Source organism: Dipteris shenzhenensis, chromosome 20 (genome assembly GCF_047967505.1).
Source record: "Dipteris shenzhenensis isolate YYH24624 ecotype China chromosome 20, Dip_SZ_1.0, whole genome shotgun sequence".
NCBI classification, from domain to species: Eukaryota; Viridiplantae; Streptophyta; class Polypodiopsida; order Gleicheniales; family Dipteridaceae; genus Dipteris; species Dipteris shenzhenensis.
In genome coordinates, this window is record NC_141615.1 from 26,852,135 (window position 1) to 26,924,223 (window position 72,089).

At 41.6% G+C, this 72,089-nt stretch overlaps 1 protein-coding gene across 3 annotated transcripts; it reads right to left on the reverse strand.

Annotated features, from left to right (window-relative positions):
- Positions 1-5,708: 5,708 nt before the first annotated feature.
- On the reverse strand, positions 5,709-28,224 carry POP1 (ribonuclease Ps). 3 transcript variants are annotated; one of them, XR_015542920.1, is made up of 11 exons: positions 27,640-28,224; positions 27,184-27,280; positions 14,037-14,144; positions 13,729-13,929; positions 13,492-13,613; positions 12,683-13,234; positions 12,346-12,454; positions 6,723-7,276; positions 6,495-6,614; positions 6,057-6,407; positions 5,710-5,908 (listed from the first exon to the last, which is right to left on the reverse strand). XR_015542920.1 is itself a non-coding variant. In XM_087391781.1 (10 exons), the coding sequence occupies exons 1-10, from the start codon at positions 28,206-28,208 to the stop codon at positions 6,224-6,226; spliced, it is 2,616 nt and encodes an 871-aa protein (XP_087247907.1). In that variant the 5' UTR covers positions 28,209-28,224; the 3' UTR covers positions 5,709-6,223. The 3 variants fall into 3 exon arrangements, 2 of the variants coding, with proteins under 2 accessions (XP_087247907.1, XP_087247908.1); XM_087391781.1 differs by having other exon boundaries at positions 5,709-6,407; XM_087391782.1 differs by lacking the exons at positions 5,710-5,908; positions 6,057-6,407 and having other exon boundaries at positions 6,496-6,614; positions 6,779-7,276.
- Positions 28,225-72,089: the final 43,865 nt, after the last annotated feature.

Genomic DNA, 72,089 nt, shown 5'->3' on the forward strand with positions numbered 1-72,089 from the left:
AAGTGGAGCACTCTGCCTCGCTATATAAGCGGAGAGTTGTGGCAAGGAAAGAGTCCATGGTGGAGTGAAGCGAAGCGATGACAATGGAGGATGGGGGGTAGATCCAAAAACTTGGGAGACGTCCATTAAAGCAGCCATCTGAGAATAGTTCTAGTCTCCAACAGATTTTGCTCCATTGTTTCATTTGGAGTCCCAACGTATCTACTTCAGTATGGGATGATCCTCCAGAAAAGTGATGACTCTTCTACAATGGAGGAGAGGTTAGAGATGTAGCCGGGGCTCATGGAACAGTTTGTGATGGCTTTTAAAGTCCCCAGAACGGTACCAACCATGTTTAATGCTCCAATATCTATGCCACCAAGGGCCATAATCATATAATGACTATTGTCATTCCCACCTCTCTAGTCTTTCTTCCTTAAGTTAGGAAAATAATGGATTCTCCTCCTTTGTTAAAATCTCCCACTAAGCTAGGATAAAGCGCCTCATCTCATTAAGGTGCCATCCCCCAATCCCATCTCAATTAAGGGATAAACCATTAGCATGTTGTCACTTAAACCCATCCGACATACATAAAATGCACTAGCAATGATGGAATTGTGGTATAATAGTGGTTTCAATACTACTACTAGTATCAAAAGGTACAAGAGTGTGTGATTCATACCGGTCTCTCTAAATTGTAGGACAAGTAGCAAAATCTATATGGGTATGGGTCATTAATATCTCGACTCTCTCTTATTTGGAGGAAACCCAATGACCATATTTTTCCTAGTGCATGTCATTAAATAAGCAAAATATTAATTAATTCTTCCTGACACATAGGACTTCTCCCAAGGTATTCTAGCAATTACTCAAGAAGAGTCAATTGCTCAAGGAAGAAGAGTCCCCTAGGGAGAGGCGTTTGTATGTGTGTGTGTGTTTATTTGTGCGTAAAGAAATAAGTGTCTGTGTGTGTAATACATTTACTAATCAAATTATGTGTGTGTGTGGGGAGAGGGGGGGGGAGGAGAGAGAGAGAGAGAGAGAGAGAGAGAGAGAGAGAGAGAGAGGAGATCTAAAAGGCAAGAAGTACGTGTAGGAATAGAGAGGGGCCCATGCACACAAATACACACTAGGGAAGAGGGTGTATTAAGAGAGGGGGAAGACACACATTCCAACTACAAGAGGGAATGAGAGTCCCGCGAAAAGGACAAGGAGGGAGGGGGGGGGAAACAAATTGACTAGAAGACACATGCACACACTACTTAATGTAAGAGAGGTTTATCTTTGGGTGGGGGATCTAGAAGGGAGGAAAGCACATGTATAGGTAGGAAGAGGAGTCCACACACACTAATATAGGAGAATGAAAAGATACACACATGCAATCCCACTGTGGGGAAGGAAATAGAGAACCTGCTAAAGAGGGGAAGAAGGGGAGAGGGCACACTCACACTATTGCAGGGAGGGTGGGTGACAAGGTACCTTAAGGATGCAAGGGCTCCATGACATACACTATTTTAATTGATGTTCTAATTTTGTGAACACACACACACACACACACATCTATGTTAAATTGAAAATTGACAACCTAAATATCACTCTAATGTGAGATTAGCAGTGAAGTTATCAAACAAGGGAAGCACATAATCCTGTATAAAACAAGGAAAGCCATGCATGAAATCTAAGAGGTCCAATGGACATACTATTTGTAAGAAACCAAAAAGAATTTAGAAAATCTAATCAACTCAAAGTCCCACCAAGAGGACTCTTATAACCCTAGGGATGTGATCCTCGAAATATGTAAGAACTATAAAAAACTTTATGGCAACACAATATACAAGATGATGAAGGCACTTACAATTGGGAATGTGTTGTTCTTGGGAATGTGTTAATGTGAAAGATGGGCATACAAGTCTCTTTACCCGTGACACACTGATGGATCTATTAAGTGAGCAAACTTTCACCCCTTAACCCTACGCATAACAAACCCCTCTCTCTCACTCTCTCTCTAACCCTACGCATAATAAACCCTTCTCTCTCTCTCTCTCTCTCTCTCTCTCTCTCTCTCTCGGACTTTCCCCATTGTGTGATTGGTTTTTACCTCACTGTGGCTTTTTTGAAAGTTGGTCATTTGATTTGAAATTTAATTTCTTGAATTAAAAACATTTTAGCCTCCCACCTTGAGACCCAACGGAGCGGGTCTCTAACCCGTCATAAACGGGTAAAGCTACTCGTTGGACTTGAATATAGACTTTAAAGTGGTTGACTCTCTCTCTCTCTCTCTCTCTCTCTCTCCCCCCTCAAGTCTTCTTACAGCCATCTCCACCTTTTCTCCCCCCCCGCCCCCTTCTCTCTCTCTCTCTCTCTCTCTCTCTCTCTCTCTCTCTCGTATTCGACAAGGCTGAGATCCAGAGGCAATGACATGATAGACTCAATAGTGGGTTGACGCATCAATCATTCTTGGGGACGACCTCTCCACGTTCACTAAATCAGGGACACGACCGACGAGAGTTACACTGTCTCTTGTCACACGTAGGGATACTAGGAGACCGCAGCAAGGTCATATGTGTTAGCACTTAGCCTTGGTATGGCCTTGTATGTCCTAGTCCTTAGTTGACCAGTTGACTTTGGGGCCATATATTGGCCACTCTTGTACTTTCTTCGTTATCCATTTGCAAGTACACTTGAGTTCCCTCAGCTTGTTTACTGCCCTGCATTCCATCTCCGTTCGATTGCTCCCACACCAATAGTGGTATCAGAGCAAGATTTCTTGCTCCTAGCCCCCTCCCGTGCTCTAGTTCAACCAAACTCACTCCTCTCAAGGAGGAAAACACCACAATTGAAAACGAGAGCTAATCCAATGCAAAATGAAGTGAGGGTGGGAGTGCCTTGTGTTTGTCTGCTTCAAGCATTAGTATGAGGTTTGGGAGTTTTTACAAAATAGCAAAATAGCATAGTCTCGACTTGAGATGCCATTCCAGATCTGAAGCTGCTATTAGAGCTCCCACCTATTGTTGCAACTTTCAACTGCTATTTCCTGCTCTTCCAACTCCTGCAAGCTCACCATTGCAACTGTTAACAGTATTCTATCATTTCATCACCATCATATGTGTCTTTGAGCTATTCCAGTTGTTGAAAATAACCCCAACTCAAATTGCTTGGGCTTTACTTGTAGTATCGCTAGAAGAAGCTTTCCATTGCACACATGGTGAGGGGACGTCTAACCTCCCTCACCTGAAACCATACCCCATAGGCCCTTGGCCACTAGCAGATGCCTCATCATGCCTCATCATAGTTGGTGCCATCCAACTTATCCTCTGCAGCAAGCATCCCAAATGTATTATTACCAGCCATTGTAGCAGCAAAGAACTACAACTGAGTGCAAAATGCACAACAAACCCCCCAAACTGGCAATGCCAACTGATTGCACCGAAATCTGAGTGCAAGTACCTGCAATTCATAACCCACAGGCACGGTGGCCTGCAACAAAATAGATCTCCAGGAAAGAATACTCCAAATCCAAGCAAAGAATCAACAAAGCAATACCAAGTAATGCTGAAATGATAAGAAAGTGCAACTTCAAGCATAAAGGACAGGTCTATGTGAAGAGATATCTCAGATCTGAGTAAAACGCAGCAATGTTTGACTCCAAGAAACCAATGTTTGGGAACATACAAGCTGCAGCAGGAGAAAGAAAGAAAGAGAGAGAGAGAGAGAGAGAGAGAGATCTAGCAAGTCGGGCAGCAATGACATGGAGGGGTAACCTCAGTTTTGAGGAGTCTGGGTAGAAAATACACTAAGAAAACAGGCGACTGCCTGTGTAATCTCAGAAAAGAGGGATGAGCAGATGGAATGCTAATTGTGAGCAAGGTGTGGCTGGAACAGATGGTGAAATGGCGCCCGAATAACAGCAACAACCAACATATAACAGGCCGGGCCTTTGTTGTGGTGGTAGGCGATCCCAGCGAGAGCTGAACAGAAGTTTTTTATGATGACCTGCAGCTGGAAGTAAAACACAACCTTCTGTGGCGGGTCGGCCTGCTAAACCAGCAAAAGGAAGAAGTTGTCAAACAACCACAAGGCATTCTAAAGCAGATTTTGAAGGGAAGACAAGATTCAAGCGAGAAGGTACAAGACTGTCTGGATTGAGTGAATGAGAATGAATGAGAATGAGTGCCAAGTACAAGATAAACACAAGAGGGTGTTCAACAGGGAAAAACCTCTTGGTCAGGGAAAAAGTGCCCGGGCTAATCCTAGAGCGTTCACACACCACTACCTCTGACATAAATGTCTACATATGGCAAGAGGAACATAAATACCTACAATTGACTTCCAATCCTTTATCATAATCCCTATTGCCCATCCTTTTCAACGACATAATCCAAGCAACCTAAGTACCTGAAAACCATGACCATGCATCTGGCAGTCCCCTTGTGTTGGGGGGGGGAAAAGGAAACATATCAAACAAGCAAATACTAAGAATTTCACCACTGCCTCTTTTTTTTTCAAAAAAGATACTTCATTAAGTATGAACAAAACCCACGAGAGCAAGCTCAAAGCGGAAATACATCATGCAATGCACGAGAAAAAACTCCTCATAAAGAGGTGGAAAACAACCAAGGTTGAGGCTGAATTTGCCATCTCAACCCTATCATAGACTCAGAGAAGAAGGATGAACCCCTCCATTCTCTAAAGAATGCAGCCCTCTTTGCAAAAGCTGCGTGAGGGCCCATGCATGCTCGCCCAAATGGCCATCAGTGTGTGTATAGTGTTGGTCCATATATTGCCAAAGTGTGAGAAGGGTGAACCAGCGACCCATCCAATGCCTCTGTACATATAGCTCTCCAGATATGCCATGCTACCACTACCTCATTTGGGTCATGCTCATATACAAAATCCGCATTTTACGATTGCAACAATTCTTGAGCTCCCTATACTTCTCATACTGGGTGGTCTCGGTCTCTCACAAGATGTCATATTTATTCTTGAGATACTTCACTCGCTCCCAATGTAGACCAAATCCTCATCAACAGTCTTGCCATGCCGCAATAGGTGCAAACTCTGGTATGCTCAACAGTAGTGATACCCATATGGACATCTTGTGTATGGATCTACAAGGAATCTAATAAACATTCATTCCCTGAGACTAGAGGCATCCATTGGAAAAGAAATTCTTCCACTACCGACTTGCACGCAGAATAAGTAGTGAAGAAGCCAGTTCCAATGACCCAAGGCTCAAAATCCAAGATGGAACATCTCGACCATCTTTGTATGTGGCGAGCCTTACCCATGAAACACAACATGGCTGTAGTTACAATCTTTAGGAAACTCCTTAGCTTCCTCAAGCCCTGATGCAGCTCCCTGTTCATATCACAGAGGATTTCCTAAAAAGAATCAACCCCACGTTCTTCTCCTAATATCTTTCCAGGGTTTCCTATGGCTTTAAAGGCTTGCTGACTGGTATTTGCAGTTCCCTCCATTACTTGAATGCCGAGCACTGAGTAGTATAATCAATTAATAACAGACTACAACAACGTTGCACTGGTTTAGAAAGCGTTAAGTGTGAGAGGGGGAAAGGATCTGCAGAGTTTGAAGCAATCACATTCTCCAGGATCATACACCCTAATGTCTGTGATCTTTTTGGTTTCAAGCACCGAGAACCAACATGTGAGGCTGTTGCTCAATTTCAGAAATTTAGCTTTTGATCAAGTCACACTACGATGAAGGCCAGGACCAAAAGCAAAGGTGATCGGGCCAATTCTTCTTTACCTAAATTGATTCAGGCAAATGCCTGCAAAAGTAGTCCTTTAACAAGCATGATTAAAAAATACTTTGGGACATGATCTGGTTCAACGATCGTGTTCTTAGCATAGACCAGGAGGCACAACTTGGCTGAAAAGCTTAGCAGAAACTCGCACGTCTGATAACAAGTCTGAAAGGCATACAGCTAAGAGAATTAGGTTTACTCCAAAACCTAGAATCCTCACACGCAAAACATGTGTTCACTTCAATAGACTTCATTTCACACATGAGCAAGTGTAGCAAATGTCAGATAAGCAGAAGGAACACATGAGCACTACCTAAAACCATTGCCATTTGTAACAAATCCTGCTTCACTTCTTGCCACTATGGTTCAAGCAGGATGTCATATGAAACAGTCAGACTTGTATCGGCTATCAACTTATTATAGATTCACGTGAAGAACAGTGAACAACTTCCAAACACTCCCGATTGCAAGGTAAGCGAATTAATATATGTCTGGCCCTTCTTCCAGACAAATTGAGGCAAATGCAGGTCGACAAATGTCTGAGCAATTGTTGTGTGCCATCAAGAAAATTTGATCGTTCTGCCACGTACTCTCTAGCCACTGCCTCGCTCGGATCTGCCCCAATATGACTGCATCACAAAAGGCGATGCTGGCAGAATTCTTACTGTAATTTCAAAAAAAAGAGGTCAAGGCCACAATCATTAATATGAAAAGTCATTTGACAAAGCAAAAATTATATGATACAACATACCTCCCACGAGGTGGTGTTGACGTCACAAACCCAATAGATTTCCTTACGCTAAAATCTTCCCTTGGAATAGCGCTTCCTTCTGATGCAGTGTTCTTAAGTTGCTTCTTACCATCATTCCTCCTAGAGAACAATCCAGAAAAGCGAATGCCTTCAGGACGTGCAGGATAATTCATGAGATGATTCACATACCATCCAGATCTAGCATCTAGAAATAAACAGTAGACTCACATCGAAGACCAGAAACTGTACTCCTCTGAAGTAGGAGCATAAACTGTGGCTCCTACCTCCATCACCCCCTTGCGAAAGAGACATAAGGAGACTCGCAAAAGACAACTATTCTCAGTCTGTGGTACACGTTCTCTCCCTTGTGTATCCAACTGAGCATGCCAGGCTATTGTTCCTTCTTGAAAACACTGATAAAAAGTTTTCAACTTTCCTGTGGTCTGAATCTTTGCCGGAAACAGAAGCAAGCCGGTTTCATAGGACTTCTCAAGAAATGTTGCTAGACATGCTGCACTCCGAGCTACAAATTTAGCACAACCATTGGCATGCAATTCACCTCTCTCTCCTGTAGAAGATTGGGAAACAATAGACTGCAACTCAGTGATTCCAGTGTCTTTATGGCCACTTTCAGAAACAACCGCCATTCCAGACAAAGGAATCCGCCCTCTTTTCTGAGGTCTTCTAGAAAGTGCTTTGGCATGTCCCTCAGAATCAGTGATCCATAAATCCGCATAAGCAAGGCTGTCAGGGAAATCATCTGGAAATGAAGGTAATCCAGCCTGCACCATATAACAGTTATTGCCAGCAAGTTCACAGGATACAAATGCTACCTTTAAAGTCACTATGGCTAAAAAGTAGCAAAGCAAACATTGTACAAACCTTGCATAAAGGAATTGACTAGCTTTAATAAAACTATTAAGTCCTCCAATGCATAGTCACAGAAAGAAGATATTTTGTCATGCCAATTCACAATATATCACAACTCATGGACCTCCAATCCATTCACATGCAAGAGAATTACCCCAAGGAAAATACTTCACATAAGATAAGTCCCAATTTACAGCACCATGAATAGCAAGACTCACGCTTAGGAAGTACTAGACCAAGAACTCAAGCAACCAAAAAAGAATATAAATTCTCAAATCTCCTTAACCATGAGCGTTAACTTTAATCTCAAATCCAAAGGTATACATCTCTATGTTCTTGATTGAAGACGTTACTTCATGTAAGATAACATTATGAAATACAATGCTCAAATAACAATAGAAGGTAAATTGCAAGAGAAACAACCATATTAGGGTCCGTTATGCCCCTAACTAAATGGGGTTAGCTTGACTAACCATAGACCTAATCCGAGTTAAGGGAGACCTAGATGGGTTAGGTATTAACTAGATATCAAGTTGGAGATGACCTAGGGTTAGCTTGGCTAATTATAGCGAGGAGCTAAGGCTACATAGGCGGTACACCAGAGGAGTGTGTCTTGGTGGTATGGCCCACCAAGGCCTTTGAAGCTACTCTACCCAGAGAGACCCTAGATCACCTCGTTGGGGGGGGGGATTGGCTCTACGGTTGGATAGTGGGTTTGACATTGGCACCATGTATGGTGTGATTTTTTGGTTGTCTTGAATCTTACAGTGAAAATCAATAGACCCTGGAGTGGGGGACTTAACATTGGAGAGCAGTTATGATTTACCACACTGTGAAAAAGGGAAGATTCTACCAAGTAAAGCTCTTTTGTGAAAAATCAGAAAGACTTCTTCACAAAGGGACTTGAATTGCATCGCCATGCCCTTAATAACCCCACGATTCTCCACAAAAGAGCTAGCATCGTGGGCTGAAAGATTCGGTGTTGAGATGGAGCAAGCACGAGCCTTGAGCTTCTGCAAGACAAGAAAAGACATATTGTTGTCTATTGGCTTCTTTGGCATAAGCTAACTATATTGGAGCTCAGCCAAACTCTCTTGGGCAAGGCGAGCCCTAGTGGCTAACCAAGTCCTCCTATCCACGGCATGGTACATAGCCTCCTACTAGTGCTTTCACAAGGGGGGCATAGGGCAGCTTAGGCACAAGGAAAGGTCCATCGTTGATGCAAGGGTGTGGCAACGCTTATCCAGAAAACTCATCTGCTTGCACGCAAGGGAAAAGCTTTTGGCTAGCCCTCGGTGTTGAGGAGTTTGAGCACCAATCCCTTCTTTAGCATCTGAAGGTCCGAGATCAGGAGGGTCACAAGTTGGGACAACGGACGCACATTGGTTGGGCACAGTGAGACACTAGCTTGACTAGCTCCTTTTGGCACATGGTGCCTGCTCCCCCGAGATAAGAAGGCATGTGCGAGAATCCTTGTAGTAGAAGTTGAGAGATTCGAGCAAGCTCCATATGGAAGGGAGACCATGGCAGTGCAATAAGTAGCCGCAGGAAGCTATACTCTATAAAATCAGCACCATGCAGCTGGTCGCTGATTGTAGGCATCTGTAGCATGCAGCAGAAGCTTCTGTACAACCTCCTTCTGTACACCCTAAAGGGATTGCATGTGGTTGGCAAAGATGCCAAAGGGAGCTGATGGGGGCCTACGAGTGATTGTTGGCTCATTTGTCCATGGGTGACTGTTTTGGGCAGCCCTTGCCTTGCTTTAGGAGACTCCTTCTTCTCTATTGCTAGTTGCAACCTTTGCAATCATGTTAGGCTCTAAAGGTGTTCCTCATCCTTCACGCAACAAGCAGCCCCCCCCTCACAGCAACGCTACAAAACTCTATTGGACTTGCTATATATATATAGGACAACTTGGTCCTTTAGATGCAAATGACACATATTCCCACGAATGAACCATTCATTCTAGAACCTTCATTTATGAAAAGAAAGAATGTGAGGAGGTGTATCTTGATACTTGTCTCAATATATACCTAGATGAATCCAAGAACATTCCCTTACTCATCCTCTAAAAACGCAACATAGTGCAGTTTCGATCTCACGATAGTCACTCATAAGATTGAAAACCATAAACTCCATCACACATAGCAAGGACTAGCTACTGTGACATCCCCACTGACATCATCAGCGCCCAACAGTGGGTGTAGACCATAGTATAAAAGTATGCTTTCACACATACAAATCCACACACCCACACATACTTGAGCATCCATTTATACAAAGTCTTCGTACTAAGTTTTTGTCGGCACTCCGAAGGTGAAGGGCAAACTCAGCCATGACGAAGGCTAGCACTGAAGGAAAAGGCTAATCAAAAAGTAGTCCAAATCTCTTCATTCAAGCTACAACTGCTTGTGAAGTCTAAATGATTTCATTTTAGTCTCTCCCAAATGAGCATCTAAATCTAAATCTAGCTGATAGGGCAACGTACCATTTAAGATAGAAATAATTATCGCAATACCAGCAGGCCGCAACTTGGACGAAAACTTCACAAGGTGAAATTTGCATGTCCGCTAATACGGCAGAAGCATATACCTAGATGAATCCAAGAACTTGTCTCAATTTTTGGATGCGGGGGGAGCAATGGAAGGGACTGCTTCTTTGGCATACCATGCCTAGGGTGCCTGCTTCAATCCATAGAGGCCCTTTTCCAGCCTAGAAAATTTGATTTTCAAAACCTTCAACCTCAACTCTTGGAGGTACATCATAAAGGAAAGTTGTCAATATGTCAAGCTGATGAGCCTCCCAATGCCTATGGCAACGACACACCGAATGGTGACGTGGGAGCAAAGGTGTCCTCAAAGTCAATGCCATGTTGTTGTAGCCTGTGCATAGCCTTTCGCAATAAGGCGGGATTTGTAGCGGTCTATGCGCATCAGCTTTTACCTTGTAAACCAATTTTATGCCTATGGCACGCTTGCCTGTTGGCAAGTCGGACAACTCTCATGTGCCATTTGCATGAATGGAATCAAGTTCAGCTCTCATGGCATCCATACATTCCCTGCTATCAAATGCATCCTTAAGGCATAAGGCTTCTTCATTACAAGCAGTGGCAACCAATGCAACGATGCATTTGTTTCTGACCACCTCTAGTGTGGGTAGCCAAGGGTTCAGTTTGCTCACTGTACCTAAGAGTATCCAAGAGCCACCTTGGCATATTTTCAGCTGTGTAATAACAGTGCTTTCCTCTGCAACTTCTTGTTCAATAGCAAGATCATCAAGTGGCTGCAAATCAGGCTAACACCGGCATCTTGAGGAGGTTGAGAACTGTTAGAAGCATCTGTGTGTGGACCACTGCACTTACCGCTATGAATCTATGTTTGTCTGAAAGAGGGCAAGCAAGGAAACAAACACATCAGAGGCATCTAGTTGATGGGATATCTCAAGGTGTATGCCCTAGGCACACCTTGGTTTCTATGTGTGTGTGCTAGAGGCACATTAGGTGCCCATAAGCACTGTTAGGTGGTGGTAGAAGCCACATAGGATGATTGAGAGAATCTAGGAGCAGATTGAGGAGATGATTGTGGAGCTCAGAGGTCATCAGTGATGTCAGTGATCATGTAAGAGGTGCCTACTTAAGGACCTCACCTTTCTTCATTCTATAAGCGAGAATTCTCAGTTTGTGTTCACTCCATGCTTTCCTTTCAGTTCACCAACATGGTATCAGAGCCGTATGATCCTCCTTAAGCCCTAGTTAGGTGCCACATCATCATCTTCTTCCTCACCTCCATCTTCCACCTTCCCTTCCAAGGTCGATTTTGGAAGTGAGAGTTCTCTTCAAACTTGCATTCTCAGCATCTCATCTTTCAGGAGAGTCTTCCCAAGGTCAGGGCGAATCTGCAGAACGAGCTATACAAGCTATCTCGCCATTTCGAGGCGGCATTGTCTCAGGAAGCTGCGTCGACCTTCTTCCTGGTTCTCACTGTGGAGAGCAACATTGTCTAATTCCTTCCAGAGGGAGCTGGGCGACATCACGACCTTGCTGCTCATCAAGTCTGAGCTCATTTGGAGCAACATTCGGGTAGATTTCGTCAAAAAACCAGTCCACGGTTCTTCTACAATGCTAGGCGTCGTGTTTATCTTCTGCGCGATTCCTTTCTGAGGGTGAAGCTCTACATGTTTACCTTCCTCTCCAGTGCAAAACCCCTCTGAATTTCGACCTCTACATGACGAATTGGAGCAGATTTCTGAGCTGCCTCTTTGGCCATGAAAGCTTGACTATGCAAGTCTAAGTTTGACTTTGGACAGTCAAAGATTGACTGGTAGTTTGACCAAGATTTATTTTCAATTTGCTATGCTCATTTTCTAGCATCTACTTGGTCATCTTTTGCTTAGACATCTTGCATAAATGTTGCTCTGACTAATTGCCTTATGCTTTGACATTTACTTAAGTCACATAGAGAAATCCAAGTCAAAGTATTCAAGTAGTTACTCTTTCAAGGATTATTTTTTATTGCTCATATTTCACTTGTAAGGCACTAGACACTGCCCTCGGGTAAGACCTTGCCATGGAAGCTAAGACCTTTTTTGAGAAGTTGGATGGAACTAATTTCCATACTTGGCAAACAAAAGCCAAGTTTATGCTTTTGAAAAAGAAGATATGAAATGGAAAGAAGTCTACAAAAGAAAAAGCTAATTGGTTGATCAAAGCCAAAAAGGAAGCAACTACAAAGTCAGAAACTGCCAATCTACTTTCAGTTGATGTGCCTCCACAAGATGAGGCATCCTATGAAGATTATGCTTTTTGAATAAATAATGAGTGTGTGCACTAGTAGAGAAAGAAACATGAAGATAGCTGCTTATATTAGGAGTGTACAGTCACATCAAAATATGCCTACAAAACTTGAATTTTGATAAGCAACTTAAAAAAAGGTTGAGAAATATGTGGTCTTTATTTGCAAAAAATCATTTACTCATCATTTACCTCAGTGAAAATCCAATGATGTTCCCGCAAACCAATTACATGACCTCCTCCAAACACAAGCGGCACCCAAAATGCTGAAACCCAGCTCAAAGGTAAGATAATAGACCACCTGCCCATTGAATCTTATTTGAGTACTTCTTTAACCAAGGGAGGAACAGAAGAAAACAGTATGAAGGCAAGAGAAAGTTGCAGCATCAGCCTTGCTTATGTTTGATTCACTAGATCAAATATCAATCATTCAAAAGAAGGGTCAAAGTTTTAGTTTTACTAATAGCTTTTTTTCAATACAAAGGTTTGCCTAACAACAAGAGAAAAAAATAAGCAAGCAAAAGCTCACCCACAAGCTGATGGATTTTGACTGTCATGTTTTAGAAGCATTACAGGACAAATATAATTTCCAGAAAGACCTTTTCTTTTTCCTGACATCTTGCCGTTGTTGACACCATCTTTCAGAAATCCATAAGAGGTCAATCGATTTCTATGCCGCATCTCGCTAAGACACTTGTCACTTATGGGTGGCCTGAGTTGACCACCTGAAGAATCAAGATGTTGTGCCCATAAAGGATTGATCCCTTGAAACTTAAAAGCAGATTCCTTTGATTCATCTACCATAATTACCCGTGCGTCTACTCCATGTCCAATTTGGATATCCCCATCTTCATTATCTGGTTCATGTGCTTTACTGCTTTTCATTTCCTGACTGTTGAGCAGCTTATGACCTCGGGTTTCAGAATCGAATTGATGACAAGAAGGTGATAGCAAGCATCGTTCATTCGGCTTCTGCCGAGGATCAAAAACCTCTATGTTTATGATAGATTTCCCTGGAAGTTCATTTGGCTGAACCAGTTGAGGGAGTTCCCATAGCTTATCGCACTTACCTTGTTGATTCCTGAGAAAGGGGGACAGGCATGGCACCCAAACTCAGAAAATATTCCATGAACAAACACTACACCCAAAAAGGGAGTGAAAAGAAGGAAAATAGACTTAAAAGACAGTTGCGTGATACAGGCACGGCACCCACACTCAAGAGGATATTCCACGAACATGATCTAAGAAAAACACCACACCCAAAAAGGGCATGGAAAGAAGGAAAATAAACTATAAAAAGACAATTGCATGATAGAAAGACATAAACCCTAGAACTACCTGCAGATCGGAAAAAGTACTTTTGTTAACACTTCAAAAGACTTTGTTCCTAGAACGTCTATACGCCCCAAATCTCCTCTTCTTGAGAAACAACGAACTGAGACATCACCAGACTCTTCACTCTGAAAAATTACTGACTTGTAAGAAGGAAAACTGAGATATAGACTGAGCTCTTTCACAACAAAACCACCACAAAATGTACATAAAAGATTATGTCCAATATCATAGTCTTCATACCAGTTTGCAACAAACTGCTTGTAAGGCTTGAAGTGCCTCATCAAAGGCTGCAGCATGAACCCACAACCAAAGGCTTTTTTCTATAGACCCTTCACTTGGTCCTGCTTCACAAGCTAACGTACCAGGATCTGGTAGAACGGGCCTCCATGCTAAAAGAACTGGGGCAATGACCTTGTAGGAAGCTTCCCCAATGTGATGCAACTGTTAAATCAGTAACTGAGTTTATGTGTGCGAAAATTTATGGTGAACAAAATACAGTATAGTGCATAGATGCAGGTGTACTGTGAATGAACAGGAGGAGAACCCACAACAGCTGTGCCAAAGCATGCTCCAGAAAGCACCAATTGTTCTGCTTCACAAAGAGGGTCGGTAGAAGGTGATTCGAGCATGAGTTGCATGACCATTGAGATCTCCTCCTGCAATAAAGATGATCTTTACTTATTATTCTTGTTTTAACCGAGTATCAACAACTGAAAATGCTATCAACACCAAAAAATCAGTCTATATATCTGTGAGGCCAGCAGACACTAGTACATTTCCATCGTGTTAAACTGTCACTCACATGGACACAGCACAGGAGGTTTCAAGAGGGGAAGAAGACAGTAAAAAGATCATATCCAGTCAGATATGGTATGCACCTCAAGTGCATCCCGCAAGCCAATAACTTGTAAAGGAATACCCGTCCCCATAAAAGCTCCCAACCAAGTAGACTCTATGATAGGCATGTCATCTGTATCTATCCACTCTGCTGGTATGGCTGCATCTATCTACTGCATCCTGACTGTACTCCCTCTGAGGTGGCCAACTGATAAGAGTCTTTGATCCTCTACAAGCTTCCTGAAAGCCTTCCAAGCACCTATTGTGGAAGCAGGTCCCCTCTCCCATCTAGACCACTGCATATAATGTGACACTCCTAGTGATCTGCCATGCTCATCCAACAAATAGTCATTCCACATGACTGGCTGCCGGTCTATTTCTTCGCGAGAGCAGGGTGGAGCTCTCCGAAGAGTGCCTCTAGAGCTGCCCCAAGCTTTTAGGAATGGCAGCCATGAGAGGGGAAGAGGGAGATCTAAGATGGGCTGAAGTAAAAATCCATCTCGAGCTGTCCATCCAATCTCCCCCGTGAGAAGGTGCACAAGACTAAATGTTGTGCAAGAAAAAATCTTCAGATGATCTTCTTTTGGAGATTGCCTTCCAACCTATTAGGATTGCAAGTTACATGGAGTGGGGCAAGGACTCTCAGTGGTATCTTAATCCTGACCCTGTTCTCCTGGCACTTGGGTCTTGAAGACTATGGTTATATGGTGGTTCCCCCATTAGGTTCTTGCAGTGGGACCTAGGGGAGTGGGAGTGGATTGATGAAGGGCACCGAGAGAAGAGCATCCCCTTCTTTTGTTACACAGTCAGAAATGACTGGAGATTTCAGCTTAGCAGTAGAGGTGGGAGGCCCTCCAGAGCTCCTCATTGGGATAGTTTTCAGATTTCTACAGAGACGCAGAAAAACTTTTGGAGGACGCTCTAGAAATCCCTCAGGAATAGAAAGATCACTCTCTTCTTTTGGATTTCTATGCATGGAGGGATTGCAGTGAACCTGTCAAGATCACGATTCACAGTTCAAGGCTGACCCTGCTTGTCCTCGATACCACGCAGCAGTTGAGTCAATTCAGCATTGCCTCTGGGACTGCAAATAGACGAGGATGATTTGGAAGGGTGTTGCTAGGATTTTTAGCATATTTCATAGAGCACCCTTCTTCATGACTTGGGGATCAGTGGCATGGTTATCTCTTATTGGGCCTCAGGTGTTTTTCGAGGGACATGACTCAGACTCAGCCTTCATTATACGACGACACTCTGTGGAATCTTGTTCTCTCCAGGATGTTCCCTTCATCCCTTTCAGAGCTGCTCATGCCTCGGTGGACACATCATGGAAGATTCTTGCTAGCATTGCAACTTGGCATATTTGGAGGGCCAAATGTATAGAGGCGATGGAGTGTTCCCACGTTCACCCCTCCCAATCTATGGCTAGTATATGGATTGATACTATACACACATTGGTGGCCATCTGGGAGAACATGCAAGGATCCTCTAGAGCAGCTACTGCCCGAAGAGGTGCTTTTTTCAGAGTTTGGAGAGAATCTCCTTTCTTCTCTGAGTCTCCTTCAAGGTTGAGGTGGCACTTTCAGCCTCCACCTTGGGATTTCGTTAGCTCGTTTTGAGCTGGTTTTTTTCTCTCATGCATGGCATGATGTACTCCCGCATTTGAGCTTGCTCTTGCAATTTTCATTCATACTTAATGAAGTAATCTTTTTGGGGTAGAAAAGGATATGGTATGCACATCTCACGCCTATAAGACTGAAAAAAAAAGGGAATATCTGATATAGAGCCAGTTAGGTCCCCAAAAAGAAAGTAGTATACCATGTGAGAGTTGTTTAAAAAAGGAGACTGAAAATTTGTCATTTATACAACCCATAACTTCAGTCGTGAAGATTCAGCCTGTGCATGGAACTGTGATGTGCATCATTTTTTTGTAGGATTATCTGTTTCCATTCTAGTACACATTTGATTCAATAGCATAGTAATTTTTAGGGCCCATTTTGTGGGCACTAATGGAAGGGAGGAAAGAATCCCGATAAAAGAAGCACTCTAGTATAGGCATTTGTGCCTTGGAGATTGGGTCTTGAAACAACCCCAGTGGGCATGTAGCCCAAAAGGGGAACTCAGCCCCCTCCAATAGGCTTTTTGAGGCAGTGGGGACTACTTCCGCTCCATTAAAGGAAGTGGTAGTACGATATTCCAGCTGGCAGAATGGAGACAGTACAATTGCTGCAGTACTACAATCATCAGCTGAGAGCATAAAAGGGGCGTGCAACAATTCTGCAGCTGCAGCCCGCTGAGATGTGGGTAGCAAGCATCGGGTGATGAAGCGCAACGCTTCAGCGTCCTTCACTTTGCATAGGGACTGACACTGCACTCCACAAGTGGCCTTCTTGTAGATTGCAGCTACGTTGTTACATTTTGTATAGGGATAGTCTCCAGTGATCAATTCCAGCATGCACATTCCAAAGGAGTACACATCCACCAGCTCGTCATAATTCTCTTGGAACATCTCGGATGCCATAAACTCGAGGGTGCATTGCATGGAGGTGATGGGTGTCGCCAAGAGGTGCAGCCAATCCGAAGTCGCCAATTTTGAGTGTAGGATCGACGTTGCATTTGACAAAGATGTTGTCGCACTTTAAATCTTTATGTACAATGGGAGGAGTCTAGGAATGCAGGTGAGCCAATGCCATCAAGATTTGGTGGCCCCAACTCTTGACTGCGTTTCTGCTTACATGCCCATGTATGGTGCTGCGATAGCTGAGCAGGCTCGTAGAGCAGAGCTGCATGATAAAACGGATTTGGCCAATCTTGGGGTCGACCAATCATGGTAGAAAAGAAAGAAAGAAAGAAAGTCTATTAACGTCCACTGGAGACCAAAAGGTCTATGGGATAGCAAGAAACCCTCTAGTACATCTGCTTTAGGGAGGGCACATGGCAGCTCCCAAGGAGTGCAAAAAGAAACCCACATTATTTTAGAGTACCTACATAATAGTTTGAAAGAGTAAACAGCCATACATTAGTTTAAGACTGAGAGTCTTTTGGTTTTGATTTAAACTCTCTGATTAGGGCTACACCTTCACGGTAAACTGCCCATTTTCCATCCTTTCTGGCAGCCTTAACTTTAGCTAATTCAGTTGCCTTATTCTCGAGTTGAGCCTGTGTAAGCTCCTTTGCTATCCATACTTTGGTACCCTTCAGCTTGTAAGATTGTCGAAGAAGCTTGATCCGCATATCTTTTGACTTCAGTGTAAGGATTGCATGCCCTTTATAGTGCATAATAGAAGTTGGCCCGGAGTCGTCATCATCCTACTCATCATCATCCACCCATTCAATGTTGGGCAAGCTTGCTTTGATCTTTGTCAATATTTCACTATATGTGTCCTCCTCTTTGTACCAATCTTCTGGGAGTCCCCCTATTCTAATCTTCAGCGCATTATCACTTCTAGCTTCGTGTTCTTTGATCTCTACTTGAATATCAGACTTACTTGCTTTGGTGTCCACTTCCACAATCACTTCCTTCTTAGTAGTTTGTACTTCAATGTGAACAAGATCTATGACTGTAGAGACTAGCTACAGGGTAGACGGGGAATCCTTACAAGATTTTACAGCCTCATCAATTACTGCCTGCTTACCAGACCCTTCTAGAACGTGAAGTCAAGCCTTTACTTCTGCCAATTCCAATCGTAGCTCTCTCACTGCCTGCAACAGATAAAAAATCTGATCCTGTTGCCCAAGGATGGGTCATTTTGCACCTTCGTGTTCATAATTCCATGCATAAGGAGAGGGTGTCATGGCTGCAACTGTGGAGTACCGAGTTCTGATGGAGGTTGAAGGAGTTGAGGGGGACTTGGAGAAGAGGGTAGGCCAGTCCATAATTGGTTGTTTGTTGAACCCCCTAGTTGAACCTAACCCCCGGGTTGGATTGGGGGTTTAGCCCAACTCGGGGTTAGGGTTAATGCGTTTGTTGCTGACGGGCTGCTAACGAGCAACGGGGTTGTACGAGCAGAGAAGTATGGATAGAGTGGTACGGACGGGGCTGTACGGGCGGGAGAGGTACGGACGCGAGAGAGAGAGAGAGAGAGAGAGGCTAAACGGGTGAGTGGGGGCTGAGGTGGAGAGACTAAGCGGAGCGGAGGCGGAGTGAGTGAGGGGTGGCGAGGCTGAGTGGAGGGGCTAGCCAGGGGACTGAGCGGAGAGGCTGAGCTTGAGAATTCCATCGTGATTAATAGTCTTAATTAGGAGCAGTTCCTACGTGACCTACTCATCACAAGCCGAATCGATGGGCATGACTTCATTCCAAGCCACCTCCTTGCAATCAAGGCGATCGTAGGCACGGTAGCAAAGGATGATCAGCCCCTATGCACTATAGACAAAGGCCAACAAGGTGGCACATATATGGCCATGGATGGGGATAAGTATGAACCTAGCAAATGGACCAAACAGAGACTGGAAGGAGCCTTATAAAAGCTGGATCCTGGTCAACCAAAAGACAGCAATCTGTGGAATCGGCAGCCCTCTAACTGATCAACTGTCTACAGACTTGGAAGTCTGTGAAACTGGTCTGTTACAAAACTGGTGGATCAGCATAAGGAGGGGGACAGACAAAGGTGCTCCCTCCCCTATATAAAGGGGACATTAGGTGTAGGAAAGGGGTAGGGGGCAGATTCGAGAAAGGGGGAAAGGAGAGCGAAAATGAGGGTAAGAAGGGGTAGGAGAGAGAGGAAGAGGTGGGAAGTAGAAAGAAAGAAAGAAAGTTTATTAAAGTCTTCGGAAGACCGATGGGTCTATGAGACTGTGAAAATCTTGGTACAAACGAGCTGTGAGAGTGGAGCTACTAAACGAGCATCCACACCAATGCAAAATGATAGTACTAAGTACAACATAGTCATGCCAGTGGTCAACTGCATATCAATCTCATCATCATCATCATCATCAAGACATCAAGGTGGATGAGGCAATGGAGGCATGAAATTGGCGATAGAGTGTTGTCGATTGCTCACGAGTGCGGCCTTGTGATGTTTCCCGGTCATAGCTCTGCGCCTAACAAGGGCTAAAGTAACCCTTGTCGGCTGGCTCGACTCTAAATAGAGAGGGGATATCCCCAAGTGTAATCTATGCGTCAACCCTATGTCTGAGCTGTCAAGTCACTTGCTTTGGGTCACGATCATGTCGAGGCCTCGTATCGTGCGGGTCCATGTGATCTGGCTGGAAAAACTCCGTGATAGAGCTCTGAGAGAAATCTGCCCAAGAAGAAGTCATGTTCTTGTCTCCGTGATCAAAGTAGCCTCTCGCGATGCCTGACTCCCTCATGAATGAAAGCCACTAAGCATCTCTGGTCTAGATGGGAGAGGAATTGGGACAAAACCCCAGAGCTATCTCTGAAGAGGCTGTAGAAACGCCCTCAGATCTCATAGTAAACACGACACCTAAAGATGAAGTGCTCCTCCGTCTCAACCTCCTGTATGTCACATAATGTGCATATGTGCCTCTCCCTGGGTAGGCCCTCTACTCTGCCACTTTCAGTACGAAGTCTATGTAAAGAGACCCCAAACTGCCCAATACAAATAATGGTCCAGGTACATGGGAACCCCAAACAAACAGCTTCATTAAAGAGCTTTGCTAAGATCAGGGCTAGGAGGTTAATCCCATATGCACAACCCCTGATGATCCTTCGCTCGGCCCTTATGAAGTCTCATTACGGCATCCTTCACTCCTCCCCTAGTGAAGAGTGTGCAAGATGTGGGGCGTGGCATATGTGAGAGGTCAGGAAGTGGCTGATTTGGGATATCATATAGCGTGTGTGCATAGTTATACCAGACCTGAGTGTCAGTGAGTGGTGAGGGGGACCGTCCCTCTGTTTGAAATGTCACTGCCCCACCTGTGAGCCCCAATTGGAGGGGACAAGGGGGCAGGAGACTGTAGGGGGAAAAGGGCTGAGGTTACCTAGCTGCATGGAGGACTGCGCCAGCAAGCCTACATGGAAGATTGCGCCAGCGTTGTACGGGGGCACAAGGAGCAGTACCAGGACCAGCCAGCAGCAGCAAAAGGCCCACAGAGGGGGCCTATTTATAGGCCAGACCAGCCAGGTCTGGTCGGCCCAGATTCAGCCCCAAAAGGGGCCCTCACCAGGTCGGTTCAGTTGGCTGCAACAGACTGGCCTGGTCGGCCAGTTTCAGGGCACCAGGCCTTATAAAAGGGGCTCCATTCTTCATCACCGGCACTAACCTGCCTTGCACCGGGCAAGCCTGCAGGGAGAGGAGAATACTCAGTTCATAGTGACAGCAGCCTTGCTGTCCTTTGTGCTCGTCCTTGAGCTTTTGTCTGCCACTATTGTGGAAGAATATATCTGAGTTTTTGTCCTATCTCTCTCTCCGTCTCTTTGAGTGTTGTTTGAGGTAGATCAGGAGTGTGAGGTGTAAGTGATTCTACCCTCTATTTCCAACATGGTATCAAAGCAAGGTTTACAGCTGTGGAACGGAGTACCTCAGCAAGTAGGTGACTCCAATCGACACTCAGGTTTGATGCGTGGTCAAGTTCTCTATTGCAAATTCAGTTTTCAGTTTGTTGTTCATTATTACAGCAAGGATGGAGGACAAGGATTCTACTATTGCCTCTTCAGCCCCTTCTCTTCCTTCCTCCTCCTCCAGATTTCTCTCATTCACCATCCCGAACTTCGAAGAGTCAGGGAAGCTAGACGGGTCGAACTACCCAATCTGGAAGGTGAAAATCTAGAGCCATTTAGTGGCTCAAAAGTTGTGGAAGTTGACAATAGGGGTCGAGGCAAAGCCGGAAGATATGCTGGACAGCAAGGGGAAGATTCTCATTCCAGTAGATGGAGAGGAGCTTGAGAATTGGGAAGAAAGAGATGCACAATCCCTAGCATTAATCATCGGGACCACGGCAGACTCTATTCTTCCGCACATCCAAATGGCCAAGATGTCTGTAGAGGCGTGGGCTATTCTAAAGGATCTGTATGAAACAGACAACACATCTCCCATTCTGCTTCTTCAACATCAACTGTACAATCTGCACATGAATGAGGCGGACAATGTTCATGACCATCTGACAAAAGTCAAGGTGGTAAGGGACCAGCTCGCGGCAGTTGGTTAGAAGGTAGACTCAAGTCATCTAGCATTGCTGACATTACACAAGCTACCTCGCAGTTTCAAGAGTGTCTCCAAAATCCTATCTGCAATAGAGCCTACTACCCATGTGCATATGTGTAACCACTGATATTTCTCTCTAATACCGACTCATAAATCTTGGCCAAAGTGTGGCCAATCCAGTGTCACCAAAAAACGCATTTCGCACATCCAAAACGTGTAGAAACATTTCTGCCCTTAGAAACGTGCCACCCTGCAGTGCCAATGTCATGTACAAGGAAAAGATCAATCACCAAAAGGAGATAAGTTCAGGGCACTGCGAAATGCCTCAAACTTTTCACGTGGAAGTGCTCTAGTGAAAATGTCTGCAACATTGTCATGTGTTGACACATAGATCATGCTGATCTCTCTTGCATGCAACTTCTCTCTGACGTAATGATAGTGAACCTCAATGTGCTTCGTGCGAGCATGAAACACAGGATTCTTTGCCACTGCAATAGCACTATGACTATCAGTGAGAATTGGAGAAGGACCCTCCAATGAAAGATGAAGATCATCAAATAAATGACGCAGCCAAACACATTCAACTGTCGCTGTGAAAGCTGCCCTGTACTCAGCTTCACATGAAGAGGTAGCCACTGTAGATTGTTTCTTGCTCAACCAAGAAATATAAGCTTTCCCCAGAAAGAAACAATTGCCACTTGTGAACTGCTTAGTGTCATAATCTCCAGCCCAATCTGAGTCACTGTAGGCATGCATCTGCAAGTCACCCCCCCTGGGAAACATCAAGCCAAAAGACTTGGTACCTTGCAAATAACGGAAGATGCGTTTTACAGCCTGCCAATGCATAGTCTTTGGGCTGTGCATATATCTGCTCACCTGAGAAACTGCAAACTAAATGTCAGGTCGTGTATTGCAGAGATAAATGAGGCATCCAACAGCCTGACTGTAGAGTGTGACATCAAATGATTCACCTGTTTCATGCATTGTAAGCTTCAGCCCCGGCTCCATGGGAGTAGCTATGGGCTTACAATCCTGCATGTTGAATCTGTCCAAGAGTTTTTGCACACACTTGGATTGAGACATAACGATGCCACTTTGCTCTTGAGTGAACTCAATCCCCAAATAAAAGTGTAGCAGCCCCAAATCTGACATGTCAAAAGTGGTCTGCAATTCAGCTTTAAAATCTGCAATATTATCTTCATTTGACCCTGTGAGCAGTAAGTCATCTACATAAAGAATGATGACTAAAATATCCCCCCCATCCTTCTTGATGTAGAGGGTGCTTTCAGTGGGACTGTTATGCAGCCCCTTGCTGGTCAGAAAGGCATGAATCTTTGCATACCATGCACGTGGGGCCTGTTTCAGCCCATACAAAGCTTTATTCAGCTTGCATACCTAAAGTGCATTTCTTGAGATTTCAAAGCCTGGAGGTTGTTTGACATTAACCTCTTCCAACAAGTCTCCATTAAGGAAGGCTGTTTTTATGTCCAACTGATGAACATTCCACTGAAAATTTGCAGCCATTGCTATGACTGACCGGATGGTTGTCATTCTGGATGTAGGAGCAAAAGTCTCCTCATAGTCTATGCCCTTTTTCTGAGCATATCCTTTTGCGACCAGCCTTGCCTTGTACCTGTCAATGGTGCCATCGGGCTTTCTTTTAACTTTGAAAACCCACCGTGTACCTATGGCATGTTTACCTGGTGGCAAATCGACAACTTCCCATGTCTGATTTTTCTCAATGGACTGCAACTCATCGTGCATGGCATTCATCCAATGCACATTATCCTGTGCCTCTTCAAATGTCTCAGGTTCCTCCTCATCAAGAAGAGTACCTGCATAAGCTGATTCAACTGAAAGAGCACCTCCCCCATGCCTTACTGCACTCCGAGTTCTGCCAGGTAATGGAGCATCAATTTTACTCTCCCTGAGAGTCTGTAAAAAACCTGCCAAAAGCGCCTCAAAGCACCACAGAAAGGCAGTGTGAACTGAAACCTGTCAAATTGCTCTCCCAACATAAAAGCCCCAATTTGTGGCTTGAAATTGCAACCAAAAAGGGGCAAATTTACTAAAAGCCCCAAATCTGCAATTTCTGAACAAAAGCCCCAAATTTGGAGTTGAAATTGAGCCAAATTCACCCAAATAGATAATCTCCTGCAAAAGCCCCAAATTTCTTCAACACTTGCAGATTTACTGCAATGTTTGCCCAAATCCAACTGTGCTCCCACAAAACTGAGCCAAACAATGGCTATATGCAAAGAATGCGCCTGCAAATGAACCTTGCAAGTAGAACCCCGCTCAAAAGTCCTGCAAAACTGTAAATTCCCAAGCCCACCTTCAAAATGTACGGACTAACAGTACGGAACTGTCCGTCCTGTGCAATTGTACGGAGCTGTGCAACTCAGCCTGTACGATCAGAATCCGTACACCTGTACGACTGTATGGGGAGCTAACATAGAAGCTGTACAGCGGTTTGTACGTACAGTACGGGATCTGTACAGTGCTGTCGACGAGCTGGTACGGGTATGGAACTGTACGGCGAAGATACCACCAAACGGCGCCTATGTACGGAACAGAGCTGCAGGCTGTACAACAACGAGCTGTACAGCCGTATGGTGAAGCAGGCGGTGCTGATCGGAATCAAGGAGCTGGTACAAGCGTCGCGTATAGTACGGAACAATACTGTGCAAATGTACGGGATAGTACGGCTGATGCAGGCTGATAGTACAGATCTGTACGGGGCTGTTCGTGCGAAATTCATACACATGTACGGACAACGAGCATAGGAGCTGTAACGGCGCACGTGTGAGCTGAGCGCAGCTGTACAGAATCAAAGCTTGCAGGTGATTGTACGATGTATGACCAGTACAGCACCTCGAAGCTTGAGCTGGAGCTGCGTGACGTCGAGAGCTTGGGAGCTGAAGATGGGAGCTAGTCCAGGGGCAGGAAGAGCTCGTCCAAGAGCTTAGTCTGCTCTGATACCAAATGTGAGAATGGGAGAGAGAGAGAGCAAATGAGAGAACAAGAGCAGGAGCGTAAGAGCTGAAAGCTTAGTTGCAAATAGATGAGTGTGATACAACTGAACAAAGTGATGGGTTTTGTCTAAGTGACAAAACCTTATCACTTCACTAACCATAGTTAGTGAACTAACTGTGGTTAAGGGGAAAAACCTCTAAGTGAGGGAAAAGTGCCCCTAACCTACTTATTACATTACATTGGTCACTGCTAAATTATAGCAATCATTCTAACATCCCTACATGGAGAACTCCGTGTCATCATCTATCGTCTCATATGAGCTGTGTCCCTCTGTAGTGACCTCATGCGTATAGGGTGATGTGTCTGGTGACAAATAGCACACCGCAATGAAGATCGGTCATGCATCTAGTAGCCGGACCCAAATCCACGTGTTGTGCATGCTTCTCTCTCCATAACAGATATATGAGTGGTCTCGGGTGTGATCTGAAAAGGACAGGTACCCCTCCAGAGCCTCATATCCCACTGTCTTTCCTCGTCTCCCTCCTATGGGCTGGCTCCCAAGTGTATCCTGAGCCCTCTCTGGGCTCTCATGTGTGTCTCTAAGAAACCTCCCAGTACCCAAGGACTGAGTGATTACCAAACACCAGTACCTAAAGAACAAACGAGTATCACATGCACTAAGGATTGCAGTTTGACAGTAGCAGGATTCGTCCCACCTGTTGAGGATTGAGACAGGGAGAGCTGTAGGCACACCTAGAGAGCAGCAAATCTGCAAGCTATGTACACTGGAGGTGGAGACAGAGGAGCACTTTCTAGGTACCGAGGCACCAAGACCATAGTCACCTACACCTTTTGCTTCTCTCAGGATTTTTGGGATTTCAGATTTTTGGATTTTGGGGTTCTATATGAGATAGTATTTTCGAGTGCACCTTCAGAAGACAAATCTCCCTCCCTCGCTGCCCCCCCCCCCTCTCTCTCTCTCTCTCTCTCTCTCTCTCTCTCTCTCTCATACCTTTTTGGTAAGGTTACGATTTTCTAAACAAGGTCAAAAGGGGGAAACTATCCAAACAACCATTCAGTCTAATCACATTTAACAACAAACTTTAGCTCCACGATGAAAGAATATGGCTGCCAAAAGCACATAAATTTGAGTAAATTCTTAAATCCATGCATTATTAAGTCCAAAGCTGGCCTGGCCACTAGCCAAAAACACTGCAATGGTATGAGATCGGCCGGTTAGGGACTACAATACCTCTGGCAATGTTTAGGTAAGCCATCTAACTACCCTAGGGCTGGCTATATGAGAAGATAAGTCTGTCTTAAAAGTAATGCATAATATTATGCCCATGCATTATTAAGTCCAAAGCTGGGATGGCCACTAGCCAAAAACACTGCAATGGTCATGAGAAATCGGCAACCCCTTCCAATTTTCCGCTTTGAGAAAGCCGGACTGGCCACTGGTTAAAAGGGATGCAATAGGTGGAGATCGCAAAGGCTGGTTAGGGACTACAATACCTCTGGCAAGTAGGCCATCTAACTACCCTAGGGCTGGCTATATGAGAAGATAAGTCTTAAGAGTAACGCTTACAAGCACCCTTGCACGTCACTCATGGGATTAAGGCTAGGTGGTGAATGAGACACCCCTCCTCCCTATGTAATATCATTGGCATGAACACAAGGTTTTGATTCAAGGAGAGAACCCATGGGGAACGTAACTTTATTAAACGCTCTGAAATCCTTTTACAGCACTGTTAGACAGTTTGGGTACTACTTTGTCAATGTTCCTCCTCCAAAGTGAATCAATTCTGCCCCTCAACTACTGAGCCACTATCTTCCACGAAACCCTCCCATCATACTCATGGTTTCCCTTTTAACAGCTTATTTTCCCTATCTAATTCCATTCATAGAGTTTGTTTATATATCCTTCAATTTCGTCCCATGCATGTGATCTCTTCCGAAGATCTTTTCAAAAGGTCATCAAATCCTTGTACAGTTGTTCCTAATTTCTACTTATCTCTCCTTTATTCCTCCTTGTCATCTGCTACATTTCGTCTCCTTCTAAAGCTTGAGCAAGTTTCCATCCTACATTGCCAGCTCTCCTTGATCCTTCAACATACCCCTGTATTATCGTTGTACGCTGTTTCATCTACAGTTTCTTTTGTCAAAACTGTTATGTGCATGCAATAAGAGATAATTTCAATCTTCTCTTTCCATATGAGAACTTAAAACGATTAATAAGGTAATCCCCTCATTAGTTCCTTGTCTGACTAAAAATGCAGTCTTACATCATTGCATATATTGTAATCCTGAAATTCACAAGATATAAGCGATGCCTTCAGATCACCATTACTTTCTTATTGTCATCGAAGAACATTGCCTTTCCCTTGTTCTGGCTTCAAATCTTTGTTCTTATCCATTTGTCAACCCATGTAAGATTTCTGCCTTCCATTATGATATGAACTTGCTTTGAACGTGTACGACGTGTGTTACAATCCCCAGTGCTTTCCTTGCAAATTCTTTGAATATATTTTCAAGACCATGAATGGTTCAACCATATCTCACATTATAGGGGAGAAAGCAAGAGCAGGGAGGGAAGAGAGACTGCAACTTTAACAAACTAGGGCTTAAGAAACCCAATGGAATCAAACAGCCACAAAACTTATGGTACATCGACCTCTTCTACATGTGTAGGTGGTTTTCGAACCCCTTTCTCCCAACACAAAAACACGCACAACGTTGCACTATTTGTCAACAATTGATTCGAATGGGTTACCTGGCAGCCCTGAAGCTGAATTGCATTATAAAAGCTTGCGTCTTGAAGTAAAGCTGCATCTTTTGACCACCTCAGCACGGCCCTAGAGCCATGACCTCTACGACATCCAGAGAAAAAATAATACCGTAAAGTTAAGTTAGTGACCTTAAAAACATTAGTTGAGCTACTATAGGGTTAACTTTAACAAGGCAATTCCATTTTATGTTATAGAGCAAGCGGTGTGAACTGAAAGTTTTGAAGCTCATTTCATGCCAAAGGTTTAACTTTTAAGTGCACGCAAAGGGATTTTGACTTGATTTTCACCTTAAGAATTTAGTGTCCATTTTTTAGATGTGTTCTTCTTAACAATCTTGAAAGTACGTGTTTGCCCAGCCCCAATGAATGCGCAGTTCCGTTAACAGGCCTTAACATGCCCAAACTGATGCTAACGTAATGTAAAACTGAATGAAATCAAACCTTCCAGGCCGACCAAGAGGAAGGTAATAGCCCCAACGTTTAGTCATGGAGAAACGTTTCGCATGCCAGACATGGGTCGCTAGCCTCCTTGTACCGTCGCTCGACATCAGGCAGCTCCCGGCCTTGAACTCTAGTTTCCTTCGGAGCCGACGACAGAGTCGCTTCTTAGGGGAACCCATGGGAGCATTGGAGCTTGTTGCCGCAGCAGAAGTGGCGACGTGAGGTGTCTGTGGGTCAAGCTTACGCTGCTTTGGAGGCAACGACACAGGGGAGGCGGTAGGCTTGCGCTTTTTGCCACGATTATAAAGCCCAGGGAGGCGACGGCGGCGAGAATAGCTGGAGGTGCGTCTGCGAAGGTGGCGAGGCAGAGCGGCAGTGATGGTGTGGTCGAGAGGTTGAGTTGGAGCTTGAGGTTGGGACTGAGATGGAGGCTGATTCTGAGGATGAGCTCGACGAAGTTTGAGGGCGCCATGGAGTGAGAGAAGCTCTGAGGAACGAGCCCTTGCGAATTGCTGCACGTCCAGAGTGCGTGGGGGTGCCTCCAACGCCATAGCCACCTTCTTCTTCATTCTTACTAGCTCTTGAATGGAGAGATTCCTACTCCTTGCAAAGCTTACTTAACTTTCCATATAACCTTGGTGAGAACTTACCTGAGTGAAGAGACCTGGGTGAAGAGCTCTCTAAGGAACTTGTGTGTGTCGCGCGGCTGGAGGAGAAAATAGAATTGAAGGATCGCCACCGAGTGTTGATGGTTCACACTACTTATGTCACCAACATGTGATTAGTTGTTGCAGGAGATGGAATGGGCCAATCATATAGCAGCTCGAGGAGCTGACCATGGAGTGTGGGCGACCTTCATGGACCGGACATGTCTATGTCCGAGTCCATCCCTCCTATTGGGACCGCAACCCTTCACACCACCATTCGGAGGATGGCCAAGGGGTGGTATGAACCCGATTGAACCAATAGGAGGCAAGGAGCACACTTCCTTTTGAAAGCACTTTGTATATCGCATTCGATAAATACTTTGAATTCCTAGTATACATGTACACACTTGAGGTACCACCTTTAGTGTCTAGAAGCACTAGATTTGACCAAGCAATTGGGAAAGCCTAGAGGCTTCAAAGCAACCTTGACATTCTCTTGATGCACAAGTCATCTCCAACAGGCTATTGCTAGCTCTCCCAATGTCAAGATTGCTCATCTTTTATCTTGTCCTCTTCTAGCCCTTTCTTCCTACCACAATTTTGTTTCCCTATCACTCGGATGGGAAAGAGGTTTCAATTCAATTTTTATTGCATAAATAAATAGAAGATGGTCAGCGATGTGTCGAGGTTATCAATGGGAGAATTCTATGTAAAATTAGCTATCAAACGAGAGCGCATTTTTCATTTTAACCCACTATGTTGCTAGCCTAACTAGGGACATGTATTAGAAGCTACTATATTACCTAATACAGTTATAATGATGAGACAATAATGAATACCCTTACAAGGTATTCAACCATTCTCCTCTAGCCTCACTCTATAAATTTTCTGCGTAAGAGCCACCTAATGAGCGCTTGCCTAAACCACAACACTAAATAGAAAGACAACATTATTCAAAGTAAGAACTTTAGATGCTACACAAGAAGAGCTTATATGTGTATGGTCTTTCAAGACTTACTTTTCATCGCTATAAGGGCCTTATGTCATGGAGAGGAACAAGAGGGGAAATAGCTATTGTTGTTATGCAATGCAAATGCTCTCGGGGAAATAAAGGGGAAATAGGAGGGAAATAAAGTGGGACCAGGGGAAATAGCACCCCATGCTCTAGACCTCATGGTGTTATCCCTACCCTTGAGAACCATTGATGTGACATTTGTCTCCTATTGATGAGACATTTCCTTATATCCCTCTCTCATTTTCCCTTGGATCATCTTGTCATGCATCATGGGAAAAACATCCAAATTAGGCTCTTCTAAGGGAAAACATCTAAAATAGCCATCATTATTTTGCTCATTTTCCCCCTCCATGACATAAGCCCCTAAATCATCCTCTAGAGTCACGTGACCAATCCAAAATAAAAAATTAGTATACATCAAAACCGTGTGGAGACGGCATCCTAGCTTTTTCTACTCTTCATTTTTGCTAAAAAATAGGAACACTTAATACGAAGCCAACGATGATCCAAGCCTTCCAAACGTTGTTAAGTCCATAGCCGCATACACTTTTTGACTGGCTGCAAGAGTGGAGACCAAAGGTTGATGAGATGGAGATGCTCGAGGAGGATAGGCTAAAGTTGGGGCTGGAGCTAAAGCCAAAGTTGGAGTTGGAGTTGGAGTTGGAGTTGGCACTAAGATGGGGGCTGGTGAAGCGTTGTATGGGGTAGGAGCATAAACAAGAGGTGAAGACATAGAGATAAAGATGGAGACAGAGATGGAGATAGAGATGGAGATGGGGTTTGCAAAGGGCTGAAAGGAGAAGGATCAGGAGGGTAGTTGAAAGGTGAAGGAGAAGGGGAAGCAAAGGGGAAGACACTTGGACATGGAAAAGGGAAGGGGACAATGAAGAAGATGTAGAAGGAGATGGAGTTGCAAGGAGGGAGAAAATATGAGCAAGAACAAAGTAATAGAAAAAACTTGAACTTCACGGCAACGGTAATGGCAAGGTGGGGTGGCTAGTTCTTGTGCATGAAATTATGTATATAACAGTTATTTTATCGAGTGCCACTTATTTAATCGAGTGACTTATAGAAAAAGAGCAACACATGATGCTGAACAAGAGCACAACTTCTCATTTTATCCCACTATGCTACTTACCTAAAAATGCCAAGGTTGCCTACATCGCTCGAAATCTTAGGAGCCAAAATTCAGCATTGGAATGTTGGAAGCATTGAAGATGAGTATTTTCTCTTATTGAGTGGGCATTTCAAGGTTGCATTGCCATCTGCCAATCCCAACTTCTTTCTTTTTCTAAATTTGCCAACTTCATGTGTAGGTTGTCAACCTTTCAAGCAGGCAAGATGGCCACATAACTGTGGGGAACCCTCCCCATGTTTGGCTACTTATTGTGGCATTTACACTAGATTGGGATCGAGTGGGAATGCCCTCTAACCTCCTGGCTTATAAGCTTGTGTGGAATCCATATAGGTTGGTGAGCTCACATAGAAAGCTCATGTTAATCACATACATCGCTTACAATCCTTAGTTACTCCATCAAGGGGACCAGTTAGTTCTAAAAATATACTAAAAAGCATAAAAGGTGCAATAAATTGTTTATGTATGTATTTTCATACACACACATACACATAGAGATATATATAGTTTACATAATATAATGTTTGTATACATGTATATATGTGGGGGAGAGGCAAAGTCTTTCCTTCTAAATTCTATGAAAGCCTTAAGTCACCCGTCTTTAGGTCCTTGTGAATGAAAAAGGGTTAAGCCCTTGTTTTTTAGGTCATTGTGAATTAAAAAGTTTAAGTGCTACATTACTTGGTGGACTTGTTATCATTGCACTCATAAGAATGATCATTATGAGAGTAGCAACACTTCTCATTACACGAGCCTTGTGGTCTACTTCACTTTTATTCTAAGAAGCTACTTGAGGCTATATAAGGATTGGTTGACTTTGCATACCAAATGTCCATACCCAAAATCTTGAGGCTACTTTGTTCTAAAAATATACTAAAAAGCATAAAGATGCAATAAATTGTTTATTTATGTATGTATATTGTATGCATGCATGCTTATCTCTACTACCAATGTATGCACTCTCTCTCTCTCTCTCTCTCTCTCTCTCTCTCTCACACACACACACACACACACACGCACGCATGCGTGCGCGCGCACACACACACACACATAGATATTACATAATATAGTGTTTGTATACATGTATATATATGGGGGAGAGGCAAAGTATTTCCTCCCAAAATTCTATGAAAGCCTTTGAACTAGTCTTTAGGTCTTTGTGAATGAAAAAAGAGTTAAGCCCTTGTTTTTTAGGTCATTGTGAATTAAAAAAAGTTTAAGCGCTACATTACTTGTAGGAATTGTTTTCATTGCACTCATCATGACGTTGTCATGTACATAAAGTACCATCATTATGAGAGTATCAACACTTCTCATTACATGAACCTTGTGGTCTACTTCATAAAAATCTACTTGAGACAATATAAGCTTAGATTGGTTGACTTTGCATACAAAATTCCCATACCCAAAATCTTGAGGCTACTGTGAGCACTTCTTCTTGTAAATTTCCATGTATGAATGAAAATTTGGCATCTACCTTATGCAAAAAAAATCCCGGCACAAGCAAAAGATAGTAACAACTAGATCATGTTCATGGGTGCCACTAGTGCAAAATCCTCATGAAGCTCCATGCCTTCTTACTAAGCATAGCCTTTTGCAACCGATCCTGCTTTGTGTTGTCAACTATGTCATCAACCTATAGATTGGCCTAGTTGACCCATCTACAACCCATTAATTTTTTTTCCCTTGGAGTCATTTAAAAAAATCCAATGCATTGGTTCTCTAACTTAAGTTATTCAACATTTGTATGTAGCTTGTTGCAATCTTGACAAAATATTCAACCTCATCTATCCTCATCTGTAAGGTTTTTGAGCCATTTTCATAATGCCATGGTCATGTAGTGCACTTGAGTTGGAACATTTACAAAATGACTTGGGGAACTCCTTTTGATGTGTGTTCTCCCACTTTGCCAAGTATGCTTCAACAATGATCTTGAATCCTTGAAATGTTTCAAGCAATTCAAACCAATTCTTTCGTAAGGTAGACAAATAACTTTTAAGTGGCATCATCTATTAAAGCAACAAAATATTTGTTTCCTGCTAACAATGGCACTTTGTCATGTAATTTTTTCCTCTTTACGGTAGGCAACCTAGCAGAATGTTTTGGATCTTTGAGCCCTCCTTCAACCACGTATCACAATTAGAGACATCAATTTTAAAAAGATCCAATGGTGTGAATTAGAGGTGTTAGTTTTCTTAGGCATAAGCATGCAGCTTTAAAACTACTGTAATCACATTACTTGAAACTCAAACAAAAAGCGATCTTTTGTGCACTCTTCATCTTAGACTACTTGGTTTTGGCATGTAGATCAACCCATCGACAATCACAAACTGTAGTTTCTTTGCAAGTCGGTGTCGCCTTACAACCCACTCCAGATGCAAACTCGCAACTTCTAATGTAATTTGCTTTCAAGGATGCAGAAATTGTTAAATAGATGATTAGGGAGGTATTGCTTTTGTATTTGTGAAGTTCATTGTTAGCGTGCCTATGAAACTTCAAGCTGCTACCACAAGGTGTTTTCCTAGAGCACCTAGTCATCCTGCCCCACTGGTTAGGCTTCTTGGCGAGTTCCTGCAAATCGGTGTAATATTGGCATTGGTTCAACATCTTCACTTGAATTACCGCTTCATTGCTATGGTTGTGGGTGGAAAGCAAAGTTGCATGTCCACTTGGCTACTTCAGGTTATAATCATCCTGTTGGCCATAGGGAATGGGGTTGTGGCTCTGAAAGGATGCGGAGGCAGCTGCACTAACATTCTAGGCAGCGTTGTTCTTGAGGCTCGTTCTTGTTCAAACCTACGTAGAAGTCATTGCTCTTTGTGGTCTACAAGTCGCACGAAGTCATTAGTGTAAAGCCAGTACGTGCACTACTGTAGTAGCTACTTGGCTTTTTTTCTCTTAGTCTTTTGAATCATCCCAGTAGGGGTTCTTTCATAATGATATTGCTCACAAAGCAGTGATGCAAATGAATAAAACTACATCAAATAAAATGTAGTGCGTTTTGAGAAATGGTTGGGAATCCAGGCAAATAGTTTGACAACAAGATTTTGCAAGATTAGCACAGGATTTATCAAGAATTGCAATGGTTTAAGAATGGCAAACATCAAATGTAGAGATTTGAGATAGCTTCTGTGGCCTCCTGGTACGGTTCTAGGCAAAGGTTCAATGCGAATCTGGGCTACGGCAATCTATAGCAGCATTTCGGTGCAAGTCTGCCCACAATATTGACACAAAAAATGGCAAACAACAACTTAAATGGGATGCACAAATTCATCACTCTGCTATGGCTGAGACAAAAAGCATGGTGTGAAATGTCTCGCCAAGTTTATGGCAAAAAAAGGTAAGGGTGCACTTCTTGTATGGGTGTGCAACATAGCCAAAAACGACAAGGCAAGGAGGAGACTGACTGACAAACGAAAATTAATTGAGCAAAGGGAAGAAGATATATGGAAGAGTGCCATGATGGTCGTGCAAGAATTCTTTGTCTAAGATCTATTACACATTTAGCAAAGGGAAGAAGATCTATGGAAGGGTGCCATGATGGTCGTGCATGATGAGTGACTTATTTATAGGAGTTCCTTGTCATGATCATCGAGGGAGCAAAGCAAGACCCTTTGTTGCCCCATCAAAACAACACAGCTTATGCTATAACCGTGGCACATTTGTCAGCAAATTTTGGTGATCAAGAGGGTGTTAATGTTGTCGAGGAGTATTTATAAGAGCAAGCGACACTAAGCAAACCATTCTCTACAATCACAAGTACATAGTTTCCTCATAATTCTAAGGTTTTACCCACATTGATTCTCATTCATGTATTTCCAATTGCAATGTTTTTGCTTGATTCCTTGGTGCCGTTGGGACGTGAAGACTAAGAGGTGTAGAAATTCCTCTAGAGACTACTTGTAATTAGAGGAGGTATGCTAAATACTAGGGGCGAAATGTATGTTAGTAGTTCGTAGCTCGGCACTCCTACACAAGAGAAAGTTCATGAGCTATGATTGAAAGATGCAACAACGGAGGAGAGATGTGGGGACAAGAGAGTGTTCGAAGAGACGGGGGATGGGTGTCTCAGTACTCGACAATATCTGGCTGAATCTCGTTGTGGTTATGAACCTCTTGTGATCTTAGATATATCCTCGATATATCAATTGTTGATACATTTTTTACATGACAGATTGTAACCGATTCACTCCTATCAAATTTCGGATCTCGAGAAGGTTGGCTAGTTCTAGAAAATAGTCCGAAGCTATCAGCCCAACTGCAGGCTTAAGAGGTGCCATGTTCGAATATGGCAGTCTGCGCAACTCGATAATTGCGGACAACTGTGTGAAGCATTGTGGCACACTGCTCAAGGACTTGTGGATTGGACCTACCAAGGATCTCATGTTGAAGCTCCTATTAGAAAAGACACATGCATAGCTAGATGATGTGGTGGGTCTTGGACAGTGTGTGGATGGATTTGACATCGAGTAGCTTAACTTTCTACAACCAGTAGTCAAAGAGATGCTCTGGCTACATACATGATTTCAGATGACATGTGACTGGTGCATGCAAGATATTGGTTTATTGAGCTGCAATACAAATACGAGTAATGACATTCAGGTAATATGCCAATATCTTATCCATTTGCGAGACTTATTCGTGGTGGTAATATTCTCGATGCTCAAAAACTCAATGCTTGAAAGGGTTCCTTCTAGCAAGGTCTTTTTAGCTAGCTTTTGCAAGTCCTCAGCCAAATTTGAAATTTATCACCCTCATGTACTTTGCTCGTTTTCTATTTGTCGGCACATGTTAACATGGCAGTCGTTAGAAAGATATGGAAGCCAATACACAGAAATACAATTATAGCTATACTGATATCCAGTATCTTCTCCATTCACAAGACTTATTCTCGGCACTTATATTCTTGGCGTTATCTCAGCACCTAGGGAAGGGCCCATTTTCTCGGATTATAACTCTTGGGGAAGGAAGCGCGCCACCTCCCCGCCCACACTATGTGTGGTTATAATAATTATATATTATATATTATTATACAAATATTTTTAATTGCTCATCCATTCAAAACTGCTTGTTTTCAATAAGATTCTAAATTCTTACAATATTTCTCTCTTTTAATGCATGTTCTCGATACGGGAGAGCAAGGAAATCCAAGTTGGATGCAAGATCGAAAGATATCAACACCTTTATTCATATGATTGTGTCCATGTGACGATATTGTATAGACTACAATGAGGATAAGTTATGAGCTCTTGTGAGCATCACCTTATTCATGTATGTGCTGGGCTTCAACTCTCAAAACCCACAAACAATATGGACATTGCCAAGTCAAAAATAAATCACCACCCCTAATATTTGCAGGGAGGATTGGGTCCTAACGGATCCAGTGTTGTGTCGCATGTCCACATTTTTACTCATTCGTTTATTTCCTTTAAAAATTTGCTAAGATGCTAGGATTCAAGTTCAATTTTGAGTTTGTAGTCATACGTGCTCAGGATGAAAAGACTGCCTGCCGCAACCTAGTTTTTAATATAATATTTTTTTGTTCATGAAAACAACAAGGTGAATGACATTTAATCATTCATAAGGCCTGCCCAAGATCAAAAAAGCCAAAAAAAAGGAATGGTGTGGAGAAAGATTATAGGAGAGGGAGAGAGAGAGAGAGAGAGAGAGAGAGAGAGAGAGAGAGTCGACCACTTTAAAGTCTACGTTCAAGTCCATCGAGTAGCTTGACCCATTCATGATGGGTTAGAGACTCGCTCCTCCGGGTCTCAAGGTGGGATGTTGAAATGTCTTTAATTCAAGAAATTAAATTTCAAATCAAATGACCAACTTTCAAAAAAGCCACAATGAGGCAAAAACCAATCACACAATGGGGAAAGTCTGAGAGAGAGAGAGAGAGAGAGAGAGAGAGAGAGAGAGAAGTGTTTGTTATGCCTAGGCTTAAGGGGTGAAATTTTTGCTCACTTAATAGATCCATCAGTGTGTCACGAGTAGAGAGGGTGCTATCGGAAAGACTTGTATGCCCATCTCCTACATGAATAACACATTCCCAATTGTAAGTGTATTCATCATCTTGTATACTGCGTTGCCATAATTTTTTTTATAGTTCCTACATATTTCGAGGATCACATCCCTAGGGTTGTAAGAGTCCTCTTGGTGGGACTTTGAGCTCATCAAATTTTCTAAATCCTTTTTGGTTTCTTACAAATAGTATGTCTGTTGGACCTCTTAGATTTCCCACATGGCTTTAATTGTTTTATACAGGATTATGTGCTTCCCTTGTTTGATAACTTCATTGCTAATCTCATAATAGAGTGATATTTACGTTGTCAATTTCCAATTTTAGATAGATGTGTGTGTGTGTGTGTTGTGTTTTCACAAAATTAGAACATCAATTATAAGAAGAAAAAATAGTGTATGTCATGGAGCCCCTGCATCCTTAAGGTACCTTGCCACCCACCCTCCCTGCAATAGTGTGAGTGTGCCCTCTCCCCCCCCCTCCCCTCTTCAGAGGGATCTCTATTCCCTTTCCCACAGTGGGAGTACATGTGTGTATCTTTTCAGTCTCCTATATTTGTGTGTGTGGACTCCTCTCTCTACCTATACATGTGCTTTCCTCCCTCCTAGATCCCCCACCCAAAGATAAACCTCTCTTCCCCTCAAGTAGTATGTGCATGTGTCCCCTAGTCAATGTGTGCCCCCCCCCTTCCCTTTTGGCGGGACTCTCATCCCCCTCTTGTAGTTGGAATGTGTGTGTCTTCCCTGTCTCTTAATACGCCCTCTTCCCTATTGTGTATTTGTGTGCATGGGCCCCTTTCTATTCCTACACGTGTTTCCTGCTTTCTAGATCTCTCCCCCCTCCCCCCCCCCTCTCTCTCTCTCTCTCTCTCTCTCTCTCTCTCTCTCTCTCTCTTTCTCTCTTTCTCTCTCTCTCTCTCTCCCCCCCCTCTCCTCCCCCTACACACACACACACACAAAAAATAATAATAATAAAAAACTTGCTTAGTAAATGTATCTCACACACGCATACACTTATTTCTTTACACACGAACACACACACACACACACACATGAATACTTCCCTAACTATGAAATCTTCCCTTTACACTTTCTTTTTAACCACCCCACATACCAAGCCCACTAATATGTTTTCCTTTTTTAACTTTTTATCCAATTGATGGAATTAATTGTATGGCTCAAATTTTTATGGGACTTTTTAATCTAAACACACACACACAAACACAAAATGTTAAAATATAGTAAACATCAATCTGAACTCTCTCTCTTCTCTCTCTCTCTCTCTCTCTCTCTCTCTCTCTCTCTCTCTCGTAAAAAAATGAAAAAATATATATACTATAATTAATAATATACCATATTATATAAAACATATAATATATTGTATATGTATAATAAATAACGTATTATGTTGTACCCTCCCTCCCCCCCCGTCTCTCTCTCTCTCTATATATATATATATATTATAGTATATAAAATGTATACTATAGTGTATATATAAAGATAAAGATAAATATATTATTAAATAAATATTATTAAAATATAATAAATATCTTATATATAATCTCTCTCTCTCTCTCTCTCTCTCGCTGCCAAAACTAATGGGGACCAAACCTCCGGATGCCTCCCAAGAGAAGGTGGTGATGTCTTGTCATGTTTGCTACTAAGAACATGTGCTCCTAGACCAAGAGAAAGTCAAATGGTCTACCTACCAGAGCTCGCTACAATTCCTGGTAGAGAATCAAGTATTGTCATTGGATGCATGCACGGTGCTTGTGCATGGGATCTTACTCTAGGAAATCAGACTTCAATGACTTTGCTGGGGGTTTAGAGGGAGAGTGATGTGTATTCGTGCATCGATGGACCAGTGTCACCACTGGCTCAATCCCTACCCTCCATGCCCAATACTGCATAAAAGAAACATCTATGCCAAAAAGGTCGACGCACTCCTATAACATCTAGTAGTGGAGCTATGTGAGAACCGTCTCTGATGGCAAGTGGATCACTACTACTGCCAAGCATGGCTTCACTAGGGAAAAACCAAGCTGAAAATACATGCAACCACCATGAGCAAGCCAAAGATCCATGCCTTTAGGTCCCATCCACTTGTCCATCATCTGATACACCTAGTGCTCCATCATCATGTCGAAAAGCTCTGGAATCCACTTCTCTGCCCTTATGGAGTCGACTTTGAGGATTGAAACTGGGTGGGTATGGGATCATACCATGCTAATGCCCCTTTTTGGGGTGACATGATCATAATGGTCAACTCTATCAACATGGGGCATGTATCCATGAGGAGCGGAATCCTGTGTGCCCAAAGCATTCACCTACTGCTACTGATGTGGAGAGGTCGGTGTGGAAGCCTTTGCCTTACCCTTGCTCACAAAAGAGGGGTCTACTACTTGACCTGGTGAGGTGCACGAGGAAGAGGCCCTACGCAAGGCTGCTACTATCTGAGGGGAAGGAGAGGGGGCTGGAGGGGGGCGGTGGTGAGGGTAATCACAGTAGGAGGAGCAGGCAGTGGGTGGGGGAGGCATGGAAGGGGGCTACGAAGAGGCGGCTGGTTGATCCAAGGGGGATGGGGAAGGCAACTGTGCAGGAACTACCGCCGCTATTGCATTAGAAGGTCACTATAGGGGTGGCACCTATGGCCTCTGAGGAGGATAAGTCAGGGGAGGCATGGGCACTAGTGATCTAGGAATCTTTGGCTCTTGCTCCTGCTACTGTAGAGGATCCTAAGGTGGGCAACAAGTCTCTCCTTCAAAGGGGCTTGAAGAATGTCCTGAAGTTGAGGGCTCTCTCTCTAGATCTATCTATGGGCCACCAACAAGATCTCTTGTGACTGTGTAGCTACCTGTGGTTGTTCTTACAGTTGGCATGCTATCGTTGATTCTTTTTGGCCCATTTACTTTGCTTCATTTTCCCTACCTTGGTCCACCTTCCCTCTAAAGGCTTAACCCACAGGGTCCCAAAAAAAAAAAAACCTAGGGGTTCTGGGACTTTGCTTGCTATTCGATGATTCTACTGCTATGTCTACTTGGGTGGCCTCTGAGTCCCATCCTCTGTTGTGTCACTAGGTTGTCCATGTGTCTCCTGTGAGGAGGGATGCGCCCCGTTCAAGCCTTACTTGCCCCCTCTACCTACACCTCAACACTAACCTGGTAAACCATAGACTCCAAACACTGGCAAAAAGTAACTCCCTCTAAGATCTCTAAGAAAATCACCTCAAAGACCATCATCTATCACCACTACCGCCTTTGACTCTGAAGGGTACTCTAAAACAATGCTAAAATCCACCGAGAAGCGGAGTGTCACTAGAAAGTGGGGAACATGCTGAGTCAAATCCATGTCCTCCACCACCATGAATCCATGATACCAAGGGATAAGATGCAACAAATGAGGGCCCATGAGAATAGTACTTCTCTCCATGAGCCAAGGTACAGGAGGAAAACATCGTGTCCATAGATATTGACCTCTTGGATGTGGTCACCATCTAGTGCTAAGTTGACCTAGATCTAGTCCCTGATCTGTCTCCTCGAGGGAGTGAGGCCAACTATCCCACCTACAATTGCCTTGTCCAAAGACGATTTATTGCCTACTGTACTTGCTTATCCAACAGTGAAAGAAGAACTTTGAAAGTTGTGGGAATCGAGGGTGCTGCCATAAAGCCCCTCTAGCTAGACCAAAGGTCACCACCAAAAATCTCAGTCATCGAAATAGGCAATAAATTGCACCACCAACTAAAAGGCAAGAACTAGGAAGAGGAAGGTGAAAAGAGAGGGAAAATAATGCAGTTGTAGGAGAAGGTCTACCAAAAAATATATTGACCTTGTCATAGCCTAGGTGGTGCCTCTATCTAAACCTTGGAATAGGGAATAGCTTAAAGGAAATTCAGTAGAGGAAGATTAGTTTAAGGGGAAACCAACCTGAAGTGCTTTTACAAGCAAGCTCAAGCTCTCAATCTTGGAAGTGGCAATGGAATGCACAAGGTGAGCTACCAATCCTCTTTGAAGCATGATATGCACTTGGGGATGCCTTCAATGAATGAGTGGCTGGACCATCTTTTGAAGAAAGGACTTTATTGGCTGGTCACTCCTTGTATCAGCACCGGTGCAATAGGGCTGAAGTTCACTTTGAAGAATGGAGAATATGAAGGCCTGTTGGAACTCGATGCACCAACGTGAGCTTTGGCTACTAGAGGGCTACTATTCGTAAAGGCTTGGGAGTGAATCTCAATGTAGGCACAACTCTTGCTAGACTCGATCGCGAGATGTAGTATTCCCTTGGGAGGTGGGTTGTATAGAGACCCATGGCCCATATATTGGGTTGTGGCATCAAGTGATGCGAGAGGTGAGGAGCAAGCCGGGGTGCAACTCATAGGGATGCCCCATTTACATCAAACCAACCATATGTAGCCTACATATTCAAAATGAGAAGAATTGGTGCAAGACAAGATGCGCTACAAATCCTATGTATAAAATTTTATGCTCCTCATTTCTTAATCAAGAAGCACCTTTAGTCTTGTGGGCTTTGATTGAGAATCCTACCTATCTTCTAGAAGATAGCTAGGAGTGTGAAGAAGCCTCCTTCAATCTTGTGGGCTTTGATTGACACTCCTATATATCTTCTAGAAGATCCTATTGTTCATGCTTATCCCTCAGAGCTAGATTAAAATATACATGTGTCTGTAAGAACATACAACATTTATGTGTAATACAAACAACAAGATCTTTGTAGGTAAAGAGAAAGAGAGATGGTATGGAGATAGGTTGCATCCAATTCCTAACCATGTGCTTTGGTGCAAAGCTTTGATGGGATGGTAGAAATAGTAGAGGATAGAGGATATTTTCGAAGCGAATACACAGGTGATGGAAATTATATTTTGACAAGCCACATAGGCTATCATTTTATAGCCTCTATTGTGATGTCCATTGGTTCTTACTCATTGGATGAGTTGGAGGCCAATGGCTATCTAGACCATCACCTCTATTAAAGAACCCATACCATTGGGTTAGGGGCTCCCACCCCTGAGCCCCTAGGACACTACCTTGAACCCTAGCTAATGGTCATACCTCTGACGCTTAACCTCCATCCAATGTCAAAGCTAGGATCTTTTGGGCATCCATGCTACTCATTTTGTTCTCGCCATAACGAGGGGCTTACAAAGTAGAGTTAGCTGGTACCCACATAGCTACTTGAGAGTGGAGCATTGATTTCTAGCAATATCATTGCATGCATGATAGCATCTTGTTGATAATCACTCTCATCTTGTTTAGCTTGTACTTCACATTCCTTGAATTCTATCAGACTTCCTCCATGTTCATCCGTGCTTAGAAAATCTTTATAGTTTCAACTTAGTTGTTATTCATGAGGCCCATTGTGCAATGCAACCTATTGCAACTTACCTAGTTATCCTTTGTAAATTATATAGTCTAAGATCATCCTTTGCCATCATCAAATAGAATGTTTGCATGTGCAAATTAGTTTTGAAACTCAAACAAGCTCAGGTCATTGTCTTCTACTTGTGATAATGGTTGAGACTATTCATAGTCTCAAACATGTTTATTCGCTATGTGACATTGTCTATTTATGGCACCCTTACATCATGCACATAAACATACTTTCTTGTCATGGAGAATATCATATCAAATTTATTGTTCCACTTAGCTCTATGACATATGACATTGCACAACACCTTAGTATGTTTGCCATAATACTTGTAAACTAATTAGTTATCTATCACATATGATACACTTAACAAACAAAAATTTTAGGGGAAAAAACCCTAAGCATCACCATATCCATCCTATGAACCTTGACTATCAATATAATTATTTAGTTATCCATCAAAATCACTCCAAAATCACCATCAAGAACCAATAGTTATTTTGATTTTCATGAGCATAGGATCCTTCTACTTTGACATCGCCTGATTTTTTAAGGTGATAATTGAGGACATGTTCTACATGTGCTTGATTTTTACCATCACATATTGTGGGTTGGTGAGCTACATATATATGGTTGCGAGCCTACGACTACAGGGGGAAGTGTTTAGAATAGGCTAATGGGGTCTAGGTGGGCTATGGCATAGTAGCAAAATAATGCCTGATGGATCTAAGTAGGTGGAGAGTATGTGCATGGTCTCATCTACAATAGAATTTATTTGTCCCCTTAAAGTCATTACTCTATGGTCTTGTATAATTTTCATCCTAAGCTGACAATTTCTCCATAGGGTAAGCATGAAGAGTGGGATGATGAGGTCTAGATGGACGATGACATGCTAGATCCTTATACCATGTCAATAAATTTGAGATACGTGAAAGGTCCCATAATCATAGGAAATTACATGTCATCTTACATTCTATTGTCCCATAGAGATTTTCACCAGATGGTCCCATGTATAGTTTGCACCCTAAATAGGCAATTTTCCCCATTGGGTAAGCATTTGGAGTGGGCTAACAAGGTCCCAATATGCCATCCCTTGGTAGGATCCCGTGCCATGATAAAATCAATATACATGCAAGGCCTCCTCAGCCTTGAATCCATTTGTCCAGTCTAAAGCTTAAAGACTAAGCTAAGTTTGCACCATGAGCCGTAATATTTTTACACAATGAGCATTTTGGCAAAGCTTAATGAAGCCTAATTGGGATAAATATTTGCATGGACAAGGGACATAGATTCTTCATTCAACCCCACCCTTGGAATAAATTTCTCTATCTTCCCTCACACACATTTTTGAACTTTTCCTTGCACCTCAAACCATAAAGTTGATAAATCAATCCTCAAAACCCTAAGCATTGATATATTTATTAAAAAAGAGACTCAAAGCATTGATTCCAACATCACAAAAGCAAAATGCCTTTTTGGAAAGAAACCCACTGGTTATTTTAATTGTTAAACAAGTTTTGGTGGATATTTTTATGTTTACAAACATATAGTTGTTGTCACTTTTTCTCTCATTTCCAAGGTGCAAGGGTGTTGGTCACCTACAATTATGTCACCACTCATTGTAGCATAGGTGTTCACAAGTGTAGCATAGGTCCTTGGGTTATATTCGGATGAGAGGTGTAGGCTAAAGCATGAAAAGCGATTCTAGCATGCGCTATGCAAGGAAGAAGAGTTGATCACATGGATTGGTGGAGGTTTTTGCCTCCATGAGAGTTCAAGGGTTTAGAAAATGGTTTGCTGGGTCTAGAAGAATGATTGGGTTGAGGGATCGAACTAAGGGTTCTAGGGTTTAGAAGGAGTTCAGGGTCGAGAGAGGGTTGCAGGGTTGAGGAGTTGAGAGCTAGTCTCCTTCACTGATTCACAGGGTTAAGGATTTAGAAGGAGGTACCCGGGTTCAAGAGGAGGGAGGCAGGAAAAAGGGAGGAGGAGGAGGGAGGAAGGAGGAGGAAAGAGGAGGAGGAAGGAGAAGGAGGGAGGAGGAGGGAGGAGGGAGGAGGAAAGAGGAGGAGGGAGGAGGAGGAAGGAGAAGGAGGGAGGAGGAAAGAGGAGGAGGGAGGAGTGCACGAGTTAGAGCATGCTAGAACATAATAGCATGAGAAAGCATGGACACTTGGAAATGATTTGTGCAAGGACATGAAAGTCATACTGAACACAAAGCCACTCAAGAGTGGGAGCTTCATTCCATATTTATACATGAGGATCCCTTCATTGGTGAGATCAATTTGATTACCCATCCTCATGTTATGTTTGATTATGCAATTGGGGATGTGATGTGGCCTTGGTAACCCATTTATTCTAGTAGATCGATGATGTATTTTGTGAGCTTCTTGCAATCCTTCCCTTGTAGTGTGCAAACTCCATAGTGTCTCTGCTCAGTTTGTAGAAAGCCAGTATCAATCATTTCTTCAAATAGACAAACATATCGTCGCTCAAGAGATACGGCTCATTGAAAGAGGCAACTACTTGTTTGATCATCTATCAATGCATTTGGATTGAAACTGTGAGTGGGTAAATGGTCATCAATTGTGAGGGCCACCCCCAAGATGACTATGAGAGCATCACTGTATTTGGTACTTTTCTTGATTGTTTTGTCATAGCTTCCTCGTATCTCTGATGCATGTTTGTTCAAAGCTCTAATTAGTGTTTCTTGGCTTATCCATTGGACCTTGAAGTATCTCTTTATGAGGGGCCAATTGCGAGATGCATCTTACTTGTATGGATCATGTCTATTGGCATCCCATTTGTAGCAATGGGGTATCGCTTTGAATGTGGGATGTGCATGAAAGAACAATGGTGCTTCTAAGTACTCAAGGAGGTACTTCTCATAGAGAAACTTTGGTCTACACCATGGTGGTTATGGTTCCAATTTGTTGCTTAAGTCTGGAGTAATCTGTGCTTGGTGAATGTTCATGGAAATTCCACTGAGATCCCATCCTCCTCTTGATTGTATGTCTGGGTATTGCCTCCAGAAGTCAGTATGGGATTATCTGGAAGTGGAATCCTATCTGCAAGTAGTGAATTACAGAAAGAGGGAGGAGGGATCTTGGTAGGAGGTGGAGGAAGGGTAAGGTAAATGGATTTAGCAATTTGATAATCCTCAAGAGAAGGATCTTCAAGTGGTGGGAAAAAGCTTGATGTTACTAGATGGTAAGATTGGGATTCTTGGATTAGAAAGAAGTGTTGTGAGGCATGGGCAAAGAGGGATGGCACAAGGAATAGTGGTTAGCATGGATTTCAAGACATGTACAAAGGATATTACTGGAGTTAGGGAGGGACGTGAGAAGATCAGAGCAGAGGGTGGTGAGATAAGGAAGATTGGATTGAAGGTAGACCACATATTCCTCATGCAGATTTTTATGAATTTTATCACAGGCATGGTCAACTTCAATGTTGGAATCATGGGAGGATATCCCAGGGAGATTGATGGTGCTTCTTGTAGTAGGGGTAAGAGTACTACTACTACTCAAAGTGGAGGACTACCCATTAAGCATTCATATAGAAGTATGGCATCGGGTCTTAACCGTATAAGGTTTGTATGTACAGATAGACATAATACATTCTTCTCATCCTCATCCATTTTTTGGCATAATTCTTGGATGGTCCTATGGCTTAGTGGCTTGGTCCAATCAAGACCAGTGAGACTGCATGTAGCATTTTGAGCTGCTAGTTGGTGTACTAAATTTGAGCTCGTCCTTGTAAATGATCTGCTTATTTAAGTCAACAAGATCTTGATATACTGTTGAGGTGCTTTTTAGCAACAAATCTTGTGTTGATTCCTTTGTATCATCATTAGGTTGATTCTGAATTTGAAGTTCCAATTTGGGTATTCTTGCCTTTTGATTTTGTAGCTGTGTGCTATGTTTATTACACTTAGCAAGTGATGTGATTTTGGCAAGCTTTAGAATGTTGAATTGTTGAGCTACTTTGGATCCCAGCAATTGATCATTTAAGCATGTGAAATCAGAGTAACTCTTGTTCTTGTGCATCCAATCTGGCATTGGCACTCACAACCTATTCCTTGAATGCTAAACCTTCTTGCTCTAGTGTCTGAACTTGGCATTTGAATTTCATGATGCTTTGTTGCAACTCAAGGCTTTTATCAGTTATGGCAATGAGTTGATCATCTTTTACGTGAAGGTAATCTTGTAAGAGCATGATTTCTTTTTTAAGCTCATCATAAGGGGCTTTTATATTGAGTATGGATTTGGCTTCCATGCATCCATATGGTACCCTAATCCTTATCCTATATGGCCTTTGATGATGCATGCCTCTGTTGATCTTTCTATCTTTGGTGATGCATGTAGCTCTAGATCTACTCTATTTTTAATCTCTTGGGCATTCCATTTGTGACTAAGATGGGATGTAGCTCTTTATGTTGAGGAAGATTTGTAACTGATGACTTCGTGCTTGGTGCATGTCCCATTTTTGTGGATATAAAGTCACTCCTTGCAAGCTCTACACACCATTGTTGAGGTACCCATACTTCTCTTAGCACTTTATGTGGTCTATTCAAGAGTTACAAGTTTTCTTGGGATAGGGGATTCATAGCTTTTTTGATGCATCTTTTGGGGATCCATGCCCACTTTACAAGTGCAAATATTGGCTCCATGTTGACTTATTGTTGCATAGCCCTATGACTGAGTGGTTTGATTTGGATCCTCTTCGATCATTATAGTTGAATAGATCTTGATATTGTTGACTCTCCCTTTTCAATTCTACCAAACTGTGTAGATCTTTGATATGGGCCGCTGTCAAATGCTAGCATTTGTTTGAGTCTACTGAGTGCCTCTTTTAGGTCTTGCATCTCATTGTTTTGCTCCACATAGCATGAAGTAAGTTTGTCCTTTTGATCCTGCTCCACTTGTACTTGTTGCTAGAGCTGTGTCAGTTGATGTTGCCAAGCATTCTGCAATTCATGTGTTAGTTGTACTTGCTCTTGGAATGCATCCCTGAATTGTTGCAAATGTTGTAATGGCTCTATTTCCTTTTGTTCTCCTTATTGGATTGTGTTGAGATTTTGCCTTTAAGGATTCAGAGAAGAAAGAGTTTCCAACTATTATATATTTGTATTTGCTCTTGGGGAATCCTTGAGTTCATGGCCAAGATGTAGTAATTCCTCTTCCATGGCTTGCACCCCCATATTGGAGACTTATTAGAGAGTTTGCTTTTGACATTCTTTTCATGTAAAAGTGATGTACTCAAATCTTGAAGTGACAGAGATGAATGCCACATTCTATTTTGCATCCTTGGATGGATGTCTAACAGAACCTTCTAATGCTATCCTCTGGGTTTCATCTCTTTTCGTGCCGTCACTTGATTGTACATTCATTGTACCATTTTTAGCTCCTTTCTTCTTCTTTTTCTTTTTCCTTGTTGGTCGATCTTCCATTGAGCACATCTTAGTGATTGGTGATTTCTCTAAACACATTGGTAGATAATCTGCATTACTATCTGATGCCTCTGATGATTGTATAAGCTTTGACCTATGCGTGTCATTGGAATTACATTTGGCCCCACTTATATCACATCTAGGTTTGAAAAGTTGTCTTTCTAATTTTGCATCAATCATTGTCAATTGAGTCTTTGATCACCAATGCAACATCATATACCTCTGTTATAGTTTTTTAACTATAATGATCCATTATCTTGTGAATTTCTTGATTATTGTGAGATGTTGATGTATCAGTACCTTTGCTTTTCTCCATTGCCTTTTTACTGCTATTTCTCCTTGCCACCCTTACCCTTGTGTTGCTCTTCTTCCCATTCCCCATATGCTCATTGCTCATATGAAAATGATGTCCTTCATTATGATCAAAGCATGGTGCTCTAGTCTTTAGATGTCAAATACAACACTACTTTGCCATCCCGTACTTTCAATTGCTTTGCTTCCCTTTCTTTGTCATAGCTTTCTCTTCCTCTTCCACCAATGCCTTTCTATCGTTCTTTCTCATCAATCTCTCTTCACCATTGCCATTCCACAAATCTTTCTTGTTGCCATCCTCACCTTCCTACTTCTCCTTCATCCTTATTGTAGAGCTCATTTTTCCTCTCACAATGCGATCCTTCCTTATCATCATGCATGGTTTAAAGTCATTAGATATTAGATACAATACCTTTGTACAACTAACTGATTTCTTTGGTTCTAAAGTGGTTGTGAAGGCTACCCTGTACTCAGCTTCACAACTCGAAGAAGCAACTATAGGATCCTTCTTGCTGAACCAATTCATTTCTCAAGATGGTTCTTTTGTTGCAGACCTTGCCAAAGGAAGGACGGGTTGAAACAAACCCTCAGAGCATGGTGCCTTGAAGACTCCATGTTGTTCACTCATTATTATGAGGGGGACAACTGGATGATCATGGGGTCTGGATTGCTCAAGTTTGAAGGCGGGAACATGACTGAAGATGGTGGTACTAGGAGGTGCTACCAGAGATGTTGGAACATCCATAAGAAAACATGAAAAAGAGCAGTTGAAAGAAGCTAGTTTTGTACTTGAGGAGGATGAAAGTTTACATGTCTAGAGACCAAACGTGCAGAGGAATGTTGTGGTTATGAGTCATGTTCATCCTGGTCAAAGAGATGATAGAATAGTGAAGTAGAGATCTAGACTAAGCAAAGACTTTCAAGATAGGATTCAGAAGGCCCAGTGTTGAATGCAGAAGTGGTACAAAGAAAATAATAAGTGCTAATGAAATGCATCTTTTTCATGTGCTTATTGAAAGTTCTATATAGAGGTATCAGAGCTCCCATGTTGCTCTTGCAAAGACTTCATGCAATAAGATCCAAAGAAAGGGATGCATATTCCATGTAAACACATGTAATTTAACTTCATTGGTGTTCTAGGATTGAGTGATAAGGTGTATGAATTCATGCACCAAGAAGCTCTTACAAACGTTAAATTGTCCCAAGAACTTGCTTCTAATAAAAACCACCCAAGTACTGGTGGCAACCTAGTGGTATTAATATTAGCAATCTAGTGGTATGAATTTGAGAATTCCTAGGATCATTTTGGACCATTACTATTTGCTTTTGGGGCTTGTATGAGGATATGTTGGCATGATTTTGGAAATGCTTTTTGAAAAGTAAATACAATACTTTGATATATCTACAATGTAATTTTGGGAGCTTGTAGAAGCAACCAAGTGTGTAAGGATCTTGGCTTATACTTGTATGTGGATTTCTTCATAGTCAATAAAATAATGCGGACATGCCATTTTATATGAATTACAATGAGCTATCTTTATTTTATTTGTACATGGGTATGGCCCATACTAGCTCTCTGATAATATGATTAATCATGTAATTAGGTCTCACACTTGTGATTGTCCCTCCTAAGGATAGAGTGAGGGAGAAATGGAGGCAATAGTCCCTCCTTGCTTATATTAAATTTTTTATAATCCCATGAAACAAATTAGATATTACTAACGCGAGCTAATAGGAGCAATTGAATAGGGTAGGTGCTATTGCAATGATTTTTCAATTTTTGTTTTAGTGGACTTCAACTGTAACTAAAATCAATCATGCATTACAAAAAGAAAATGAACCAATGTCCTCACTCGAACTAGCACCTCGCTCAAACACAATCACTCAAATTCTGGTAATCCCCTAAAATGGGTAATTGAACACCCCAATTTAGGGCATTGGATCCCCTAAGTTTGTCAAAAGAGATGTTGCCCCACTACAAAAATGAGATGGGGATATGCTAAGATAAAGATCATGGAACAGGATGGACACCAATGGGACAATCACCTTATTACACCCCTTGGGTAATCCGATATTCCCACAAGATAACACGTGTGGCCAGAGCTACACCATGGTATTCAATGGCTAGATATTTGGTCCAGTGGTGCGCAACTTGATAACCATTGTAGAAGCTTATACACCTCTACAGGGATGGCCTTTCGCACTATAGTAGTGCTAACTTTCCATGAGCCGTGCTGGAATTAACCTTAGTACCACCTTCTCTCTAGAGCACCAAATTTTGAAGGGAGGAAAAATTTACCAAGAATTGTAAACGGGCTAGAAGGCCAGGCCTTTGTAGGGCTTGAGGCATCTAAAACTTCAATGCTCGCATGCCAACCCTTCACTACAAGCGTGAATGACTCAATAAATTCTTGATAAGGTCTCTAAGCCCCAGTCATTGGCTACCACAACAAAAATTCCTCAGCACAATTCCAAGGTGGAAGGAACTACTTCGATACAAGAGTTAGCACAACAACTCTGAATCCCTTGGCACACATGGATGACACCGAGGAACATCCCCTTGGAGCAATGTGAATTGCTAAATATCCTACCTAGGTAGTTGCATGGACCTCACTTCTCTTCTTCCCAGTCCTCTCATTACATTCTCTAGTCCCCCAACACTTGTGAGGAAGCTATTCTATGATCAACCACTTCACAAGGGACTTTAGACAACTTTCCATATAGCAAATGCTACATTGTATGGCAAAATTTGCCCAATTTACTAGATGTAGACCCATTTTTTTCTCCTTCAATCTAGATAATGTAATTTGCTATATACTCAATCTAGGAAATTGCAATATCATCTAGAAAAAATGCATTCATCTAGGATAGTAATTGACAACGTGTATATAGGAAATACATTAGTATCTAGTAAAAAGGAGTCATTTTCTAGCAAATGTAAACATATACATAGAAAATTATGCTTTTCTATTTAGCAAGGACAATAGCTAAATAGGAAAATAATTGTACATGTAAAAGATATATGCGTGACTATCTATATATTAATAAATAAGTAAAGGATTGTAAAAAGTATACCTTGTGCTATTAAACAATTGTCAATTTCTATATAGCAAGGGGTCAATTCATCTTTACAATATTTTGAACAAGTACCTCTTTTGAAACCTCTTTTGTACTATCAATTGATTAAGTAATGTATAATTTCCATTTAAAACATATATGCGTGATTATCTAATAGAGAAAAGGATTCCAAAGTTAAGCTTCTTCTACTAAACAATTGCCAATTTCTATATAGCAAGGGGTCAATTTATCTTTATAATATTTTGAGCAAGTACCTTTTTTGTACTAAGTAATGTATAATTGCCAATCTTTCAAAACCTTTGAAAAAGAATTGATTCGAATGTATATGCCATGTTTTGTAAATATAGTTGTGCTTGCATTGAGTTCCATCGATACTCCATCCAAACTTTCCATGTAATTTATACGCCCCCTTGAATTGGCTTGAAAGTGCATGGGGGAAGGAGAGCTTCTAAATAATAAAATAAAGCATCAAACTCAATAAATTATTAATCAAGGCAATGAAATAATTTCTTACAAGAAAAAATAATGTAAAAAATTAAAGAAGGTTTTAGACTTTGGTCTGAGAATTAGTAAAAGGTCCAATAGAAGAAAGTATTAATTATTCATGCCCCTAGTGGGTCCTATACATTATTGATATCTAGAGATCCTCTATCAATCATAAATTATTCCCAAGAACCTAAATAATTGGGGGTATTATGTCAATGTTTAGGTAATGTTGATCCCAAGAATAAAGTAACAAAACTTCTGAACTAGCTCTATAACTTTTTGGGTATGAAATTAATTCCATATAATTGAGTGTATGACTATAATAGCTTATTAATTATTTACTACAATCAAGGGTAGGAAAAAACATATAAATATTGACATAATGCTTACAAAGGAATATAACTTGGAAATCTTTTCTTACATAGGTAAAAAAAGGGGATGTTGAAAAAGATGGTTCTCAAAAGCTAATATATATAGATTAAGAAAACCATTAGGATTCTTGGCTCCATATTCATGTATATAACTTGGAATCCTTTTCTCACATAGGTAAATTGTGAAAGGGCCAAATTGCAATGCTTGGGAATTTCGATTTGGGCATCTTATGCTTCACAAACATAATAATTATTGGAGCATATGTGCATGTGTTAGAAGGCTATGATACTTTCCACAAACCTTAATGAGAGTAGGATCCTTATGCCTTCAAACTTTTATGTGGGTCAAATATCATTTTCATAGTTGGGCATGCATATTTCCACATTTCTTACCTTGCATTGTGCGTGAGGGCTAAAAAAATGCATCGTTCCATTTGTAGCATATACTCAAAGCATATAACTTCACTGCATAGCATCATTGAACCATTTAAGACAAGGGAGGCTAGAATGCCCCTACTCAAAAGCATGAAGAGTGACAACTGTTGGCCCCAACACTTGGTGCCCCTTGCGGTATTTATTTAATTACTAGTTAGCTCAAATACAAAGGGACTCCCTTCAAGATCTCACCCGCAGGTGCAACCTAGTACAATACCAACCCATGGCTGTGCTAGTGATCAACTACCAGTGCTATTCTCTTGGTTCCTTCAATAGTCATGCATAACACAAGTAGAACAACCTGACAGCATGCCAAGTAATGCATTCACATATATCCAAGCCATTACAGAGCCCAAGGCTAGCCACTGCACCCCGAGGAAGAGAGTATCACAACCAATGCCAACAATCCTCTCATGGGCCAATGGCAGGGCATCCAACCTTGCAGAATCTCAGTAAGAATGATAGTAGCATAAAGTAGAAAGAGAAGATAAGAATCAAACCAACAGAAAGAGCCTGTTTCAGCTTAGAACAGCCCCAGAAGTTGGTTGAACAATAGTCAGCAAACTCTGGTAGGAGGGAGCTACTGAGTGACTTCTAGCACCAGAAGAGATCAAGAAAGAGAGGGTTCAGGAAGCTGAAAGAGATCTGCCATGATTGCGACCACCAAAATGGAGATTCTAGCCCACCAACGCCTCTATTTTTGATGCACCTTGCACCAGGCAGGAGCTACTGACGCCTCGGCCATCTGGATGTGAGGAAACATAGAGTCCGATGTAGTCCCTATGATCAATGCCAAGGCATGGGCATCTCTCTCTTCCCAAGCTTCGAGCTCCTCTCCATCTACTGGCATTAGTATCTTCCCCTGTTTGTCTACCATATCCTTCGGCTTTGCCTCCACTCCCGTTGTCAATTTCCACATCTTCTAAGCCACTAAATGACTACGGATCTTCACCTTCCAGATCGGGTAATTTGTCCCATCCAGTTTCCTAGACTCTCCAAAGTTAGGGATGGTGAAAGAAAGAAATATGGGGGAGGAGGAAGGGAGAGCAGGGGCTGAAGAGGCTGAAGTGATCGACATCTTTGCCGCTAAACCACACATCAAAGTCGAACAAACTCAACCTTTCATACACCAAAACTCCTTATGCACTTGACTGAACCTAAGTTACCCTCCTTCTTGTAAGGGCACCGTCCTCCAGTCGTGGAAGTCGATTCCCAAGAGCTTCTGAATCAGGGTCGTCCTTCAGCAAGGTCTCTACATCTAGGCTCCCACACTCGTGAGCCTCCTACTTGGGCTCTAATACTGTGTTAGAAATTGACCAATAGAGGGTACGCATAGCAGAAGACTGATAGAATAGCCTAGGAGCTCACACAGTGTGGTGTGGGGTGTGGAATCACAAACTTCTTAACTTAATATGCATCAGATAGATGTGCAGACTCATCAATAGACAATGAACTAGCCAGATAAAGAAACCACCAGAATAATATATTTCCGTCCAAAGCTCTGGACACAATACAAAAGAGATAGATCTAGAGTCCCACCAATGGTGTGGTCCTCTGATCTTACCACAAGGTACTTCTATCTGCAGCCACCATATAGAGAAATGATTAAGAGAATTCTTAAAGGAGGCTAGACATTCACACATTCGGGCCTGGCCTACCTCTGATAAGAAGTTTGCCACCACATTAGATACACATATCAACCACAGTCCCACAATTGCAATACTAGATTCCAGTAGCTCATTTTCTTCTTTCAAATCTAAGTTAGTACACAAACACCACCCATAGAAGTATATTTTGGAGACAACTTACAAGCACACCAATTCATGGGACGAATCAATGCAGGTACTGGAAGAAGTAATGGAAATCCTCAAACAATATAACCTCAAAGTGTTGTTCAAAAAGTGCAAATGGGCGTCCCTAAAAGTTAAATTCCTAGGCTATGTGATCTTGCCGACGGCATCGACATCCAGCCAAAGCCGAGATGCCATCATCAATTATCCAAGTCCACAGTCGGTAAAACAACTCCAATGCTGCTTGGGCATGATTCAATTTTCAACTAAATTTATACCAAATTTTGCACAAATCACTGCACCTTGTAGACACTTGTTGCAAAAAAATACAATGTTCAAGTGGGTTACATAATGTAACACATCATACAATGAATTGATGCCTAGTCACAATAGCCATCACACTCAGACACTCGGATTTCTCCAAGCCTTTCCTTGTTCACAATGATGCCTCTAACCATGGAACCACCACCGTCCTCCTACAACAAGAAGCAAACTCAGACGAATGGATGCCATTATGTTTCATTAGCTACAACTTGTCTCAGGCAAAAAGAAACTACTCTACAACAGAACATGAAATGCTATCAATAATTTAGGCATGCTCAAAACTCCACCCATATCTTCATAGCATTATAGCCACCATCAAAATAGATCATAAGCCTTTGACCCCGTTTTACTCTTTTGTTGGATGTTAGTCCTCCAAAATTAGTCTTGGGAAAGAAAACATAATAACCGACGCCTTGTCATGCATGACGCCAGTCATGCATCCAGAAGACTCAGTCCATTATCTGTCCTCATCCAGTCAATTTAACAGTCCTCCTTGCCTTACAAAAACAAGACCCTAAACTCCATATTATCATCCTAGCCATTAGACAGCTAACATATTACCATGCCTGCCCGCTGTTTGGTCACCTACGTCTTCACCGAGACCTCACATCCCTTAGACAGAGCTTCTATTGGCCCAACACGAGGCATACGGCCGTCGAACGCCTTGACAATGTGTGCACTACTAACAGTGTGAAGACCTATCTTGGAAACCCCAAGGCAAACATGAAAGCATTAAAGTAAACAGCCCATTCCAATTGGTGGTAGGGGATCTCATCGGCCATTTTCCTCAATTAGTCAATGGAAACAAGTACGTGGTTGTCATCACCGAATACCTCACCAGATGGGGCGAAGCTAAGGCCATACCAGACACATCTGCAAATGCAATTGCTGAGTTCCTCCTGAACGACATCATCCCACGACATGGCATTTTCTTGAGGTAATCCTTTCTGATCAAGAAGCAAACTTCAAGTCCAGGGTGACACAAATCCTCACAAACTCATTAGGCATCTAGGTCACTTTCGCTAGTCCATACCACCCCCAGACAAACAGCATGACCAAGAGACTAAAGAAGACAAGCAAACAAATTATGACTATGTTTGTTGACCCTCTACACTAGCACTGGGACGAAGTCATACCCTACATCCTGCATGCATACCGAACTACAGTCCAAAGCTCTACTCGGATCAACCCTATCAAGGCACTGCATGGATCCAACCTTCTCGCCGAAGATCCCTCAAATCGACTTATCAAACAAATTCAAGGACACAACCAACTAGCTAGACCACCACCACAATGTGCAACCGATCATATGATCCGCCATTTAGAAGAATTTGCAGATCACACAACAGCGCCAAGCAACAAACTACGACAAAGGCTGCACAGAAGTCAAGTACAAAGCAAGACATTAAGTCTCTTTGTCCCCATTTGCAAGTAGAACCTAGTCAAATCTTTCATGCACCGGCGGCTAGGACCATACAAGGCGATCCGCCAACATGTATGAGCTACAACGAGAATCCAATGGGAAGAGAACTTTTGCCTACGTAATTCGAATCAAACCCTTCGTCCAAATCCTTCAGGGGGAGATGTAAAGGATACACTTAATCTGGTGTAAACCGTGCTCTAGCAACAGCTTGTATGCGCCGACTTATTTAGGGATTGCAAACTAAATTGGAAGGGGCGGTTCTCCCTTTTGCTGATATGACGTCTTCTTGCCCTTTCGTGGTCGATTCATTGTAGCTTTAGGCTGCTTGCATAGTCACACCTTACGATGTAGAGTCGAGCACACCACATTATGAAGGTGTATCTTCTTGCCCTCTTAGTAGGTCTAAGTGGAGGTTCACTTCCCTAAGAAGCGACAATTCAGATTATTATTTTTGTTGAAAGTCCTGAAATTTATGATTGGTCCAACTAACTCCTTACTTTCTATTTATTTTCCTTGAAATCCTCCACCTTTTTCTCTACTCTCCCCGCCCCCCCCCCTCCCCTCTCTCTCACCCTGGGCACATGGAGGCTTTTAGCACAAAAGGCCATCGGATCCCTGACTCATGCAAACCAACTGCACAGTCAGGTAAGGAAGAACCAGACGATCCCTAACTCTAGCAAGGTCTAGTAAGCTTCCGACAAATTTAGCTTGCACGTGTCACCTGATTTTGATAACGCGAGCCTTGACGGATTACACCTAACAGGTGCCCGATCTCTCTTCTTTTTCGCTTTCTTGATTAAATTATCATTCACCTTGGTGGGGAAAAAAAACTTGGTAAACGAAGTTAATTAGTAAAGTAGTTTTCTTTGACAAGAAAGGCAGGTTTCTTGCTACCACACCGAAATGGAGAGACCTTCATGATTCTCGATATATAATCTCAGAAATTTGATCGCATGGCATGAAAAATCGGTTCGTACCGGCTTCTTCCTTCGATTCTTGCGTTTTGATCCCAAAAAGTAGAGTTGCCGCATTGATTCTTGCTTTTTCGGGGCATCACAGAGGAGCCATCAAAATCGTGGAACAGTTTTGGATGATGGCATCGGCAGCAGCATCGATCGTTTGGATTTGCAGAGGCATCTTTCTCGGTTTGCAGCAGCAGCAGCAGGAGGTTTGAGCTTCGTTCCTGTCTTGCTGTTGTCAAAATTTCTCAGTTTCTAGACAGCAGGAGAAGAAGGGGAGCTACGGGCAGCCTGGTAGACGTCTGTACCAGCACAAAATCAAGGCGTTGGAGGCTGTGGTGATGACGGATTTGGACCCGCGTAAGGCGGCCGTTTTGATTGCCTGTATCGCTTGCAAGCTTGCTGTCCTTGTGGTCTTGGAATTCGTCCAAAACGAGGAAGATGGGGGTGTCTCATCGTTGGGTTGCCCCCCTTCCCAGGTGTTTCCTCTGGTTCAGATGCTCCAGTCCATGGTTGCTGCAGCTGCTCTTCACACCGAAGGTAAGAGGCGTAGATTGACGCACGAGTGGTGGGTAAAACCTCGGTCCGCAGGATGGGCTAACCGCCTCTTTGCTGGGCTCATTGACATTTCGACCTACAGAAGCCACTTCAGGATGTCGCCACAGACAATGGAGTGGCTCTGCCAGCAAGTCGGACCTCTTGTGGAGAGGATGGACACCCACTACAGGCAAAGTGTCCCTGTGAAGAAGAGAGTAGCTATGGCCCTGTATCGGCTGGCAACGGGAGCGAAATATTCCGAGGTTGCAGAAAAGTTCGGTCTGGGGGAGTCTACCGCATTCATCTGCACGAGGCAACTTTGTGATGCTCTCTGTTCTCGATTCAAGCATTATTTGGCTTTTCCTAAGCCAGAACATCTAAAGCGGGTAATGATGAAGTTCGAGCAAAGTAGTGGATTACCCAACTGCTGTGGTGCGGTTGATTGCACACGTTTCAAGATTAGGAGGCCTGCTGGTCCTTATGCCGGGGATTACTACGATGGAAACCTTTACCACAGTGTCATTGCTCAGGTTGTGGTTGATGCTGATTCAAGGATTTTGAATATCGCTGCTGGTTTTGCTGGGGGCACAGGAGATGCTAAGGTTTTGCGTCTTTCTGCTTTGTACGATGATGTCCAGACGCAAAAACTTCTTAATGGTCCCCCTGTGCAGATTGCAGGCTTGCATGTTCCTCAATATCTAGTTGGAGATGCAGGATATCCTTTCCTTCCATGGCTCATGGTACCCTACGAGGACACAGATTTTCACCCTCATAAAATGTCTTTCAACCAAAAGCATTCCCTTGCTAGGCAGGCTGTCTTGAGGGCTTTTGCATCGCTTAAAAAGTGGAAAATATTTGGCAGAGCTATGTCTGTGGATGTTAAAACTGCTGTGTCTATGATTGGAGCCTGTTCTATCTTGCACAACATGTTATTGCATAAAGGGGAACCTCTGGATCTTGAAGAGGACCGGGACCAAGGTTACAGCATGCACGATTCAATGACGCAGTATGATAAGGATTATGTTGATGACGAGGAAGGATCTTCTGAGGACCATATGATGGCATTTCATGTAAGGGATGCTCTTGCAATTGGGACAGACCAAAATGGGAGTTCATAGGTGTTCCTTAGAACTACTCTGAAATCAGTGAGCATTCACCAACTTAGTTCGTGACACAGCAGCAAAGGTATCCAGCGCCCAACAGTACAGGGATTCCTGAAACTGTGTTAAGAAAGCTGGGAAATCTCAGAGTTATTAGGAGGATGCTATGGATCAGCCATTTCCAAAAGATTTGGTGTAATCCCTCGGCCAAAACACTGCTTGAAACAAGAAAGAGACGTCATGGCTATCAATGTCCATTCTGTCTTTTTAGAATTTTACAAAAACTTTCATTACTGGAAACATCAGGACTTCGTGTTTTACAAAAATATTCCTGTAATTACACTTCTACTGCTGCATTAAATGTTAAAGCTTCAACATGGTGGCATCAAAGGTGAATTGAAACATCAAAGGTGAAACATCAGGACTTCGTGTTTTACAAAAATATTCCTGTATTTACACTTTTACTGCTGCATTAAATGTTAAAGCTTCAACACGGTGGCATCAAAGGTGAATTGATTTGGCCATTTAATGCTGCTACTTCACGCAAGGCATTGCTTATTCTTGGTATTCCCAAGGCTGTGGATTCTTTCACTCAATACTTGAACAATACTTTGAATTACACTGTTGCAAGTTGATTGTAGGTATTGAGAGATTGTTCTTAGGGAAGCTTTTGTCCCTAGTGACACCCTCATCATACCGGTATGCTATGCCTCGGCTCATGCTATGTTGGTTTACTCATGGGTTGAGTAGGGGGACATTAGCATGTAGTCTAATTGGGCAACGCACTGTGAATAGGTCTCGTTGGGTAGGTGTATCAATGTAAATTTCAGTTCACTTTGCTTGGTTTTTTTGAAAGGCTTTGAGATTTGATATTCTATTTGTTTTGTATATTGGTGGGGATTTGCTACATCTACTTTGCCACAGGAAGCTGGCATTGCAGCAGCTGCCAACTAGCAATTAAGCTGTCTACCTCACCAGCCATGGTTTTTTAAGTTTTAGTGTGGTTCTGTGACTGCTAGACCACGTACATAACCTTTTCGTTGTCCACATACTGGATTGTTGTGTTTTCCATGTTGGACATACTAGTATCCCTTTGTTGAGAAATTAACAACTGCATGTCTCTTTTGTAGAAACAGAGCATCAGTTAAAGCTTGTAATGAATTTTTCACTGGTTAAGGTTGCCATTTTTGTGATGTTGGTGTCAGGGGTCATGGGTGGCTCAGATCATGAGCATTTGTTAATTATAATAGTGAATGGTAATGGCAGTGAATGGTAATGGCAGTGCACCATTAGGCAGGATGTTATGTGCTTTGCTAATCCTTTTGAAGCAATGTGCTAATGTTTATTGATGGCCCATTTAACTGACTCAATCATGCATGTAAATCTACAGTAGGAACGTTTTTGAATGAGGCCTAAAAATTCCCCCCCACCCCCCCCAAAAGAAAAGAACTTTCTGTTAATGTTTAGGGGGTCTTCCATGGGTAAGTCCAGGAATAGCTTGGGACGCACCCATTGGTCGGAGATGTCTTTCAGTTTTGGATGTTGTTGGTTTGACATCAGATTCATCATATCCTGATTTGTTTGAGCTAATTGGGAGAGCACAGTGTTCACAGTGGATAAAACTTGATCGACTGTGCTATGGTTTGTGTGCATTTGCTGGGGCTCAAAGTGTTGCTGATATTGCGGGGAGGAAGGTAGCGCCATGGTGAAGCCCCGTGACTCCACCAAAAGACTATGTGGTGTGCTCGACTCTACGTCGTAATGTGTGACTATGCAAGCGGTCTAAAGCTACAGTGAATTGACCAAGAAAGGGCAAGAAGACATCAGTTGAGCAGAAGGTAGAATTGCCCCTTCTAGTTCAGTTTGCAATCCTTAAATAGATTGACGCATGCAAGCGGTTGCTAGAGTGTGGTTGTAGGCAATCGCTAGATGGTTCAAAGTCATCCTATCAACTATTTCCAGATTACGCATTATTTGGGAGATATGGGCCTCCAAACAGGGCTGATTTAATAGTGTTTCTTTTTGGCCCTGTAAGGGTCCTAAGGGATGACTTGGTTAGTGAGTTGCTAATCACGGCCATAGTTTTGAAGCTAGTTCATTTGGTCGATTTGACCTTGCAAATTATTGTTAGTATGAGTCTTAAATGTGGGTTAGTAGAAGTTTAAGGGCTTCTAATGTGTTTAGGGTTTAAGGTGTTTGTTTGCTTGTGGAGGTCCTAAATATTTTTTTGTCTTCTATCCTAAAGCTTTTGTCTTTTGTTAGGTCTCTCTCTCTAAAGATGGAGGCTCTCTTTGTCTCTTGTATGACACCACATTTATATTACTTTTGCCAAAATAGGCACTCTTCCCCACTTTTATTTAATGGCCCATTCACCACACACACACACACATACACCTTTTCACCTCTTTTCTCTCCTCTTTCTCACTCATGTACCTTTCCCGGTATTCGTTCACCTTCACTTGCTTTTTCTCTTTTCCTTTCCTTCCAATTTACACCTATTGTTTCCTTTCACAAGTTATTCGAAATATCTATCGAGCTACTTACACTTGGACTTATAACAACACTCCAAAAGCTAGGGCCATAGTGGGATCCCCAACTTGTTTTTTAAAAGAAAACATACAAATTCATAAATGAGCTCTATTTTTGGAGCAAGGGGCTGTTTTGGAAAAAGCAAGTTCACACTTCAAAATTTTAGTTTCTGAGGACGGAAAGGATTCCCAAAAAAGTAGAGATTTTTGCCATAGCTCCTCGCGCATGGATTTCGAGGCAAACTTCCACTTGTAGGCTGAAGATTCAGAAAGAGATTGAGATTGCAACTTCTGATACCTACCTCCGACTGTGATTGAGATTGAGATACTAGAGGTAGGGCTCGAGGGTGGTTGGCAGATACTTTCATCCTGTGGGAAGTATTTCCTTGTAAAGGATTTTCTTTGAATAAAGATACTCTTTCCTCTTCATTTTGAATTGTTTTTTCTGTGTGAAATCTTGAGTTAGTGAAGTATTGGTGCATCTCAAGTGGTATCAGAGTGTGGTTTCGAGTTTTAAAGGATGCTTGATTCCCGACACAGATTTTGAAATTTTAAAAAAAGCATTGAAATTCAGTTTTGAATTTCAATGTAGGTATAATTTCAAGATAGCTTTGTCTTTTGGGAACAACAACAATTTTGAAATTTGACATTTAAGAGTCTGGAAAGAACAAGAGTTGAGAAGATGGAAGATTCAGAGACCTTGAACATGAAACGTATGATGGAATTGCTTGAATAGGAGTCACAGGCTCTTAAGGTGTTACAAGATTTTGGAGCTTCGATAAAGAAAGTTGCAAATCGCAATATTGTATCTAAGCGCCAGCCAGATTCAAGGAGTGGAACCAAATTTGGAAAGAGTGAACAAAATAACATGATTTATGGCAAGGAAATGATTGAAGAGGTGAAGAAGAAGATGACTGAGAATGTTGACCAACTTTTCAAACATCACAGGCAGTGTCGCAGGTAGCGTACACCAACTCGCAACCTATCATAGGTTCAAACTCCTATGCGGGAAGATTTGTGCCAGGAGACTAAGGATGTGGAGGAATCATACAATTTCCACAAGTATGCCTTTGGCAGAGGTAGAAAACATAATATTTGGGGCATAGAGGGTCCAATAGACACAACCTTGAAGCATGTTTTTAAAAGATCTAAGCTTTTTGAATTCGATGGAGTCGGGAAGAAAGGGGAAGACACTGACGCCTGGATCGAGGAGTTAGAAGATCATTTTTCCCTTTAGGAGTTGACAAAAGTGGAAAAGCCATAGTTGCAATTTTATAGCTTAAGGGACCCGCCAAATTATGGTGGAAGAAGGTTGTTGCGACTACAACGGAGCCGATCAAATGGGATCTTTTCAAAAAGAGCACAAAAGAAACATACTTTCCCCCAAAATTCAAAATGAATAAGAAAATGACATTTTTGGAATTGAAACATACAACATTAGCAGTTGAGTAGTATTGTGACAAGTTTTTGGAACTTCAAAAATATGCCTAGAGTTCGACGACACTTCATTGACCAACAAGTTTATTGAGGGTTTAAATCCTGATATTCATTACTTGGTAAAAGGAGGGTCAACAAAAAGTTTCATGGATGTTGTATGAAAAGCTGAAAACTATGAAAAGATGCATACTCTTCAGAAGAACAGGAATCAAAAGTTTGCTGGAAATAAGTTGGGAGAAGGCAAGGGGCAGGGCACTACTTCCACAAGACAACCTATGCCATGCAATACTAGTTGGCAGCCTTAGAATAAAAATAATTTTACACAAAATCAAAACTTTCATGGGGCTGTGAATCAACCTCTGAATCAGGCGCCACGACAACCAACCTGAGAAGAACAAAGAAAAGGAGTTGCAGCAAAGAGTAGACATAAAAAGCTTGACTGGAGGATGTTAGATCCTGATTTCTTGGAGCAGGGACAGAAGGATGGGGCTAACAATCGAAAACTATGTAGAAGGTACATCTTCATATTCATCTATGTATATTTTTGCTGCCATAGATTTGGGTAAAGCCCATCCACAAGCTTCTATAATACGGGTGAGACAAACGATCAATGGGAAGGCTAATGAATTTTTGATTGATTCTGGAAGTAGCCATTGCTTCCTATCCCCGCAAGTCATCAAAGATTTGAAGTTGACTATTGTTGCATCCCCTAAAAGACCAGTGGAAATCTCAAGTGGCCAAAGAAAATTCATGAGTGGAGTGATAGAGAGTGCCGGTTTTCAAATGGGGGAGGTTGTGAGTAAAAATGAACTTCAGATCCTCAATATTGAAAAGTATGATGTCATTATTGGCATGGATTGGCTTTCCAAAGTCCGGGCTTTAATTGACTGTGGAAACAGAGTCATCAAACTTAAAGATAGGGAGGATGTGGAGAAGAAATTACTTGTGCTATTGAAAAAATTTCAACAATGCAACTTAAGAAGGCAGCTAGGAAAGGCGTCCAATTATATTTTAATGCTTTTCAAGAATTTACAAGAATCCCTTCCTAGTGAAGAAGATGACAGACTTGGGGATGTAAAGAAGCTTCTAGAAGAGTATGCAAATGTCTTCCCAGACAAACATCTAGGCATGCCTCCTCCTAGACCTCTTGATCATGCCATAGAGATCATACCAGGAGCAATACCTTATGTCAAATATCCATATAGATTCACACAACAAGAGATATACAGAATTAAAGCTCTACTTAGAGGACCTACTGAAGAAAGGATTTATTCAACCCAGTCTATTTCCTTGGGGTGCTCCCGTCTTATAATATGGAGCACATCGTCTATGCATGGATTATAGAGGACTGAATAAGCATACTATCAAGAATAAATATCCTCTTCCCTGGATAGACAAGCTCTTGAAGCAATTCTTTGGTTCTAGAGTTTTTTCTAAGATCAATCTTAGATCTAGTTATCGTTGGATTCAAATCAAAGAAGAGTATATATTTAAGATTGTATTTAGAACTTGTTATAGACACTACAAGTGTATAGTCCTACGTTTTGGTTTGACTAATGCTCTTGCCACATTCATGTGCTCAATAAATAAAATTTTCCATGAGTATCTAGATGACTTTGTTCTTGTTTTTCTAGGTAATATATTAATCTACTCCAAGACCGAAGTAGAGCATGAGATTCATCTTAAAAAAGTTTTAGAGATGCTATGAGCAAATTCAATATATGGAAAATTAAGTAAATGCTTCTTTGCACGGGAGTCGATTGAGTATTTGGGTTGTATTATTGAGTGCATATTGATTTCAAGAAAGCTAAAAGAATTATTGAATGGCCAATTCCAAAGAATGTAAAGCAGGTTTGAAGTTTTCTTGAACTAGCCAGTTATGAAAGACGTCATATAAAGGAATTTTCCAAGATTGCTTCACCTCTTATGGACTTAAGAAAGAACTTAAATTTTGTTGGAATGACACAAATCCTTTTTAAACATAAAGCATAAAGTGGCTGAGAATTCTATTTTAAAAATTCTCAAGGTTGGAAAACCCTTCACAGTCACTTGTGATCAAATAGGTTGCGTTTTATGTCAAGATGGGAGGGTCATTGCATATGAGTCTAGAAAGTTAAAAGATCATGAGAAGAAGTATCCTACTCATGATCATGAGTTAGCAGTTGCGGTTCATGCATTGAAGTATTGACAATGGTTTCTTTTGGGTGCTATGAGCTATGCACCAATCATGATAGCTTGAAGTATTTATTTACTTAACCACAATTTAAAAATCATCAAAGGAAATGGATGGAGCTCCTTTGTGAGTATGATTTTGACATTAAGATTGAGGGAAAAGAAAACAAAGTAGCAAATGCTCTAGGCTGCATGCCATGTTGCAACTCCATAACTATGGTTCGATCTGAGTTGATTGATGATATTCAAAATTCTTCACCCCATGACCCTTATTTTCAACCTATTTTGCAAGAACTTGAGGATGGTAATGATGCTTTGCTTGCTGAAAATTATGTAAAAGTGAATGGAAATCTACTTTATAAGAAAAGACTATGTGTCCCTAACCTCCCAGAGACTAAGAAGAGAATATTATTTGACCGTCATAATGTTCCTTATAGTGGTCATGTTGTTTTTAACAAGACATGTTGGAAAGTAAGGAAATCACGTGTTTGGCCTAGGTTAAAGAAAGATGTTGTTACTTATATCAACCAATGCTTGTACTATCCAATGAGTAAAAGTGGAACAAAGAAGAACTCCGAGTCAAATGTAGCCATTAGATATTCCAGAGCGGAAAGGGGAATCCATTTCTATGGATTTTATTACAAGTTTACCTATTGCAAGAGGAGGATATGTTACAATCTTTGTAATGGTAGATAGGCTTACTAAAATGGCTCATTTCAACCTATGAAAAAGATGGATGGAGCGATTGGGATAGCCAAAGTATTTGTGAAGGAAATATTTAGGCTTCATGGGATTCCTAAGAGTATCGTTTCTAATAGAGATCCAAAATCACATCTAATTTTTGGCAATCAATTTTGAGGCCATGGGCACGGAACTAAGATCCTCAAACTGATGGTGGTGAGACTGAGATAGTGAATCGGATTGTAGAAGATATGTTGAAGATGTATGTAGATGAAAGACAAAAGAATTGGGTTGAACTACTTCCTTTAGTAGAGTTTGCCTATTAAAAATTCATGGCATTCATCTATTAAAATGTTTCCATTCAAAGCCGAGTATGGCTAAGATTGTAGCATACTGCTAAATTTCTTTGACCTAACAAATAAAGTACAAGTTTCTCATGAAATTTTCAAGAGCATGGAACAAGACTTGAAACTTAGGAAAGAGTGCATGAGGCTCAAGATAGACATAAGAAATATTATGACCAAAAGAGACTGCCATGTGAATTAAAAAAAGGGGACATAGTCTTTTAATGAATCTGACCTAAGAAGAGTAATCTACGATTGGGTCACGATAAGAGACTATCACAGAGATATGGGGGACCCTTCAAGATTTCGAAATGATATGGGAACTTGGATTACAAATTAAAACTTCCCAAAGACATTAAAGTCCACTGTATTTTCATGTTAGCTTGTTGAAAAAGTATGTGGCTAACCCTAATCATGTTTTATAGGGTAGGATTTACATAGATTGCAGAAAGATGGAACTTTAAAAGTCACTCCATAGACAATTTTGGATAAAGAAGTGAAACAACTTTGCAACAGGACGATCTGAGAAATGTTGGTAAAGTGGCATCTTTACCCGATGGAAGAGCTATGTGGGCGATGCTCTAGCTCTCTGCATTCTATTATTTTAGCTTTCATGTCTTATGTTTACAATTTTGGATATCTTTGTCATCAAATACTATAGTGACAAATTTTAAAAGAGTAATGGGAAGATGATGTACTTTGTGAAAAGTCTGTATGAGAGAGTTGTAGATCTCTCAGATGACTATAAGTTTAATACTTTGCTAATTTTATGATCTAGCCATTTGTTTGAAGAGATAACGGCCAAAAGATTAGGAAAAATCACTTTAGACTGCTTTTTTTGTGTGGATCTACGTGCAAGATTTTCAAGTGCAGTTTTAAGGCCCAAGATGGCAGATTTTGAAAGAAATCGATGGAGACCAAAGTTGTAGGAAATTGCAAGACAGTTTAACCATTTCCAGATTCTACATCATTTGTACAAGATAATCGAGCAAGTGCCTCTGATACCAATCTTCTCTCCTTGCAGTTAGATTATTATGGGACCATATGTGACATCTATTCAGATGATTTAGTTTATTTTCATTCTTGATGTCAAATGATTTAGAACTATCTACAATGGTCCCAATGCTACAGTCAGGAGAGACAACTGTGGTTTCTTTGCCATTAACTCCACTAGACCTTGGTCTGATGAAAGTCATACTTTTGTTCTTCCAAGGCATTGTGAACAAGTACACACTAATGCATTGATTAAAAGCTAATATCTTCGTTTTCAAACAAATGTTGGTAGATGTTCATATATATATATATATATATACACTTGAGCATAAATTAATATAATTACTAGCACCTAATTTGTATCTTTAACATAGGTGGTCTTTCATCTGGATCGTTTGGATCCAAGATGGTGGTACGTGGTCCAAGTTGCTCCTCGAAGTAAACATATTTTTGAAGATAGGAATGTGGATACGGAGATGCGGGCAGAAGATCCAAATAATGACAGGCCTCTAAATAGGTCTAATTTCCCAGTGTTAAAAAAAATAAAGGGAACATGCAAATTTGTAACTGTGCTCTATTTATGGAGTTTCTGAGGACGAAAAGGATTCCCAAAAATGCATAGATTTTTGCCATAGCTCCTCGTGCACGGATTTCCACTTCTAACCTGAAGATCTCGAAAGAGATTGAGATTATGATTTCTGATACCTACCTCCAACTGTGATTGAGATTGTGATTGAGTTAAGATTGAGATTAAGATACTAGAGGTAGGGCTCGGGGGTGGTTGGGCAGTATTTTCTTCCTATGGGAAGTATTTCCTTGTAAAGGATTTGCTTTGAATAAAGATTTAAGATACTCTTTGCTCTTCGATTTGAGTTGTTTTTTTTGTGTGAAATCTTGAGTTAGTGAAGCATTGGAGTGTCTTAGTTCCTGATTGAATAGAGCAATATGAACGGTAGAGGAGTTCTAAATGGGGGGAGTGACTATTTTCCACTTAGTGCCAGTAAATTTTTTACTTTAGTAGGGACTGATAGGGAGAAGCCTACTTAGAGGGAGGCAAAGCATAGAGGCATGGAGCACTATAGGGCTACCAACATGGACAAGAACGTATAGATGGAACTTGATTACAAAGGAGAACCATGTCTAGTTGTGAGAGCATACATAAATTAAGTTCAAGATCAAATGCTCAATGAATCTACATGAACACAAGGGACAGTGCAAATTACCATTCCCCAAACCCAAAGGTCGAGCATCTTCATCAAGGACTTGGAATTAAGTGATTCCTACAGTTTTTCTTCTTTGTGAAACTTTTAGGTAAAGCTATCCTTACGCAACATTGGGACACTTATACATTGGTAACATCACAATATGCCCCTTGTTACCACCTAGGATTTAAAATTCCCAACCTTTAATCCTAGGTAGTAAACCATCCTTAACACCAAATGACACATTGCAAAGAACATGCTTATGCATAATTGATCTATATTAAGATTACAATTTGCTTTAATGTTAATCCATGGGGTTAGATTCTCACTAAATTATTTATCGTGTTTCTTAGCATGCTTGTTCCATGCTTTAAACTCCTTAATGATAAAATATGAAGAGGAAGAGGAGAAGAGTGGAGATAAGAAGGCAAGACACAACTAGAGAGCGGAACTAGAGAGGGCACAACTAGAGAGCACACCACAAACAACTAATTATACACTATACCAGTTGAAAATAATAAATAAATACAAATCCTTAAGGGTTAGAGTTAGGGTTTCCAATACTTTTTCTTTTATAGCATGTGTTAGTTCTTATTCTTCCATTATGATTTTGGAAAATGAACAAGGACTGGACATTACATTCCATCATAGCCTCTTGATGAAAATGTCCTTCCTCTCTGTCAAATCAAGAGCTTGTCGATTCTCTTGAAAGCTTCAAGTGACCTTGTAAGGATGTCTACAACATTATCTTTGCTATTAGCATGTTGCAATGTGATGTGACAAAGTAACACTCTTTCTTTGATGAAGTGCTCCTTGGCATCAATGTGATGTGTCATTAAATGCTATGCTACATTCTTGGCTAAGGATTGAGTTAATTGATTATCACAACATATATTTATTGGCTTTGTCATCAAATTAATCTATTTTATGTAATTGTCTTGTGAGCCATATAGCCTCACATGCACCTTTTGTGAGACCTCTATATTTTGCCTTTGTTGAAGATAATAAGAAGTTGTTTGTTGGACAACCATGATAATGCACCTTGACAAGAAAAATTGCATATCCTTCTGTGGATTTCTTTGTCTCATGATCTCCTGCATAATCACTATCACAATATTCATGCAATCTTAGAAGTCTACCTCTGTATTCTATTCCAAGCTGTCTTGTATTTCTTTTGTACCTCCAACCTCTCTTGGCTATATTCCAATGACGCTATTTGGGATTTGCCATGATTTGTGCTAATGAACTTATTGCATAATAAATATCTAGCCTTGTGATAGTCAAATATATATAAGAGATTTATTGAGCTATTGATAGAACTTGTCATTTACTATAGGTTTTTCTAGATCTTTTGTAAGTTTTATATTCTGCTCCATGGAAGTGGTAGCAATCTTGCAATTTGCCATCCGAAACTTGTTCAACATACTATCCTTCTGCTAGCTCATAAAGGTGCTATGTACATCTCTCCAAAACTCATATGCCAAGGCAATAATGCATAAGTCAAACAAGTCTTGTTTTATCTTGAGGATGAAGCTTGAAAAAGACACTTTTGTTTGCTACTAGTCACAATTAAATTGTCTACATACAAAAGTGCAATGGTGATGTATTCCCATAAATTTTGTATTAGAGTATGATCTACATTGGATTTGGTGTATCCCAAATCAATAAAATACCTTTTTACAAACTTTTGTGTGCTTGCTTTGATCCATATAGTCTTTTCTCAAGTCATCAAACCTGATTCTCTTTGCCATGTTATCAATAATGTGTTTTTATCCCTTAGATATTGGAGATCAAATTTGAAATGAGGACACCAAATCCCTTGGATGCTATGGTCATACAATTCTATTGTAAGCATAACATATAACATAGAAGCATAAACAATGGCATTCACATAGGTATACATAAGCTTAGGCATATAGAAGCACGGAAGCATTTGTTGAACTATTAATTCACATAGGCATATAGAAGGATAGGCATTCAAATAGGTATATAAAACATAGAAGCATAAAGAAACATAGGTATTCGCACAGGTATACATAAACATAGGCATTCACATAAAGCATACACTAGCATACATTTTCATGTAGAACTCACATGTAGAACTCGCATGTAGGAGTTGCATGTAGAACTCGCATGTAGAACTCGCATAGATAGGCATACATAGACCTATGCATACATAGCGATAGCCATACGTAGACGTAGGCATACATAGACATAGCATATTTAAACATAGGCATATAGAAACATAGGCATTCACATAAAGCACAATTATTAATCAATGAGTCATGACATGGTGGATAGTGGATACAAGGCATTGTTTAGTATTTAACTCAAAAATTATAATTTAAGCTTTACAGATATATCCTACGGTGTGCTTTTGAGATATATATCCTACGGTGTGCATCCATAAGCTTCATGAGTATAGTCTCTTGATTCACTATAGCCCAAGCTCTTTCCTATTACAATTAAAAATTGAATACACTAAATTCCAATCGAATGCACCAAATAGCATAAGATCATTGACATAATCATCATGGGCTCGTTTTATAGCCATAGGCATTCACAAAAATAGGCAAAACCAAACATAGGCATTCACATAGATATAAAGCATATAGAAACATATGCATTAAACATAGGCATATAGACATAGGCACCCACATATAAAAACATAGGCATATAGAAATATAGACATAGGCATTCACATAGGTATAAAGCATATAGAAACATAGGCATCCACATATAGAAACATAGGCATGTTCACATATAGAAACATAGAAGCATAAAGCATATATGAGCATATACTTTTATGAAATGCCCGTAGGTGAACTATGATCCCATGCTACTTACATGCAAATGCTTTTAGATCGAGAACTTGAGAACTACCATTCCTTGCGAATTTGATGGAAGAATTCCCTCACTCCTTGTCTCCAAGGCTAAATGTGAGTGGGGAAATTGTGAACTATCATCCCATGCTACTTACATGCAAATGCTTGTAGATGGAGAACTTGAGAGCTACCATTCCTTGCAAATTTGATGGAAGAGTCCCCTCACTCCTTGTCTCCAAGGCTAAATGTGAGTGGGGAAATTATGATGTGATTGCTTATAGTTCCATGATGAGTAAAATATGACATACAGTCGAGACAATTCTATGGTTCATCAGTCTAAGTTTGTTGGTTTCTTCATCTTCTTCCTAAATTAAATTTCTATAAACTATGGAAATTTTTCAATATTCATTTCGACTTTCTCTAAATGTTTTCATGTGAAAATCTCTCGGATTGCTAACTTTGGCTCAACCAAACCACATGGAGCCTTAATGTCATTTCCCTTCATAACAGTGTAAGCAAGCATCTAGGCTATGCCATCATGAGTAGTAGCGCCCTTTTTAATGAGACTTCAAAGGCAAACAAAGACATGCACTACAACACAAAAAGCAACCTAACCATGTGGAACTGCCATACATGAAAAGCCAATAACACACATGATATCATCATGTTCCCAAGTAGTTGTTGCTACATGGGAAATTGGCAAACAAAAGTGTTTTCTATAGTTGTTACTAATGCTTTCAATGCTCCCCTAAACATATGCCATAACAACTACATGGGAAATTGGCAGCAATACCTCTATAGCAAATAAAAAGTGTTTTTTATAGTCGCTACTAATGCTTTCAATGCTCCCCTAAACATATGCCATCGACCATTTTAGAATAGACATACCTGGAAGCTATACGCAACGGATAAGGATTGCAGGATGATCTCCAAAAAATGGCAATTTGAAACATAGAACTCACAACTTGATTAAGTTTTTTTGAAAAAACTAGCATAAAATCAGAAAAGGAGTTTTAGTCCTCCAGGGAAGCTGACATGGTTCACTATTTGTATGTGGAAAAAGCACCATACATAAAAGATGCCCAATGTTGAAAGCAGTAATAACAACATAAAATGGTGCAAGTCTTGAGGTTAAACTTAAATACCCTTGGGTGGACAAAATGTTGTAGCTACCTTATGGTTTCATCAACATGCTTGAACAAAACATACATCTCTTGTAGTTAGAGCTCTTCAATCAAAAAATTGAAGAAGTTTCTTAACCAATATGTATGGAATGATCGCAAGGTGCTTGTACTTGTGACTCATTGGTAAAGGCTTGTTAATGTGAATCTAATATTTTGTTCAAAATTCTCTAGATTCTCTCTCTCTCTCTCTCTCTCTCTCTCTCTCTCTCTCTTCTCTCTCTCTCTCTCTCTCTCTCTCTCTCTCTCCATCTCCCTCTCTCCCTTTCTCTCTCTCCAATCCTTCTAATCAGGAACAATTGGCAATACAAGGAGCCACCTTAGCCAATCAAGGGCAAATTAAGACTCAAAATATTCCATTACCAGCATGTCACAACCTAGGGAGGTAACTGAATCAACGCGAGTAAGCACCAAGGGTGCAACGAAGATTGGGAAGGGACATACTAAGGTCCAAGATGGATCGGATGAAGACACAGCCTCCCTAGCAACATCATTTTCCTTTGGTGGTACTTTCTCAAATAGTAGCAACAACACCTAAGGGTGACAGTGAATATCACAACCCGTGGGTATCTCACTGAGGCGCAGAAATTGGTATGCAAATGCCAAGAGGAATGTGAGCA

Excerpts from the sequence above, each read along its gene's own strand:
- POP1 (XM_087391781.1), bottom strand. The coding sequence starts at position 28,208 with ATGAAGAAGAAGGTGGCTATGGCGTTGGAGGCACCCCCACGCACTCTG. Across the intron at positions 14,145-27,183 it reads TTCAGCTTCAGGGCTGCCAG|GAGGAGATCTCAATGGTCAT; the intron begins GTAACCCATTCG and ends TCTTTATTGCAG. Across the intron at positions 6,615-6,722 it reads TACAGTTTCTGGTCTTCGAT|GAGGAATGATGGTAAGAAGC; the intron begins GTGAGTCTACTG and ends ATTGTTCTCTAG.